Genomic DNA, 66,827 nt, shown 5'->3' on the forward strand with positions numbered 1-66,827 from the left:
GATTTTGTTGGATTCCTGTCTCACATCGAGGTCTTTCATCCATTTGGAGTTTGTCTTTGTGTATGGTGTGAGAGAGTGGTCAAGTTTCATACTCTATATGGAAAACCCAAAAGAATCCAACCCCAAACTACTAGAACTTATAGAGCAATTCAGTAATGTGGCGGGATACAAAATCAATGCTCAGAAATCAGGTGCATTTCTATACACAAACAATGAGACTGAAGAAAGAGAAATCAGGGAATCCATTCCATTTACAATAGCACCAAAAATCATACGTTATCTCAGAATTAACTTAACCAGAGACATAAGGGATCTATATTCTAGAAACTACAGATCACTCTTGAAAGACATTGAAGAAGACACAAAAAGACGGAAAAATATTCCATGCTCATGGTTCAGAAGAATTAACATAGTTAAAATAGTCTATGCTACCCAGAGCAATCTACACTTTCAGTGCCATCCCGATCAAAATACCATTGACATTTTTTAAAGAACTGGAACAAACAGCTCTTAAATTTGTGTGGGACCAGAAAAGGCCCTGAATCGCCAATGAATTGTTGAAAAGGAAAAAGAAAGCTGGAGGCATCACATTGCCGGATTTCAAGCTGTACTACAAAGCTGTGATCACAAAGACAGCATGGTACCGGCACAAAAACAGACACATAGACCAATTGAACAGAATAGAGAACCCAGAAACGGACCCTCGGCTCTTTGGGCAACTAATCTTTGACAAAGCAGGAAAAAACATCCAGTGGAAAAAAGACAGTCTCTTCAATAAATGGTCCTGGGAAAATTGGACAGCTATAACCACTGAAATTGTTCTTCCAGTTCAGCCTCCAAGTTCACCAAGATGCCATGACAACTGTTCTCCCCTGGGATGCCAACATTTTGTTTCTGGCTGGGTTTCTTGCTTGCTTTCTTATCTACTCAGAAGAGAATGAGCTTTAACCCACCTGTGATTTATTTTCACTTTTACCTCATTTTGCTTCTGAGCCTTATGGATGCTGATTATCTTTTCTTTCTCTTCCGTTTTCTTGTTATGATTCCAATTTTTTCTGGATGATTTTCTAAATTGTACAAAGCAATTTGTTCTTTGTTTCTGCAGCTTCTATAAAATATTTTTTCTTTTAATTATTCAAGTGTATTCCTCCATAAATTAAAGTTTCTGAATCAAGAGTTAGGAGATTTTTTTCAGATTTGTCGTAATATGCGTATAATCTTGTCAGCCCTCGTATATTTATGAGCATAAGTTTGTGCCAGACACTAGGTTGTGTGCTAGAGAAATCAAGAAGGAAGAGCCTTTGACACTAAGTGAGTGTGGTATGGGAGTCTGGTATGGAAAGTGGAGTGCTAGACAAGCAAACAGACCAAAGAAGGCATAGGGCCATGGAGAGCCCAGGGCAGGGGTGCCAGCCCACCCAGAAGGCTGGGAGAGGAGAGAACATCATGGCAGCTGTGGTAGATGCTGCCCTTATCCCCCTTGGTCCTTCTAACCCAGTGCCTACTTATTCACCTACCAACTACCAACACCAGCATCGGATTACTTCCACTGCTGGCACAGAAAAGAGCTAGAGGACTAATGCCCCTGGCAGTATCCCCCACAGACTGACCAGTGCCCATTAACCTGTTCTCCATCATCTCCCCGAAGTTCCCAGTGAGACTGAGCCCCAGTTGCCCACAGCAGCTGCCTGACAATTCATACTTCCTGTATCACCCGCCTTCCCTTGCCTGTCACATTTCCCAACTCCCCCAAAAGTATTCCCTGGAACTCCCTACCGCCCAGGTAAATACTTGCAATTGCTGGCACCAGGGTCTGCTTCTGAGTGGCCCACACTAGACAGTCGCCTTCATGGAGATGTAATAGCGGCGGAATTACAACAAATGAAGAGGAGTCATTGAGGCAGCATAAGGGAAAGGGAATTCCAGACAGAAAGAGAGTCTAGGCCAAGACACATGCGTGTGAATCAGTGTCAAGATCTGTGTGAGGGGGCAACGACCTTGGAGTTTTAAAGGGCCCCATCCACTGAGCTCCAGCTCAAAAGTGGCTTAACCATGGACCAGCAGAGAATCTGTCAAATGTCCAAAGGATGTGAAGACTGCAAAAGCGGGGGGCATTTAACCTCAGCCTTTGAACAAAAACTATATGATTTAAAATTCTGGTTCTTCCATTTCTAAGCTGTGAACTTTGAGATGCTTTCCTAACATCTCTGTGCCTCAATTTCTGTAAAACGAGGATAATAATATTGCCTACCAAATAGTTATTGTGAAGCTAAAAGGAATTAGCGAGTGTTGTGTTCCTTGTTCTCGGGCATTATTATCATTAGCTAGTTTTTGTTCATCAGTGGGTGACTATTCCCCTCTGGTGGTCATTGTGGTCAAGGGCAGGATGCAGGCCCAAGTCTTAGACCCTCTGCAAACCCCAAAATTTAGCAGGACTTAAAGGTCAGAGTGACTAAAGACCCTGGAATTGCCCTTAGCCTTGTGGCTCATGTGCCACCTTTAAGGATTCTCTTCTTGGTGTCTTCATCCTCACATCTGACACTTCAGCATAGCAACCTCCCCTTCGTTGTGGGTGGGGATTGCCGCTCTGTGGGCCTCTTCCCTTCCTAGTTCCCCCGCAGACACCCTCTGTCTCTCAGAGCCCTACAGGCCCCCTCCCTGCCAACTCTGACACAGTCCCAAGGTCCCTCTGACGTCTCACCCTTTACACTGTAGGCGGCAGCTTGTATTCATGTAATCAGGGCTTTTTTAAATTAACATTTGGTATGTTTTGTTTTTTCAAGTAAGAGCGTCAATGAAAATAAATCTATCACTATTTCGTTAAAAAAAGACATTTTGAGGGGGTGCCTGGGTGGCTCAGTCAGTTAGTTGTCCAATTCTTGATTTTGGCTCAGGTCATGATCTCAGGTGGTGAGATTGAGCCCCTCATCAGGCTCCACACTGGGCATGGAGTCTTCTTAAGATTCTCTCTCTCCCTCTTCTTCTACCCCTCCACCCCTGCTCACATGTTTTCTCTCTCTCTCTCTCTCTCTCTGTTAGAAAAAAAGACATTTGGATACCATCCAAAATGAGGGTCATTATCAAACATGGGGTGACCTGGGGCGCCTGGGTAGCGCAGTCGTTAAAGCGTCTGCCTTCGGCTCAGGGCGTGATCCCGGCGTACCGGGATCGAGTCCCACATCAGGCTCCTCCGCTATGAGCTTGCTTCTTCCTCTCCCACTCCCCCTGCTGTGTTCCCTCTCTCGCTGGCTGTCTCTCTGTCACATAAATAAATAAAATCTTTAAAAAAAAAAAAACACATGGGGTGACCTACTCTCTAATCTAAACTAATAAGAGCTGCCCCTTAGGCTGGAATCCACAGGCTGGCATTTAAGATCTACAGTCCTACAGCCATGGCTCTCCCAGTGATCTCAGAACTATTCTCTGTTCCTCCCCCACCCCAGAGCCCTGGCCATGAGCCCATTCTCAGGTCAGTTCAGGAACTGTCACTGCCATTCCTCCCCTACATCTACACCCAAGCCTTCAGCATGTTCACTTCTCGTGTGCATCTTGAGTCTTTCTTCTACTTCTATGTCCTTGCAGCTATAGTGGCCTAGGTCACAGTCCTCTCTTCCCTGGGTGCCTGCAATGTTCCCCTGACTGTTCTCCATGCTTCCATTCTTGCTCACTTAATACCCAGCTGCTCGTCATGGCCACACTCATGTTATGTCCCCATAAAACCTTTCAAAGGCTTCTCGTTACTCTTTGAATAAAATAAGAGGCAACTGGGTGGCTGTCAGTTAAGTGTCAGACTCCTGGTTTCAGTTCAAGTCGTGACCTCAGGCTCCTGGGATCAAGGCCCCTTGGAGAGCTCTGCACTCAGCAGGGAGTCTGCTTGAGATTCTTTGCCCCTCCCTCTCGCTCTGCTCCTACCCCTGCTCACACACTCTCTCTCTAAAATAAAATACATTTTAAAAATCTTTATTTTTTTTACATTAACAATTTTTTTTATTATGATATGTTAGTCACCATACATTACAATCTTTAAAAAAAGACGAACTCTAAGGAGAGTGTGTTAAGTTTGGGATGAACTGATGTCTGCTCATCTGTCAGACCCAGTCTCCTTACCCTGCCCCTTCTGTCCCTGACACTTCATCCAAGAGCTTCCAGGGTTAAGACCTTTCCTGCCTCAGGGTCAGCTCGTGTGGTTGTTTCTACAAGTACCCTTCTCCTTGGCTTCTGAAGCTCGCTCTTCTTTTCCTTCAGGTTTTAGCTCAAACGTCACCTCTTCAAAATAATCTGTTCTGATTGTTTCTTCTAGGTAGGATGTTATTTAAAATAAGTTCCTTGGGGCGCTTGGGTGGCTCAGTCATTAAGCGTCTGCCTTGGGCTCAGGGCGTGATCCCAGCGTTCTGGGATCCAGCGCGCATCGGGCTCCCTGCTCAGCGGGAAGCCTGCTTCTTCCTCTCCCACTCCTCCTGCTTGTGTTCCTGCTCTCGCTGCCTCTCTCTCGGCCAAATAAATGAAATCTTAAAAAAATAAATGAATAAAATAAGTTCCTTGAAGGCAATACTATATTTCTCTCATTCTCTATAATGTGTCTATGCCAAGTATAGACCCTCAATCCACATATTGGATGAATATATAGTTATGGGCACATCAAAGGCGTTCCCAGTGTGGATAAGGTTTTCCGGGTGGACATCTTGCCGGCAGTACCTGGGAGGTTGCAATGACTTTAAGGTTATTTGTTAGAATGCCTATTTTCAATTGCCAGAGCCTAGATAATCCTTGCATCTTTTTGAAAAATAGCAAAGGCTTGGGAAGAAATACCAAATTGCCAAACTGGGGAGGGATGACAATATGATCCAGGGAAGGGTGGTAGAAGCACAGGTGTTCCAGAGGTTGAGTCATTCATCATCAACATTTGGGACCCTCTCTCCAGTGCTTCCTTGTGCAATTTGTGGAAGAACAAACCCATGTCATCATTATCTCTTCATCACCTCCAAATAGGCAGCTCTACACTCGCTGATGAGAAAATCATTCCCGACTTACAGTAGGCACAACATAAACTGCTTAGACTGACTGAATAAATGGATTCAATTTCCACCTTAAAGAGGGACTTCATTGGAGAGTGCCAACACCCCAGGCAGTGCCACTGATCAGATTACAGCTGTGGGTGTGATGGGCCTGCATACAAATTCTACACTAACACACTTTCTTGCAGGTACCGCACCCTTGTGGGAGGATTCATTCATTCAGTAAGTCACTTACTGAGCCCTGTGCGAGGGGCTGAGACTGCCAGTCAGCAAGGAGACAGTGTGCCAGATAAGGCCCAAGGGCACCACCTACAGGTGCACGGAAGACAGTGGATGAGCACCCCATCAGTGAATGAGACCCCTGGCCTGGGTCTCATGAAGAGAGGGTGTCTTGGAGTAGGATGGGCTGTCGGTAGAAAGCTTATAAGAAAGTGAATGTACTTATAAGGAAAGAGAGTGTATCTCCAACGTGATGTTAACCTAAAGAAAATCTGCCATGCTGCTAAGCAGCTGATAATTCTGGAAATCCTGGTGCTAATCCAGAGATCCTGGGAAAAACAATAAGACACTCAAGGGGAACACAGGAGCTACTGCATGAGGGTGAGCCAGGCTCATTTCACAACTGATCAGAGGTATCTCTTAGAACCTTGCGGAATGATCAGTGCCTGGTCATTTGTTCAGGTGCATATATGTGTGCACACACATACACACGTACACACACTCTTACGAGGGTGTACTATGGAAGAAACCTGTTCTGTAAATATTCTTTGACATTAGATTCCCACAAAAGTACAAAAATTTTTATGTTCATGGCAAAATCTAAAAAATCACCAACCACAGGAAAATTCCTTACATAGAGAGAGATCGAAGACAATATTTTACAAATTGTTGCACACAGCACAAATGTAGTTTGATGTGTTGATAAGTGTTCTTTTCAAACAAATTTTATTTAAATTCAATTTAGTTAACATAGAGTACATTATTAGTTTCAGGGGTAGAATTTAGTGATTCATCAGTTGCCTATAACACACAGTGCTCATTACATCAAGTGCCCTCCTTAATACCCGTCACTCCATTACCCCATCCCCCCACCTACCTCCCTCCAGCAACCCTCAGTTTGTTTCCTATAGTTAAGAGTCTCTCATGGTTTGCCTCCCTCTCTGTTTTTATCTTATTTTATTTTTCCTTCCCTTCCTCCATGTTCAACTGTTTTGAATCTTACATTCCACATATAAGTGAAATCATATGGTATTTGTTTTTCTCTGACTGACCTCTTTTGCTTAGCATAATACCCTCTAGGTCCATTCACATTGTTGTAAATGGCAAGATTTCATTCTTTTTTTAAGATTTGTTTGTTTGTTTGTTTGTTTGAGAGAGAATGTGTGTTTGCACGCAGCAGGAAGGGGCAGAGACAGGGAGAAAGAGAATCCCAAGTAGACTCTGTGCTGAGCGCAGAGCCCAACGCAAGGCTCAATACCAGGACCCCAAAATCATGACCTGAGCTGAAATCAAGAGCTGCACACTCAACTGACTGAGCCACCCAGGTACCCCAAGATTTCATTCTTTTTGATGGCTGAGTAATATTCCATTGTATGCATATACCACATCTTTGTCAGTGGACATCCGGGCTCTTTCCATAGTGTAGCTGTTGTGGACATGGGGGCAGTGTTAAAGCGGCGGAGGAGCAGGGGGACCCTGAGCTTGCCTCGTCCCTCAAACACAGCTAGATCAACATCCAACTATTTTGAACAACCAGGAATATGATCTGAGGATTAAGCTTATTAAGTATTCTTAATTAAATAATTAAGAATTACTCAAGGGGCGCCTGGGTGGCTCAGTCGTTAAGTGTCTGCCTTCGGCTTAGGGCGTGATCCCAGAGTCCTGGGATCGAGCCCCACATCAGGCTCCTCCGCTGGGAGCCTGCTTCTTCCTCTCCCACTCCCCCTGCTTGTGTTCCTTCTCTCACTGGCTGCCCCTCTCTCTGTCAAATAAATAAATAAAATCTTAAAAAAAAAAGAATTACTCAAACCAGTACCTTGAAAATATTTTGTATACAACAGCCTCTTCTCAGAGATACCAGTAATCCTAAGAATACTCTCTAAAGCAGAAAATATCTGCAGTAACAAATCTAGTTAATCCTCTTCAAACTTTCATAGATGATTTTGACCCCTGTGCCCTTTTCTTAGGGAGAGTATGAGGACAGCTAACGCCTTTCAGCCACCTTCAGAAATAGGGTTCTGTGAAAATAAATTGTGAAACACTGATCTAGAATACATTTTATTTTCTGTGAATTCTAGTACTGAGAAAATAAGTAAATATGTAAAGGAAAATGAGAGGGGTTGTGGAATTTGTGTCAATGTGAACTCATGGTTTTTGGTAGGTAGATAAATAGATGGGTAATATAAAAATAGGTATCGATATCGTGTGTTCATGTGTGTATTTCCCAGGTCTGTCTGCTGAGGGGCCTACAACAAGGTTTCCCAACCTCAGCACTGTACACATTTTAGGCCTAATAATTATTTGTTGCAGGTGGCGTGCTGTGCATCGCAGGGTTTAAGCAGCATCTCCGACCACCTAGACGCCAGTAGCAGCTCCCTCTAAGTTGGGAAACCAGAAATGTCTTCAGACATCACCAAATGTGCCCTGGGAGGCATGTTTGCCCCAGGTTAAGAACAAGTGGTCTAGACACAATGGCATCTTGGTAGCAATCAGCACAATTAGCACCAAGATATTTGTTTCTAAATACAACTCACCATGAATTCCAGCCAAAGAAACTAAAATATGAACCCACAACTTCTTGTCTTATCCAAATGTAAGGATGAGCTCAAAGCATTATGGGCCCATGTCAACAGGATGCAAGAACCAGCTTAAAGGGGCTCCTATGAGCCAAGTCTGAGGCAACTTAAACATTGGAATAAATACTGATAAAAGATTATAACTTACTGAGTAAAATAAAAAACCATGAGTCAATAAATAGATAGGTGAGATAGATAGATGATACATAGATAGGTAGATAGATAGATGACAGATAATGGAGGAAAAGAAGAAATTCTTCCTTATAGTAAAATGAATACCAATTAATATATATAGAAGAAAGGATGAGTTTAGAAACATCACCATTTGACAACTGTCGTAATAATTGATTCAGGCAAGAATTATTATTGAATGCTAGAAAGTGAAAATTTGGTAAAAAAAACAGTATTTAATCATGTTTTCAAAATACTGTTTTATGATACTTATTAAGGGGAAATAGTAAATTTCCTGATAGATATCATCCAAACCTAGAGATCAAAGTTAACCTCTAACAGCAATGAGACAAATGAGATTACGAGCCTCCTGGTATGAGGTACGGACGACACAACATCACTTGTATAATTTTCCCGCCAAAAATGAATATCCTGAATCTAACCCATTGACAAACTCAGACTGAAGACATTTTGTGAAACCGTTGGCCTGTACTCTTCAAAAATGAAGGATCATAAAGACACGAAAGACTGAGAAGCTGTTCCAGAATAAAGGAGACTAAGAAGGCGCGACAGCAATTGATAAACTACATGGATGCATAAGTACAACTGATAAACTATATGGAGTCCAAAGTAGACAACAGTACTTACTCACATTCTTTCATGATTGAGATCATTATGCCAAGTTTGTGTAGAGGATGTCCTTGTCCTTTGACACACATAGGAGTGTTTAAGGGTAAAGGCATCATGTCTGCAACTTTCTCTCATATGGTTCAGAAAAACCTATAATTATATGCATATGTGTAAAACAAGAAGGATAAAGCAAATTAGCAAAATGTGAGCAATTGGAGAACCTGGGTGAAGGGTATAAAAGAGTTCTCTGTATTGTTCTCGAAGATTTTTATAAGCTTGAAATTATTTAAATTTAAAGTTACCAATAAAAAATAGAAATTAAAATTAGAGTAATGTCCTACCTGAGCACTGAGAGTTCCAATCTGGGTCCAGTTTGGATGCGTCAGATGGCTAAGACGTCACAGAAGCACACCACTACACAAACACAAGAAACACAGAAACACACTGTGCTTTTCCCAACACAGCACAGCATGTTTGGAGGAGATAGCCAAGCCATGTGCTTTTTAAATTTCAAGCCAGCTAATTATTAAGGATAAATTTCAGTAGCTTCCACATTTGATTGTTTCTTTGGAACAGGGTGATGGGAGCTTGAGGGTGGAAGGGACTGTAGTGGTAGAAGTGGTACAGGGGCAGAGGGGCTGAGAAAGAAAGGGTTCTTTGCTTCGGCCAGACTGCATCATCTCATTCCATACTGCACCTCCCTGTGCCAGGGGATGGATTCATTGCTATTTCCCATTCTCGTTCTTCTGTTTATCCCCGGGTTTTCACAAGATACACACCCATTCTGACACCCAACACCCCACACTAGGATTTGGCTGTGATTGAGATAGCACTGTAACTACATGTCCCAAGAGTGGCTTGGGGGTAGGACAGGAAGAGGGATGAATGCTTCATCATGAAGAACTCAGTAATTAATAAATCACAAAGCTTTGGGCTAGGAAGGACTTCGCTAGATTATGCCCTTTAATCTCTCCATTTTTATAGAGTAGGAAGCTGAGACCCTGGAAAGGGAAGCTGTCATCACTTAGAGAACCCCTACTTAGGAGCCATGGCTTCCCAGACATCTGGGAGTAGTGAAGAGAAGATAAAGAAGAGGCAGTTTTGCCAATAGAAGTGTAGTCAGCTGTCAACATGAAATTCACAGCTCCATGGGAATGTGCACGCAATGACACATGCTCATTCTGAGAAGAATCTTGTTTTCTCTAAGATTTGGTAGATGTGATAAGACATGGACAACTGTCGCCCTGGCTGAAATAGAAATCACACATCTATGCCCTCTGCCATGTGGTCTTTGCAGCATGGCCTTCTAGAAAATGTGGCAGAATCCCCCACCTCATTTCCTTTGAGAATGGTCATGTGACTTGCTTGAGCCAACAGAATGTTAACAAACATGAAAAACACACAGAAGTTTTACTGTGTATGTGTGATTTGGATGGTCCTCCTGCTCTGCTTTGAGCCTCCACGAGAAAAACCCGATCCAGACAGCCAACGCCCCCTAAGCATAAAGAGAGACACAAACTGTGCAGATCAGATCAGATGAACGAGAGCCCACCCGTGGATTTGAGAGCATGAGAGGGAATATTTGTTGCTATAAACCACTGAGATGTTGAGATGTTTGTTATACACCAAAAACTAATACATGATTCAGCCCATTTTCCATATTGCATCTTTTTAAATCTTTTCCCAGATGAGCAGTTTCCTGCCCCTACAACAACTCACATTCCATAAGAAGTAACTAAGGTGGTAACTGAACACCAGAAACAGGAGCCTCAAATGTTTCCTTCTAACAAATCCTAGCTGGTGCCCATATCTACTTGGAGAAACAGAAAAATATAAGTAATCCTGATCGCTTGTGCAAATCACAGCAAGTGTGTCTTCACTACTGGGTACCTACCCCCAAACATAGGAAGACCATTACCTCATTACAGCACATCATTCAGGGAAAAGAGGAAAAGCCCAGCCCAAACACTCAAACCATGCCCTAAACCTAAAATAAAATGCTAAGACACAGAGAGGTAAAAGGAATGCAAAGAGTCATTGAATGTTTATACTTTTAGGTAAGAAAATGCAGACTAATTTAGGAAAATTGAATCCATTTCTAGGTTTATAGACTGATGCACAAGAGAAACAAACAGGACTGGTGATTTTCCAGGTTGGCTAACCCCATTCTGTTTGATTATCCCTTTTCTAATCCAACCCAGGACGGATTTGATCAGATCATATGATGAATAAATATGGAGACAGGATGAACTCAGTTCTCCTGACTCCAGACCTTTAATCTTCCTCTGTACCTTAATACCTAATTAAGAAAAACAAATCTTCCCTGTCCACATATTAACGGAAACTTAATTTTCTTCAAATAGTAGTCCTTAAAACGACAAGTCTGAAGTCATGACTCTTCTACTGAGTTCCATGTAAGTGTGGCAGTTGGATATATTAATGGCCCTTCAGTGCATCAGGCCTGGGGACACCCACATCCTATAAGCCCCTTCCACTCCAGCTTTGGGCATGTCCACGTGACCTGCTTTGGCTGAGACATTAGCAAACATGGTGTTCCTTGAGGCTGAAGCCAGGCTTACTCATTGGAGCTTGTTCTCAGAAAGCTTCCTCATGTGAAGAAGTACCATATATCCTCTTTGAGGGTGAAACACTGCATGGAAAGCGATATCCAACTGTGTCTGCTAAGTCTATCCTCTGATCTACAGTCTAACTGAATGCAATCGCATAAATGAACGCAGGAGAAATCAGCAGAAGAGACCTACACACAACTAGGGAATTGTGAGAAACAACAGCTCATATTGTTTTAAGCCAATATGTTTGGGGGGGTTTCTTGTACAGCAAAGATAACTGATACATTCAGAACATTCTGACCACCTCTCATAGCAAAGACTGTACTCCATCTATCTTGGGATTCAGAAAAGTCCGATATCCTTGATCCATAGGCTGGGTGGTGTCTTCTGCAATCCATGATTGCTATGTTAGCTTAGACCTCAACTCTTTTCTCCTGAATCCAGTCTATATTTCATTGTTCTCCTACCTGTCTCCTCCTCTCCAGCTTCCATCCTCTTTCCAAAACGCTGGTATATTCAGAACCCATCAAGCTGTATCAGATAGCATCAGCCTTCCAAGGGACTCAAAAGAGATCCAGGACCAGTGCATACAGGATTGCAAGAAAATGTCCACATACAGTCTGCAGTCTTACCCTAAAGACCAACCCAGGCCAGAACCCAACCACCTGCTGGATACATCAGGAAGCAAGAAGGAGCACGATCACAGACAATGTTATATGTCATGCTGTATACTAACTAGAGTTTTAATTTAAGTTAGAAGCCATTGAAGGCTTTAAGCCAAGAATCACACGTGATTCTTGCTGCAGTAGGTTGGAGGGCAAAGGAGAAGAAGTAAGAATTATAGCAGGGAACTTTAAAGATAATTCAGTCAAGGGACATCCATGAGCTTTCTTATAGCTGTGGCTGTAGGAATGATATTTTTTAAATGTATTTATGAGAACTTTGCGTGTCTTCAATTTTACCTGGAGGGAACAATATATGCAGATAGGTAGGTAGATACGTACGTAGGTAGATGGGTAGATAGATAAGGTAAGGAAGGAGAGAAAGAAGTAAGAAAAGAAAAAAGAAGGGAAGAACGAAATACCAGGCACTGTTCTAAGCATTTATCTAATTCAATTCTCCTGACAACCCTATGAGGCGGTACGGCACACTATTGTGCCACTATGGATTATTGTTAAAAAATATCCACTCCTTCCCCTACCACCACCATGCTGGAGTTTAACTTCACCACTTCAGGTGGGCTGGACCATGTGACTTGCTTTACACAATGTAATGCTAGCAAGTGAATATAACAAAAGCCTTAAAAAGTGTACATTTTAGCTCGTCCCTTTGTGCATCTGCCATTGCTGTGAGAGAATTTGGAAAATCTAGGCCTTTGGTCCATGCTGAAGGATGAAAGACATGGAGCAGAGCCAGCCCAGACAATCCCATTGCAGATGAGCTGACTCCCAGCTAGACTACAGATGGGTGAAAAATAGAAGGTAATTGTCCTTCTCCAGTGAGATCATGTCACTGCTTGTTACACAGCATATTGCAGTAAAGACTCACTTGTGCAGGGTATCATCATTATCCCTGGTTCACAAATGAAGAAACTGAGACACTGAGAGATGAAATAATGTGTCTGGTGGTGACTGCTATGTCTCCAGTCAGAATAATCATGGAGAATGGTGGTGCCATTAACTGAGATGGAGGCACTGGTCAAGGGACAGGCTGTGGGCTAAAATGATGAACTTATTAAGGCTAGACATGGGTGGTGCCTGCAAAACAAACAGTGACTATGTCAGCAGGCAGTGGAAGATGTGGCTGTCCTGTCTGGAGCCCTGAGCGTGGTTGAGGCAGCCTGGAAAGGAAAGGGTGCTGAGGGAGAAGAGAGGAGGGTCTGTACCTCGTGCCTGTGAGCCATCCTGGTCCAGGGAAGCTCAGTCTGGACTCCCCTACACACTGCAGGAATAAGAATGAAGAGCAAGACCTGACTGATTTTCAATTTTCTCCGTTATGAGAAATAATCACCAGGTTGGGAATAAACCGAGCAGCCCTTCCAGTGCACCACCAGGTTTCTCCTTCCCCATGTAACCCAGAGTCACAATATACATTTTCCACATTTATTCTTGGTATTGGTTTTCCTATCATGGAATAAATGAAACACCAGCTGGAACAACTCTTAGTTCCTTTTGCTTTCAGTTGAACCTGGTGATTGAAGAAGGCATGACCACCTTGTTTTTACAGAGGTCCCTTTTCATCTGCCATCCTTCCCTGTGTGAGGAACTGTAGCGTGCCTCATCCCTGCCCTGCTTTGTTCGTGGTGGCCTCGTATTGGGTTGTCTAGAAGCAGGGCCCATGGCGAGATGCTTGCAAAATTGCTTTCCTGAAGGAGTACTCCCAGGAGAATCTAGTGCGGGAGTGAGGAGGGAAGCAGGAAAAAGCAGAGGAAGCAGAGGTGGGTTTCAGGTGAGCTCCAGCCTCAGGGTGACCCCTGGAGTCCCTGGAGTGAGTGACACCACAGAAGTTGTGCCCCCTGGAGGAACAGGTTCCATACCCCAGTCCCTGGCCAAGGGCCTCTAGTGAGAAAGCAGGCACCCCTCAAAAATGTCTGGGTGAAGCTGCTCCCCTTAGCCAAGGAGCACCCCTTCAGAAAGGTGTAAGTGTGAGCTCCTAGCAGCCAGCATCTCAAGAATAAAGAACAGGTGTGCCAGCTGCATGAGGCAGCTGGGCAGGGCACTAGCAGCCTGTACTGTAGCAGGAATCCTCTGCTTGTTACAGAGAGGGGGCTGGCTGCAGCATTAAAGCCATGGCACTGGAATCCGTGTCCTTCACTTTAACATGCACTCCCAGGCAGGGCCTGAAGGGAGTTAGTGTGGCTTCAAGGGTGAACAGCATCATAAAGGACATGTGCTGTGATGAGCACTGGGTATAATACGTAACTAAAGAATCATTGAACACTACATCAAAAACTAATGATGTACTATACAGTGGCTAACTGAACAGAATAAAAAATAAATAACCATAAGTTGGAATTACTATAACAAGGTAAAAAAAATGCAAATGACAACCTCAAACAGAAGTAATTCCACAGTAACACACGTCCACCTACCAGCAGATGCATTACTGAAGACGTGCAGAGAAGGCACCTCGGAAACCCCTGTAGGGTTCTCCCTTGAGTTCAGACATGGGATCCACCCACTACAAAATACTTCGTTCCCTAAATACCATGCAGTACACTCATTTCACAAGAAGAATCGCTTCCCTCGGTGCTGAAGTACAAGGGCAGTGTTGACTGTTTCTTGTCCATAATCTCTGTAGCCATCAACACAGAGCTCAGGGAGCTCTGCCACAGCACACGCCCCCAGGAAACCACAGCCGCCTGAGGGTGAGCGGCGTCTTCCCTTTTCTATGGATGACCTGAGCATTTCAGAGGGAATAAAAGCAAAAGGAAGGTGAATTCCAGAAATGAAACAAAGAAAAATAGCTTACTTTTGCTGCATGATTTCAAGAACCAGATTCAGTAACAGGGCTGTTGACGGGAAGCCTTTTAAGTCCTCAGTTCAAACCACATTATACATAAGACAGGTCACACATAGAAACATAAAAGAAATTGCAAACAAGAGACATGCATACGCTTGGCTTCACCTACACTTTTTGCTCTAGATTCCCATTTTCCACTATTAGATTTTTTCCTCAATGATACTTTGCTGGGATGAAGAAAGATGTGGGCCAGGGTCGGTCATGTCCTGGCTCATCTCCCGCCGTTTTCATGCCTGGGACACTCCCATGTCCCAGCCAAGTTCAAAGGCCTGAGTTTTTTCAACCTCCCACCTCCCACCTCCCACCTCTACCTTTGCCCCTGGTGCTGTGTTCCTAACTCACCAAGGGGCTGAGCCACACCTGGGGTTGGATTGGATGACAGGAGTGAGGTAGTTCAGGGTTCAGGTGAAGTCTCTGAGGCAGCAGGCTACAGGGACCCAGAATTACAGAGACCCTGTGAAGCCCCTGTCCACCCAGCTCTTACTAGAAACAAATCTCAAAACTTCCATCATTTCCTTAAGCCCCTATGTCATTCAGTTTCTTCATTCAGATGAACCAAGCTTGTCTGTGATGTCTGGAGCGATGCAGCAGACGGTGCTGATGAGGTTGTGGGATATCGGTGAGGTTCAGTGGGGTGGAGTCCGGAGCCGACGACCAAGAAAGAATTCTTGAGACATCTTTGGTGCAAAATGGTGGTTTATTAAAGCACGGGGACAGGACCCTTGGGCAGAAAGAGCTGCTGCCCGGGGTTGTGAGGAGTGGCTGATTATATACTATGGGGTTGGGGGAGGTAAGGAAAAAGGGAGGTTTCAAGAGAGTACTTTCATATGTTAAAGAAGACTCGCAGGATACCAGAGGCCTTGCCATTGTCAAGTTGAGGTTGTTTACCCCTCTAGTAGGGCATTAACAAGAAGGTAGTTGGGAACTTCCTGGAGGCTGCCGATTAGAAGGACATTTAATTGTATCTACATTTCCTTCCGGAAGCTGGGTTACTGATAGAAATGCTTTGTTCCGGTAGATCGCTAAGACATTTGTAAACTGAGGGAGACTCAAGTCTTGCAGGACTGTGGTCTCTATAGGTTAATGATTTCTTTGTCCTTTAGGGCAGCCAGGAGTGCCTGAGGAATGTCACATACACCCCATGGAGGGGATGGTTTGTGGGGTGTCAGCTTCTGCCCCTCCAAGCCAGATGCCTGGAAGGCGAAGGCAGCAGGCCACATGGGAGAAGCCAGGTAAAATCCATACCTCCTGGAGGAGTGGCATACCTCCGTGTCCCATACCAAGAAGGCCCAGCCATGCCAGCCTATGAGAGTGTGTGTGTGTGTGTGTGTGTGTGTGTGTGTGCGCGCGCGCGCACGTGCGCATGTGTGTGCATGTGTGTAACTTCTTGTAACTTTCTCTCAGTGCCCAATCAGCATTTCCTAAGCCACACATTAAACCAGGGGTTTGGGAAGTTTCAGAAGTTCCTTCAATTATCTCATCAAGCCTGGAGGAATTCAGTGTTGGATTCTGACACTTAAAGGTGTTAGCTTCTTAATTTTTATTTTCACTCAAGTAAGTTGCAGTTAATAGTGATTAACTGTTCACATTCATCATTAGAGAAGTAACATGGCACTCATGATCCCATAGTTCAGACTTGAGGTGGCTTTGTCTTGGATTTCTGCCTAAAATGTCGAGAGAGAGTACATTTCTCATTGTCCTTGGAGGCACTGTAGAGTGCGCAAGGAGGGGGAAGCCTTAAAATGAAAGGTCTTCCCATTCTGGCCTCAGTCGCTGGTACAAGTAATGCAACACTTGTACCAAGGTGAGGAGCTGGAAATTGAAAATGTGCAGTAAGCATCAACATAATTTCTTCTCTCCTTTTGTCTGCTAGCCGTACAACCCAGGGGCATTTGTATGGCATCTATTTGAGAATGTCAGTGAGCAGTGAAGTTTCATCGAGAGTGATAGCTGATCACACATGAGAGAACACCATGATGATTTGATTTAATGTCATTGTGCCTGATACTGTCTGGAAATGGAATCCTGAGGAATGCCAACAGCTTACCTGGGGAGATGTGTCACCTTCAATCAGTTAGTTAGCAAGTAGTCCAGTGGAGGGAACTATCACTGTCACTGAAGATGCTGGTCTTTTCACTGCCGCTGTCTTCATTAGTGCACCTGGGTGCCAAGTAGATGGAGCAATGCCCTGCTGGAAGCATGTCCTCCAGCAAATTAGCACATGGTAGTTGGACAAGATACTTATTAAATTATTTAACACACACAAATCATGCTCTAGGAATTACAACCAAATGGCTTGTAGTTGTGTTCTAATTATAGCTTACAATGGCTGTACTGTCGGGGTTTTTTTTTGTTTTTCGGTTTTTTTAATGATTTTTTATTATATTATATTAGTCACCATACAGGGCTGTACTGTCGTTTTACTGAAAATTATCAGAAATCCCAGAAGTTCCTGAGTCAGCAGTTAATGGCACAACAAGTGAGGAAACTAATCAGTGTTTTCTTTTTACCTATAGTGGGATTTTTCTAATGGAAAGGAGCACAGAGCCCTGCAAGTAATTTAAATCAAGTCTAAATGGCTTAAGAGAAAAGGGATTTATTTGAAAGGAAATGAGGTGGTTCTGAAACTTAAGGGAAGCCTGGATAGCCAGACTCACATGAGCACAGACAGAGGGCATCAGGCAACCAGAACACAGCCAAGGTCACACCTCATGAAGCACCTGGTTAAGGCGCAGCTCCTGCCACCTCTAGGACATGGACATACCCTTAGCACCGTGATGCAATGGGTGGCAAGTATGCCCACCAATGCTGCACAACAGCTACGGACACTGTGTCACCCCATTTCCTCTTAAACCATCCTCGTCCCTCTGTCTACCTGTTCCCAACTTCATATCCATAATCAAAATGTCTGATTGGCCTATCCAAAGGCAGGTATCTGTGTCCTACCTTCCAGGAGACAGGAAGAGGTGTCTGGCTTGCTCAGCTTGCATAGCAGGGGCTGGAACCCTGACTTCCTCCAGAATACACACAAGGGGGAACCCCAAAGCGGAAGCAGGCTCAGATGCTAGATAGCCTAGAAAAGTAAACATTAAGAATTCAAATATACAGTATAGAACCATAATAAAATTTTAAGTTTGGCTAAGATTGTTTCAGTGGTATAAATGAGCAAAAAATTCACTAGGCTACTCTGGAAGATTTTTTTATTTGTTTGTTTTCCCTCAATGCATTTCTGAGAAATAACTAGGATTGCTAGATTTATAGTAATTGGAGGCTTCTGATAATAAAGACTAATTTAAAGTCATTGCTTTTATGATATTATATAAAATGTATGCAACGCATTTTGCGTTGCACGGTGGCTGAACAAATTTCACTTGTGCTTGTTAAGGGCACTAGTGCAATGCTAGTCACTGCTCCTTGGAAGCGCTGGCACTTAGCCCTAGCCATACCTTCCTACGTACATGCACCTCTAAGTGCTGGGTTAGCCAGACAAGGAAACCAGCAAATCGTCCGACAAGAAGCACAGCAGCCCAGGATCGACTCAACATCACTAATAATGTGCTTGCTGCCCATGCCTTCTGTCTGCAGCATGCCACGTCCATAGTATGGCAGCATGGACTTCACGTGGGAACATGTCAGAAATGCGGATTCTTAGTCCACCCCAGAACTACCAAATCAGAACCTGCATTTTGACAAGCTCCACAGGCACTTCCTGTGCACATGCAAGTTTGAGAGGCCCCCTCTACAGCACCCAATCCCTGGACAGGGATAGACTTCAAGGGCACCCACTGTCCTGTCTGGGGTGCTGCTCACCAGCTCTGTCTACCTTGTCACCAGAGTCCCATCCCCATTTGTTAGCAGGGATGGACCCAGTCCTGAGATTGTTTTCTCACTGGGTTCCCTGTCTTGGCCTCACACCGCTGTGCTATGGGCAGCCTCTGTGTTACAACATCCTGTTATCTGTCATCTTGTGATGTTCAAGCCCATTTTCCCCAGGGAGATTATATCAGGGACTCTACACAGGGCTTGCTTTGTGTCACACCATTTCCCCTCCTCCTCTCTCAGACCCCTCTCCAAAGAGGCACATGCAGGGAAGGATGGCCCAAAGGTAAGGGAAGTCCCAGCCTGGTTTCTGGACAGCTTCCAGCACCTCCTGGGGCAGGTCTTTCTGGTCAATTCCAAGTTGCAGACCCCACACTGCTGCCCTCCCTCTCCATCTGGACTGCAGGTCCACAAAGTAAACACAGGGAGAGTGGCCAGTCCACCCTCAGAGCCGTCCTCAGCGGGTGCTCAAGGCTGGAGAGTGGGAAGTGAGAGGGGAAAGAAGAAGGCTCAGACTTCCTCCTAGGGCTGGGCCAGGCTTATTCCAGTCCCTAGGTGAGGAAGTGAAAGAGGAAGTGCCTGGAGCAGGAAGTACGGGAACTAAGGAAACCCCCATTCCTCAGTGAAGGCCCTGCTCACAAGTGGACTTCTCTGGGTGGCGGTCAGGACTGCCTGCTGATTGTGGGTACTGAAGGAACATGCGTGCAACATGAAGCAGAGGAAAAAGAAAACCTGTGTCTGGACACCACTTTCCTGGAGGGATGTGTATTTAGTGGATTCCACATGGATTCCCAGACCAAGAGCCCTAGTCTAACTTCTCCAGTGCAGGAAAGGCCTTTTCCTGTATGTTCCAGACACTGCTTCCTCCCCATGCAGTAGAGTCAAGTAGCCACGCCAGCAAGCCTGAGCTTTCTGCCACTCAGTCTTAAGTATAAGAGAGTTGGCTGACAATAAAATCCTTTATCCTGCTCTCTTCTGTTCCCAAGAGGAGAAATTTAAATTCTGGAAGGAACAAAGCTCTCATTTATCCAGGCCAGTAATGACGAATGCCTGACTAAATGTTGAGAATCCAGACTGCTTAATAACTCAGCTTTAGAATCCCCAAAGGATTCCACAACAGAGCCAAGAAGAGCCTTTTTCCCTTCAGTTATTTGTGTTGTTTTAAGAAACTCCTTCAGGTCAGGATCACTAAGCCCACCAATAGTCATATCATTAGAAAAATGTATTATCTACACTCATTTTTTTTTTCTTGAAGAATCAACACTGAAACCTTGAATGTATTTTATAATTGATTTAGTCCTTCTCAATTTAGATCTTTGGGACTGGAATCACTGAATGTTACTGAGAAGCAAGTGTAAGCTGAAGGTTACAAGAACAATTGCAGGACTACCTGGGTGCTTACAGATAGTGACAAGCCCAGTGATTTTCATGCTATCTGTGCTCGGCTGGCAGAGCAAACACTGATGCCCCTTCCCAGCTCCTGCCCTGGCTGGATGGGCTCATGGCGTTTCCAGCTTCATACCATCACTCCCTTCTTTCTCTGTTCCCTGTTGGGCCTCACCCACTGCTTTCTAGACCCTACTGCAGTCTCCACACTCAGCTCACTTTCCACTTCCACGAAAAAGGAACAGACTCGGTTTCCATACCCTGACTGAACTCAACATCTACAAAACACGGGTATGCCTCCCAGGATTGTCTGAAAATTAAATAAGGAAGCACATATAAAAGAACCTGGTACAAAGCTTGGTAAGCAGTAGGTTAGAAACATTCACTTCCCTGTCTCATTCTCCACTCCTGCCTCCTGCCCTTTGTTCACACCCCTGCCCGTGAGGTCATCCCCATGTCCTTGTCCTGCTCCATCACCTTCTTCCCACTCATTCTCACGGCCTCAGGGTCAGAGGTGTTAAATAACAAAAATTCAACTGGGTAAATTTTAAAGATCTAATTAGCTTTATTAATCAATTCATGAATCAGGCAGCTTCCCATCTAGCAAGTAGAGGGGAGCTCCAAAGGGCTACAGACAAGGAAAGACTTTTAAAGGGAGAGACAGAGAGGAATGTTAGCAAACATTGTTTTAGGCAAGCTTGCCCTCCTTTTTTTTAAGATTTTATTTATTTATTTGTCAGAGAGAGAGAGCGTGAGAGCAAGCAGGGGAGCAGAGAGGGACAAGCAGACTCTGCATCAAGAGCAGAGCCCAACATGGGGCTCGATCTCAGGACCCTGATATCATGACCTGAGCTGAAATCAAGAGCCGGACACTTAACCAACTGAGCCACCCAGGCACCCCTAAATTATAAGCAGATGCTTAACAGACTGAGCCAACCAGGTGTCCTGGAAAGCTTGCATTCCTAAGAGGAGTGGAGGGGTTCCTCAGTTACATCTGCTAGTGCTGACCTGTGGACTGGTTAAAGGCTACATTTGGGGGTGTTGAAACTGAGGTTAGGTTAGGCATTAAGTTGTGGTTTACTGACATGGGCCCTTACTTAACCAAAGTGACATGTCGGACCTGTGCTTTTTCGTTTTGGTTTTTTGCTTTTGTTTGTTTGTTTAACACTCCCTCCCTTTGATCAGACTCTCAGCTTAACTGAGATATGATCAACCTTTAAAGCATTAACACAACTCCCAGCTACTGCTCTGTGGTTCCCGAAGCTTCTGTTGTTCCTCTGTGTGGCACCGTGACATTTTTGTTTAATCTCCATGACATTCACAGGTTATGACTTGGTAATTTTTTTGTTCCTCTTTTCATGTTCCAGTCATAGAAGATTGTTTGATTGGTGGTTAGAGGCGGTAAACACACACATTGAAATGTTTTAAGAGAATATAACACACCAGGGGGATTATTATGATTACTATAAGCAGGATAATGCTCAATGTTTGGATTTCACTTCAGAGCCAGGGTCCCTAAGACCAAAACCAATCAAAATCAAATAAGCCAAAGAAAGACCCTGTGGAAGGAAACCCTCTCTTAAGCCAAGCGGCTTGCTCAGTAATCTATGTAACTTCCCCAGAATTGTTAATCCAGGTATAGCTGGTGGTATTGGCTCCAGCAGACACCTGCTCGTTTAGCTAAAAGATAATCAAGGGCCATTCTATTATCAAGAACAACTTTGCCCAGAGAGTCTAAGGATTTTTATTGGGCAGCTATTGCTTTTGCAGTGGGTTTTGCAATAAGTTTAAGAATTAAGGAGAAGTTTCTGAATATAGCCTGGTTTACCTTACCCCTAACCAGGAAAGTAGAGACCTGCCAAAATGAGGGGATCCTGAATCATGAAATCCTCCCGATCGGTCCTTCCTAACTTGATGATGTACATTTAAGAGAGTTGGCTGAGGAGATATCTTATTTTACTTGTGGAAAGTTAGGACCACGGTTAGATTTTCTCCTGGCCTGAAATAAAATGTTGCTTTAAATTCCAGAGGTTCCCCCCTTAGTAATGGCCTGGGAGATACAGATGAGGCCATTATCTTTCCAAATGAATGGCAGAGTAAAGAAAGGAAAAGAAGGACAAAAGGTTTCATGTTTAGTTAAGTATGAAGCTTGATCCATCCTCTTGGGTGGAAGCAGTCTACCTCAATGTCAGCTACTTCTCCTCCTCCTCAATTAGACTTGGAAGTCTCCAGATCTATACAGGACCAGGTATCAGGTGGAGTCTCCCTCAGTTATGTGATGTGTGGCCAAGCCTCAGTGCCTCCTAGTTTTGCAGCAGTGTCAGACATCAAAAGCACTTGGAAAGGTCCTTTCCAATGGAGATCAAGGGCCATCTGCCTTTGATAACGTTTCCAGAATACCTAATCACCAGGCTCTAAACTGTGACCAACAGGATCCTTTGCATTGCGATTTAGGAAGGCTTATTTAAGCTACTGACAACAGGCTTCAGCAAAAATATCAGAGACTTACAGTAGCTGGCCATACAAGCATGAGATAGCAAGGGATTGACAGAAGGTTGTACACTGATAGAGTTCAAAGAAGTCTGTAAGATTTTCATTAAGGCTCATGTGATTTGTCCAGTGAAGTGGGTGCCTCAGTCACCAGAGATTATAGAGGTATAGCCCAGGCGGGAAACACATTTATTAACATTTTTTTTCCACTGTGAGGGCATCAGCCTTACAGCAGGGAAAGGCTTTAACCCACCTGGAAACCATACAAGCAGGATCCCTGGGTGGCTCAGTTGGTTAAGCGTCTGACTTCGGCTCAGGTCATGATCCCAGGGTCCTGGGATCGAGTCCCTCCTGGGTCTCCTTGCTCAGCAGGGGCCTGCTTCTCCTTCTGTCTGCTACTCTCCCTGCTTGTGCTCACTCTCTCTCTCTCGCTGACAAATAAATAAATAAAATCTTTAAAAAAAACATACAAGCACAACAAGAACATATTGATAACCATACTAGCTGGCAGCTGAATGAAGTCCAGTTGCAGGTGTTCAAAGTGTCTGGAGGGAGGAGGTCTGAGGCCTCTAGAGACAAAAACAGTTTTTCTAGGATTATGGACCTGATGAGTCAGACATTGCTGGTGGACTGTTGTTGTGATATTATAGAAGTCTCTGCACCAATGCGTATTTAAAATTTGAGTCATCTTAAATGCCCTATGGTGGGTGAAGGAACATAAAACCAAAAGTGGGTTTTGTCAGGTAGCCAGGAAAAAACAAGCCTCCATCTTGGTTTTCTCATAGCCCGGACTCTTTAAATTGAGTGCCATTGTTTGACCACCTTACTTTCTCTGAGCCAGGAGAAAACTGTTGCTATGTTGCAGGGAGATCTGGATGGCGAGCATGGCAATGAGGGGCCATTTTTTGTAGAAGCAGAATGGACCTTACCCACACGTGCCACAATCTTACAACATAAAGAAAACTTAGCATTACCTCTTATTTGACAATGCGTTCCATGCAATTGAATATGTCAAATAAGCCTAATTAGTTTAGCAAAGTCTTTGGAATGTTACAGGTCAAAAAGATTTAAGCAGACCAAAAGTTTTTAAAAAAACAAAACTTTGTCCTTTTAACAGAGAGAAAACCGAATTCTAATTTTGCACTAGCTTACTTTTGATACTAATACTTATTTATTTTAATTTTAGTCAGTCCTGACCATAAATAGATTTCTTTTCCCGAACGTTGTTTTTCTAGAGACCTTCTACAACTTTTTTTTTATCATTCAGATTTTGTCCTGAGTTTTCCGTCTTTAAATAACCAGCCTCACTTTAGAACAAAATTATTTTTCTTCCCCCAACAAAAATGTGTTTCCACTTTTTATACTTTTTTTTAACCCAAAACACACATCTTACTTTCCTAATGTAGCAAATCGTGTTCCTTATTCATATTTTTAACTTTTAGAAACCTAATTTCTAGTGGAAGCTAAGAAGTAAGCAATTGTGAACTGTGTGTTCTGTGAACTGTCTCAATTCTTGAGATTGGCAAACTGATGAATAAATTTCACAATTTTTATAAGTGTACTTTTTCATAGTGTAATCTTTTAATAAAGCACAAAAGATGTTTACTAGCAGATCGGAATTTATCTTTAGTTTCTCTGTAATAAGACAAAAGTAGATAAACCTCTGTTCCATAATTAATGTTTTAGTATTCTGTCTAATTTGGAAATGATCTAGATATTTAATGAATTTAACGTAATTTATTATTACACCTAACTCAGCAGAGTGCCTGGCTGGCTCAGTTGGAGGAGTGTGCTCTCTTGATCTCCAGGGCCATGAGTGTGAGGCCCCTGTTGGGGATAGAGTTTACTTTAAAAAAATAATAAAATGTAAATAAACCTACCTCTGAAAAACTTTAAGGTTTAGGTTACGAAAAAGATTTGGGAGACTATTTAGAATTTTACCTATTTTTTTAAAAATTTTTATTATGCCTATTTAATTTACTTGTTCTTAACAACTATGTGTAGATCACTTAAAATCTTCATGAGACATTAAAGTCAGTCATTCTCCCAAGCTGTCTTTTTTAATATTTCATAACAAAGATCACATCAACATATTCAACTTTCAGTAAACTCAGGCAGAATAAAAGGCATGCCTATTTTGATTAAATCAACAAATGGATATTTTTCTATATCACATGAACTTGGGGGAAAAAATGGGTTAGTTCTATTTTTTTGAGCATTTTAGAACACCCAGTCCTTACAGGTGCTTGCCTTTAAACAATTAAATACAGCTCTTTGACAAATTAATTTTAGCAATACCATCAGAGCTGGAAAAGTATTTCAAATTTACAACATACATATATGGACACACACAGAGATAGGTGTGCAGACTCTGTAGTTACTAATACCTGTGGAGAAGATTTTTAAGATTTGTATTTGTCCCTAGAATTGATCTTAAGTTTGGAGGTGCTAGAGTTTAGGTACAAGAGCCTTTTAGAAGTTCGTGTTTTTAAAAGGCCTCTTTCTTTTCTTTCTTTCTTTCTTTCTCTTTCTTTCTTTCTTTCTTTCTGTCTGTCTGTCTGTCTGTCTTTCTTTTTCTTCTTCAGTCTCAGGTGTTTGTGGGCTATGTTCACATTTTAAAAACATGATAAGATGTATAACTTAAATGTATAAGGGACAGAGAAAAGAGGCAAGTCCTTCCAAGAAGAACTATGGTTTTTCCTCAAGCCAATAATTTACAAGCCATTTAAGATGAATAGGAGAATTGTTTAAAAGTAGGTGACCTTCAAAGTGGATTAAGAAGGGCACTTCTAATAAGAGACTATGGACTATGAGAAACAAACTGAGGGCCTCAGAGGGGAGGGGGGCTGGGTAATGGGATAGGCCGGTGATGGGTAGTAAGGAGGGCACGTATTGCATGGTGCACTGGATGTTATACGCAACTAATGAATCATCGAACTTTACATCGGAAAACGGGGATGTACTGTATGGTGACTAACATAATATAACAAAAAAACATTAAAAAAAAGAAGAAGGGCATTTCTAGTTTTATAAAGATCTGTAAGGTAAGGACAGTTGTTTTCAATTCCTCAAAGAATTGGGTTGTAACTTAAATGACATCATGATTTACCTATTCAACTATATTATTTGTTTTTTTTCTTTGTGTACATAGTTCTAATTTTAAATATTCCTTGTAGTATTGAATAACCCCCCTTTGGTATAAGAGGGGACCCCAAAGAGGAGGCAAAGAATATTACCTGTTCAAAATCCAGAGTCCCTCTCAATGAGAGCCGAAAGAAAGCCAACAGCCTGTACATCCCAGGCAGTTAGAAAGCCAAGCCCGTTACAGAAGCTAGACGAGCAAGAAGGCAGTCGGCGTCTCTGGGACAGACAATCAATAACCAATGGGTCTGGATTGGAAAGACTGGGCACCACAGGCAGAGATTCGGAAGAGCTGATTGTGGTGAGAATTTTCACCCTTTGCTGGCTTCTGCCAGTTTCCAGAACCCCTCTGCGGGCTGTGGTATCCACCAGTTTCCCCTTAGCTGTTTAAAGGAATGATGTAGCAGGTTACCAGGACACCCCTCAGTGTTGTCAACTCCAAGAGGGATCCATCTGGGGGATCTCCTTTGAAGGTAGGCAAGGGGGGAGGTAGGACCTGAACTTTGTCTGCGGCTGTGTAGTCTCTTCAGAGTGGAAAAACCGTCCAGGCAGAGGGTTAGTAGAATGACCACTCAAGGAGGGCAGAGGGGAGCAGTAGGAGTTTCCGAGGTACCTCTTCCATCTTCAATTCATTAGCCTTCTGCACTGAATCTTTCAATGGAACTATTCGGAATTTTGAAAACTTTAGGGGGTTTCTACTTGCCAATTAAAACAGGTATCCTGTTCTGTTTAACTTGGGGACCCTCGCCTTTAAATGTACTTGTGAAATGATCTTATCTAATCGGAAGATCCCCCATAATGGCCATGGCATTTCTAGGTGGGAATTTTCCTGAGGGCTGGCCGTGGTTCGGTAGGACCCTAGCTACAAATGGGATGTCACTCACATTTCTGCCCGGCCTTATTTTGGGGCCTCAGCCTGACGGCCACCAAGCCAAGGTCCTCAAGACACAAAACAAGCTTAGTAAGATGTATCCATTTTGCTAGATGCCTGTAACTTCTGGGACTGTCGTTCTTAGATATAAAATAAGCCAGTAGGTGGTGCATTTGACTCTTTAGAATTTAAGGGTGCCATTAACTAAGGTTTGGGGTCTCTCGGAGCCAAACTAATACCGAAGTGATGGGCTGAAGGGTTGGGATTGTGCGTATTTTCCAGTTCCCTCACTGCACAGAAGTTTTCTTTGAAGTTGGTGAGTGACCTGGTGTCAATCTAAGCCGTTCTGAGAACCAGCTTATCCTATCATGGGAGTCTTCCTGAGGGGATGAGTGCTCTAGCAGCCTTTAAATGCCCACCAACCTGATGGACATCTGAAATCCCCATTAGCAGTGGCCTCTATTTACACAAAACAAAACAAAAACATGCTCTTTATTGTATCCGTGATGATGGAGAGGTGTTACTGTATCATGGCCACAAGAAGGTCCTGTGCGCACCACCACCAAATCCCATGGAAACTTGCTGAAATTTTCGACCCGGGGACTTGTGGTCTGAAAACTTAGGGGCCTGGCTCTGGGCCAACCCTTCTGCCAGCCCAGCTGGGCTGGAGGCAAACATGCCGGCTCGTTCGGCTCCGGTCATAACCTTTTGCCAGTGCACCATGACCCGACCTGTGAAGGAAAGCCAACTAGATCAGGAGCTCTAAGGCAAACAGAGAGCTCCGAACCAAGGGAAATTTACCCACGCCAAGGGTTTGTGGTACCAGGACTGTGTTTCTCATCGTCCCCAAATGCTGCCAGAAGTTCGCTTCTATCCTGTCACTGTCACCAAATCTGTTATATAAAGAAAATTATCCTCCTAAATTTTAAAGATGTAATTGGCTTTATTAATCAATTCATGAATCAGGCAGCATCCCACCTAGCAAGTAGAGGGGAGCTCCAAAGGGCTATAGATGAGGAAAGGTTTTTAAAGGTAGAGAGGGAGAGGGAAAAAAATGGAATGATTAGCAAAGAATAGGTTATTTTAGGCAAAGTCACCATCCTAAGAGGGGCCAAGTGGTCTATCAGTACATTCCTCACACTGACCAGGAAACTCCCATGTGGACTGGTTAAAGGCTACATTTCTTGGGGGTTGAAACTGTAGGTTTAGGTTAGGTATTAAGTCACAGTTTACTGACATGGGGCCTTGAGTCATACCATTGCAGGCCTGTGTTTTTGGTTTTTTTTAACAGAGGGAATTGAATCTCCTAAGCACCGTGGTGGTAATTTTAGGAAGAAATCCACATATTCACAGGATGGCCCTTCCTGCCACAGATCCCTTGACCTCACTTCCCCATACAGCCCTCGGACACTCTCCTGCCAAGGGAATGTGGGTCAGTACAACCATGGGGCCAGAATGAGCACTTCTGACCAGTAAATTGTGGGTAATATTTGCTGAGCGTTCAGCTTATCAACGGAGAGGAGCAACACTCTGAGACAACATTTGCCTCAGGGCTAGAATTTCAGAGGCTGCTCCCCACTCCCCCCTCCAACCACCACGTGCCCTGAGAAGCTTGCACTCAGGGGCAGACTGTGATTTTCATGAGACCCACAGCCAAGACTCAGTGTATGGTGCTTTTTGTAAAAATAAAAATACGTGGCAGCATGTGGGTGTGCATTGTTCTCCAACAGGGAGAACGGTCTTATTCCAGGAACTTCAGCCAAGCTCTATGTGGCATTTGCACAAGCAGTGACCTGCAGCCACCACTTCATCCCTGCTCCAACACCTGCCTTTGCGGCTAACTTCCCATCACACCTCAAGGGCTTGGTGGCATCCCAAACAAATCTTCTGAGTCTTCCGGGCATGAGCTTAGAAGAAACTTTGCAGCCGAAGTCCCACATCCTGGATTGCAGACACCTTGTGTGATTTTCAAATCCAGGCAGTATTAACTCCCTGACTCATGTGTTTTAAACTTTAACCCATGGCCCCTGATGCTCACTGCCCTGTTCAAGAATCACCTCTGAACAATGAAAAACATGGACGCCTGACCCCCACCCCTGAGCACTGACCAGAAATCTTGGGTGGTGTCTGGCCTTGAATGGCTCCCAGAGGATCCTGCCCGGTGACCAGAGAGAGAACCTCTGGCTGGACCAAGAGCCAGACTCTCAGAGACACAGCTCTCCGAGCTGTCAGCCTCAGGAAAGCTGTGTGCCACTCCCCCTTGTTCTGACCCCAGAGGGGACAAGGGAGAGAGTCTCTGTGGCACAGAGTGCGATCGGGGGCAGTTCTATCTGCTTATGCAGGATGCAGAGATCACGGAGGGCAGAGAATGGGGTGGGGTGGGAAGGGAGAAAAGTGATGTGGGAAACAAAGGCAAAAGAAATGTAGCTTAAATTAAAATCCCCTTACAGTTTATATTCCACTGATAGATACCTGAAACATGCGCAGAGCGTGACCTTCCTCAAGGAACTCGTGGCTGCCTTAGAGCCTTAATGTTTGAAAGTAACCTCATTTTGGCAGCAGCTGGCCCCTCAGGTCCTGAAAGCCTTGCTTCCAGATTCCCTGGAGATTTGCACCATCCCTAACCCCCACTAATTAAAAAGTACACAGTGCAGCTCTTTCTGCCCACAGTTCCTGTCCCGTGAATAGGGAGGGGGTGAAGGTATAGACAGGAGAGAGAGGAGGACCCTGATTCCCCTGACTGGGCTTGGAAACTGTTCCTGGCAGGTGGAGACGCTGAGACAGAATGGAACAAGAGATAAGGGAACAAACCAAGATGGCAAAAGAATCTCAAGGCCACGAGCTTCCCTGTCAGTTCTCAATAGAAGACTGCTCCCGGGAACAGACGGGGTTTCAGAAGGGCAGGGGCGGGGGGCAGTTATCAGGGTGATGGGTACTAAGGAGGGCATGTGTTGTGATGAGCACTGGGTGTTATACGCAACTAATGAATTATTGAACACTACATCAAAAACTAATGATGGCTAACTGAACATAATTTTTTAATAATCAATTAATCAATCAATAAAATAAGAAGACTGCCAGTAAAACCCTCAGTGGCAACCCATTCGGGATCTCTCCCACTCTAGAGGGTTTTTTTCTTTCTTTTCTGTTCTTACCTTCATTTAACAAATGTTCACTTGGCTTCGCCCTTTTGTGTCCAAATCCATGAGACAGGAACCAGGTAACCCTGCAACAAAAGGAAGGAGGAACAGATCTGTCCCTAAGACCAAGACCTCCTTCACCTGGTGCTGCAGAAGCAGTGACCCACGGTGTGGCTCAGAAACAGGAGGGAACAGGTGAGACCAGAGTGGGCCTGGGTGGTGTGTGGGTGCCTTGGGCTGTCCCAGAGACTCAGTCATTAGGCCTCCTCCTTTGGGGCCCCCCCTGAGATTCATCCTGACTCTTTCTCAGAGCCAGCCTGCCCAGACACAACCACCAGTCCCTCTTAAATACATATTTCTGATTAATTATTCTGGCGTATTTCAGGCACAGCACCGGCTTCTAAATTTAAACTACTGTCTTGGCCCACTTCCAGCCACCAGCGGGTATATTTAAGGCCTATATGCTTTGATGATTAAAGCAAAAATATGCCTTTGTAAGTAGCATTTACCGGGGGATCCCGAAGTCTTGGAAAGGGGCTTCCTAACAAAACTCACCCAAGGAGCCCCACATATTGCCTAGAGGGAAGGGCTATTTTGGCTCACGTGGACACACCACCAGCTCTCTTGCATCTCGCACTGGGCTCCGCACTAACCCCAGAAGGAGAGCCGCACCAGACAGCCTACTGCAAGCAGGAGCCTAGACGCAATCACGTGCTCATAATACTAATAGGTTCAGAAAAGACTCACCCATAGCTGCCAAAACCACTGGAGAAAGTGACTGGAAAACGGTACTTACAGAGTTTCAAAGAGTCTCCCTACAGATGACTTATGAATTACAATGGGAGCAAGATACATGGAGAAACCTGTCAGACAGCACCCTACACAAATGGTCAGAATCAATGTTGCCAGGAATGGGACAATCCCCATCACGGGTCTCCTGATACGATGCCCTGAGAAGCACAAAGCATCACCCACGTGGTGGTTCTGCCAAACATGTGTGCCTTGAATCTAATTGTCAAGAAACCACCGGGCAGACCCAGATTAATAATCCAAATATAGTGACATATATAAACTATTTTTTTAAATCTTTATTTTCTAAGTGATCTCTACACCCAACGTGTAGAGCTCACGACCCCAAGATCAAGAGTCCTATGTTCCACCAACTGAGCCAGCCAGACGCCCCCATAAACTATTATCATAAACAATAAAAATCTGTTCTGTACTCTCAAAAAATGTGAATGGCATTGAAGACAAGAGCAGAGCAGTTGCTCCAGATTAAAGGAGACTAAGGAAACATAATAGCTAAATGCAAAGTGTAATCCTGCCCCAGATCCTGGACCAGAGAGGAAAAAAAAAATGCTGTCGTGGACATTTTGGGGACAATTGGAATTTGTAAAAAGAACTGGCTATTAGATAATGATAGTGGATCAGTGTTAAATTTCCTGAATTTGATCATTATGTTGTGATTATATATACATAAAAAAAAGAAAGGAAGAAAATCCTTTTCTTAGGAGTACTTCTTTCTTAGGTAGAAATATTTAGGTGTAAAGGGCCATAAAATCCACACATCTCAAAAGGGTTAGCAAGAAATTGCAATTAAAATACGTATATGTGTATATATAATTCTATATTTCAGATGTCCTTCCTGACTCTTATAATGAGCCTGCCTTTCAGAATGTGTGTTTTCTTTCAAATTATTGTTTCTAAGAGTTTTATGTACTAGAAAGCCAGAGAATAAGATTTCTTTGACTTTTGTATAAAGTAAGAGTTAATCAACTCTGAGTGAAGCCTTGGGGACTCCCTGATGAATAAAATACATTAATTAAAGCAGTGGACCTTTTGTCATCTACCTGGGCTATGTAGGGTCATTTTACACTTGCTTTTGGATTTTTGGTCAGTTGATTTCCTGGAAAAATAATTTTTGGATAAAGTGTAGCAATTTTAAAATAATTTAGTAGTGGTTAGAAAATTAATTTATTTAAAAAAATGTCTTAGAAAATTTCAGATATGTTCCTGAAAAGTTCCATACAGCACAATTTTTGTAGTCTATTTAAGGGGACCTTGCAGTGGTTCTTTCTCTGAAGTATAAAAATTCGAAACCATATGCTTGTTCTTCCATAAGTTAACTTGCTCAGAGCAGGTCATGTTGGGTTTTTAGTTTCTAAGTGTGCACATCAACCAAGCCTAGGAACGTCCGAGAAGGACTTGCATTTCCAGGACTAAGGCACGGTAGGGATCAGACGAACCTCCTACTGGAAACAGTCAAAAATGTTTACTCAAAGAAATGTGGCTTCTTTTGTATTTTGTTTTGTTTTACTTTTTAAAAGCATCAAAGATCTGGAAAGAGAATAAGGAAATAAAGTCCAAATCAAAAAGAAAACAAGGTCTCTGAAAGTTACATGGTACCCTAATGTTGCTTTTTTTATTATTATGTTATGGTAGTCACCGTACAGTCCATCATTAGTTTTTGATGTAGTGTTCCATGCTTCATTGTTTGCCCATCCTAATGCTGTTCTGAACTAAGGGCATTGCCCATGTGGGCAAACTTGAACTTTTGATTTTATGTGTTTTTGCCGTATGTATATAGGGGTGCATATATGTAGAAGAGAGAAATAAAGCAAAGGCTGGCAAGTGGTATACGGTTGTGAATCCATCCAGTTTAAACCAGAGAAACAGAACCAAAAAGAAATTTATATTCAGAGGTTCACAGTAAGGCACTGGCCTGAACGACTGACGACTGGCTTGGCAGAAGAGAGAAAGTGCTCAGGAAAGGCAGGCTGGAACTCGCAGGTACAGGCAGAGTTTCTTCTTTCTCAGGGAAACTCAGTTCTGCTCCGAAGGCCCCTGGACAGACTCGATCAAGCCCACCGAGGATCGTCTCCCTTCCTTAAAGCAAACTGACAACGAACTTTGATCACATCTACAAAACGCCTTCATGACCACACCTGAATCAGCGTCTGATTGTATGACTGAGGACAGAGGACTACCCAAGGTAAAACTGACCACCTATATTTGCAACGTGTCTATAATTTTGAAATCTTTCTAAATAGAAGGTGTCGAACACTGTGCTACCCAATTCCTTCCTCAAACCTGGGTGAAGTCGAAGAGTCTGAGGACCCCCAGCCCTCCCGCCTCATGGACCCACAATTGTGCCCGTGGTGAGTACAGTGGCGATTTAAGGACCAGACCTGTTTCTTTAACACCCTGATGATATTAATTTGCAGCGTCTGTGATGGGGTGTTATGCCTCAGTCACATGAGGTAGTGCTTCTCAAACTTCGGCGTGACTCATTTGTTCCTCCAAAGAAGGAAAACATTCACATCCACAGAAAGAAAAGGAGAGCATGAGAGAATGCATAACTGAAAACAAAATAAGATATATTATTTTTCTTATTTATTTTATTTTTCTCTCGATTCCCACAAGCTAACCTGAACCGTAGGAATGCAGGAATATACATGTTAATATGATATAGGCTTCTCCCCAAAATAAAGCTTCTCTGTGCTTTACTTTTATCCTGGCCTTTGGGGAGGGGGGGACACATATCCCAGCCTTCCCAAAGAGCTCACTTCTTTCTTCTCCGCCTTGCAGACTGACATGAGTGTTTTATGCACAAGCACATGAACACAATTGCTGTACTTATAAGCGTTAGTATTCTAACGAGATAAATGTAACTGTCACTCATCCCATGGTCCATCTGCACAGGTGCAAGTGGGCGGCTGAGTTCAAACTGGCCTGGGTCGGCTCGGCCGGCTGGGCAGTTGTTAGTGCTCGGAAGGTACTTTCGGTGGCTCCAGGATTAGCTGGAAAGAAGCGCTTAATGAAAAATGTGGGAGAAAGGTCGGTGAGCACAAGCAGGTGGTGGTAAAGGTCAGGTCTTAGGGTCTAGCTGGTGACATAACTGATGAGGGAAACAAAGGCAAGAGAATGTAGCTTAAATTAAATCTCCTTACAGCTTACAGCCCACTGATAGATAACCTGAAACGTGCAGAGTGTGACCTTCCTCAAGGAACTCATGGCTGCCTTAGTGCCTTAATGCTTGTGTCTTATTAAAGATTAAAGTAACCTTATCTTAACAGCAGCTAGCCCCCTCGAGGTCCTGAAGGCCTTGCTTCCAAATTCCTTAGAGACTTACACTATCCCTAACCCCCGCTAATGAAAAGAATATAGTCAGTCACTCCTCACAATCCTGGTGCAGCTCTTTCTGCCCACGGGTCCTGTTCTCGTGCTATAATAAAATCACCTTTTTGCACAGAAAACTTCTCAAGAATTGTTTCTTAGCCATTCACTCACGAATTCAAAAACTTCCAAATTTCATCAATAACCTTCAACTTGGGGTACATCAAGAATAGCTCAACATGAAGCAGTTTTATTCTTGTAACGTCCCTCTGGTGAAGAAAACATGTTTCTGTGAAGGAGGGGCAAGAACCAGAGGAGAATGGAATTACCTCTTAACTGCTGATACCTTAATAACCAGCTATTGTCAAACAAGTACATTTAGACTTTGACTTCCTAAGGCACTTGTGTCAGCCCTCTTTTTACCCATTAATATAAACTTAGCTCTCCATGTAGGTTTCATTTCCTATAATTTCTGAGATGCTAAAGACAAGTGATATAATGACTGTTTTCATTTCTACTTCTTTTTTCCATGTCCCTTGGGGATTCACCCTTCCTTGTCTCACTGAAATAATTAACTCTGATTCTGTAAAACTAAAGCTATAATGGGAAGAAATGTTGACATCATTTTCTCAAAAACAGCAAAAACAAGCTTAAGAGTGTCAGGAAGCCCTCTTGCTCAACTCTAGGCCCCATAGTTAAAAAAACAGAAACAGACAAGGCTGCTTAACTCATGCTCTAATTAAAACCCATTGTGCTTCTTATAGCACCTTATTGAGGCATTGACAAAGATGTTTTGCAATGACCAGAACGTTCTAACCTCCAGAGCAGAAAATCCCTGATGGCAAGGAAATGCCTGGAAGACCACGTTCACAGGTCCCCTTCTCTGCCCAGGATCTTGGGCTGAGCACTTATGACCCCACCCATGATCAGATGCTCTCTGCTGGCTCTCCTGCAAGTACCTCTCTGAACCTCTCTCTACAAAACTCTACGTGTCCCTCTTGCTGGCAGGGTGGTCTGATGTTAAGGCTTGAGCCCGCCACCTCCCCTGGCTGACAACACCTGCAATAAATCTCTCCTTTTCTCTTTTCCAAACCCTTGTCTCTTGAGCTATTGACTTCTCTTGCAGTGAGTATATTCGAGTTTGTTGCACAACAGTGTTGGCAAACCTAGCCCGGAGCTGCACTTTCAATCTGTCCAGCCCCTTCAGGACTCCCCAGGTTGGAATAATGGCCATGGCAGTGCACCAGGGCTCACCTGTTCACTTCCTGAGTTAGTGGCTATGATAGACCAATCAGTAACAAGAGCACTATTCCAGTTCATTCATTAATTCAGCTAACACGTACTGATCCCTCTTATGTGTCATGCATAGCGAATCACAGTGAACAAAACAGACGAAATATCAAGTTTACATTCTAGTTTGTAGAGACAGAAAAGAAGAAAAATATAAACCAGACAATCAGAAGGTGCAATGGAAAAAAATAAATAAACCAGGAAAGGAGAATGGGAAAGTGAAGAAGGGTTAGGGTTGAGGGGAGTTCACAATTTTAAAGAGCGAGGTCAGAAAAGGTTTCAGTAAGCTTTAAGTAACTGCCCTTACTTGAAGTGGGGAACACCTGAGTATTGGTGGGAGGTACTCAATCCACAGTATAGTCTGGGGTGTGAGCAGCTTGGGGTGTCTTGGGCCACCCAAATGGAAAGGCCATCAGATAGATTTGGAGGTAGGTTCTGGTATCAATTAATAATTCTGGTCACCAATTCAAATGTGACCAGCAAGGCGAGTTCTGACACCAGCTGTGTGTCCTATAATTTAACTCAATTCTGACACTATCTACCTGGTGACTGTTAAGGGCTCAATCCTATAAGACAATCACCCCTGACTTCAGATGCCTATCACACATCCTGGTTATCACCTGTGCTTCTGACCAACCTGCTAGAAATCGAAGGTTCCAACAACCCCTCCTTGGATTCCATTAACTTGCTAAAATGGCTCACAAAATTCAGAGAAACATTATCATTCAATGGTTTTTTTAATAAAAAGACAACTCAGGAACAACCAGATGGAAGAGATGCACAGGGCAAGGTCTGGGGAAAGGGTATGGAGCCCCCTGCCCTCTCCAGGTACACCCTCTCCCTGAATCTTTAGGTGTCACCAATCTGGAAGCTCTCCAAACTCCATCCTTTTGGGTATTTACGGAGGCTTAATGGCATGGTCATCAATGACTGAAACATTGGCCAGGGGCAACTCATTCAGCTCCCAACATCTTTCCTCCCTGGAATTCAGGGAAGTTGGGACTGAAAATTCCAACCCTCTAATCACAGGGATGGGTTCCCTGGCCTCCTTAGTTGGGGGGTCTAAAAGCCATCTCATTAACATCACAAGAGACACCTGTGTACTCTCCTCAGGAAATTTTGAAAGTTTTGGGAGCTCTGTGCCAGAATCAAGGACTAAAACCAAATATGCATCTGTTACTATAAATCGCACCATCACAGGAGGTGAGGTGGCAGTTTTGAGCTGGAGTTATCTGGTGGCCCTGTGCGCCCAGAGCTGGCACTAAAGTCACGAGACTGAACCGAACTCTGAGGGAAGGGGTACACCTAGAGGTAAAAAGAAGAACAAGGCCCAAGCCTGGGCGAACCCCTTAGGACAGGCCTGGATGAGGTTCTCAAAGAGGAGGCCAGACCTAAAATTCTTCACATGTAGACCAGCAAAGATAAGCAACACTTCTGGTGTCTTGGAATTAAGAAAAGAATCAAGATCCTGCTGTCCTTTCTCATCTACCTGCAGAGACCCCTACAGAGACACCCCAGGCAGAATCTGGAGCCCTGGGCTCTATCTCCCTGCAATCTGGGACAGTGTGTTGTGTTGAAGTACCTGTTTATTTGTGTTTCTCCTCATCAGACCCAGGACTTCAGGAGGGCGGGACCTGAGCTTTTATATCTCTAAGCATCAGGGATTGATGACTCATGTAGTCAGGGAATGGATACCATTTTTCATGGAGGACAAATGAGTGCACAGTGGGTCTGCCACGAGGTGACTCAGGTACAAGACTGGAGTAATAGGAGGAAGTGTCCATCAGGGGCAGCACCTGGGGCTCAGGCCCAGCATCAAACCACGGAGGATAAACGCACTGTAGATATCCACAAGTAAAAGAAACCACAAAATGCTGCTGTTGACCAAGAGCTTTCTCTTCAGTACTTGAACCTGCTTAAGTCAGACATACCTTTCTAAGGCACTTTGACAGTCTGTAGCCAAAAGTCTTTGTAGCCTGTGTAGGGGTCAAGGGCAGTCCGCTCCAAGATGTGATTAAGATTATTTTGAGTTAAAAGCAATCAGAACCTAGCATATTGAGGAAAGCTGTTTACCTCCCCTACAACTACCTAAAAAAGAATCTAGATAGAAGGCCTGCTGCAGGAAGAGGGCAACCATCATAAATGACTACATTTTGATATAAACGAGATATGACGGAGAGGTACCTAGCAGGGCCTGTTGGATTTACGTGTGCTGTGTCCCGTTGTTTCTGTGGGCCCGGCTAACATTTGTTACCAAACTTTTGTTCTTCCTCATTCTGAGGATAATATTTCTTCCCTTGGAAGTCCTAGACCTTACCCCTTCTCCTTAGTTCAAGGTGACATAGATACCTCAGTTTGCCTGACCGTCTCTGGAATTTCCTTATCTGTGTGGACTCCCCATACATACAAAATTAAATGTGATTTTCTCCTGCTAATCCGTCTTGTCAATTTGATGCTTAGTTCAGCTAGAAAGTTGTAGAAGGGGACAGGAAATTCTTGCTCCCTGACATGGTAATTTCAATTCTAGGAAGAAAATAATCCAAAATAGGCACCGAGGCTGTTTTTTTTCCTATAATAGTATGTATCCCATTATTACTCATTTTAGGAAAAATTTTTTTAAAAAAGCCTTTGAACACCCTAAAGGTCTAGCTAGAAAGTTAAGCTATGGAATAACTAGTTGAATAGTTCCTAATAAATACAATTGATTGATTGATTGATAACTTATTTTTCATAGCTAACTTTAGCATCTTAGACACTTAGTTGATAGAGCAGAGCTTTCAGAGATAATTTAACACACGAAAATGTTCATGACAATGACAATGCAGAAAAGCAGCATTGACTTACGATCATCACATGAGATCAGTATGGTCAACTGCACATTCAGCGCACACAGGTCCAGTGACATGCACGCACAGAAATCATATTCTTTATATTTTTCTTTGTTTTCTCATTTGTTTTTATACGAAATGCGTTGTACTCAATGGATTAAAAAATAAAGAACTTTTATTTTCAAATATGGGGAAGAGTTGGATAAATCTGCTCTTTGTCTTTTAAAATCAGGTTTTTCCTCTGCTCGTGGTGCTGACTTTTTTCCAAAAATTAAGAGTAGCTTGGGGTTGAGGAGGAGGAAGAAGAAGGAGACACGGAGGAAAGGGGGAAGGCAGGGGAGGGGAGAGGAGGGGAGGGGAGAGGAGGAAGCTGTTCCAAGTTAAAAAGGAAAAAGGAAGAGAAACAGAAGCAACCGGTCCAAGTAATCAAGGGCTGCCCTCCTCAGTGTGGCAGCCATGCCTCAATCCCATGCCTGAGACCCTCCTAAGACTCTTCTGGAGGGGGCTCCCTGTGGCAATCAGGCAGACCTTGTTTTATTGTGTTTCCCAGATGCTGCATTTTTCACACTGGATGTCTGTGGCAAGTCCGTTGGAGCCATTTTCCCACAGCATTTGCTCCCTTCATGACTCTGTGTTACATTTTGGTGATTCTCTCAATACAAACTTTTTCATTATTACCAGACGCATCATGGTGACCTCTGATCAGTGATCTTTGACGTTACCGTTGGAGCCTGAAGATGTGGCTGAGTTGTTGCGATCTCATGATACAACTTTCACAGATTAGGGGTTGCTTCTTACAGATGAGTCAAGAGAGTGGTTTCTTGAGATGGAATCTACTCCTGGTGAAGAGGCTGTGAAGATTGCTGAAATGACGACAGAGGAATTAGAATATGATAGCGACTGAGTTGATGAAGCAACGCAGGGCTTGAGAGAATTGACTCCACTTCTGAAAGTTCTACTGCGGGTACAATGCAATCAAACAGCATCGCCTGCTACAGAGAAATCATCGTGAAAGTAGGATTGACATTGATGCAGCAAACTCCATTGCTGTCTTACTTCATGAAATTGCCACAGCCACCCCAGCCTTCAGCAATCACCACCCTCATCAGTCGGCAGCCACCAACATGCAGGCAAGACCCTCCACCAGCAAAAAAAACAGACTCATGGAAAGCTCAGAAGACAATTAATGATTTTCACAATAAATATTTTTTTACTAAAGTACATACATAATTTCTTAGATATAATGCTGTTGCACACTTCATAGACAACAGTAGAGTGTAAACATAACTTTTACATACACTGGGAAATAAAAAAAAATCATTTGACTTACTTTATTTTGATACTTGCTTTGTTGTGATGGTCTGGAACTGAACCCGAAATATCTCAGAGGTCTGCCTGTGTACAATGTGAACAACAGAGATGAATCTCACAAATATCAAATGAGTGGGGAAAAAGCCGGAGAAGTGTAAATACATAGAATTCCATTTATATGAACTTTGAAAATAGACAAAACTAATCTACAGTGAAAAAATAAAATAAAATCAGTGCAACCATTGTCTCTGGGGGTAAGGGCCCAAAATGACTGGGAAGGGGAATGAGGAAACTTTCTGGGCGATGCTCATGTTCTGTACCTGATAGGGGATGGGTTACATAGGCTACACATTTGTCAAAGTTAAGTAAGCGTACACGTAAGATTTGTGCATCTTACTATAGGTAAATTTTACAACAAATGAGAAATCTATAAATAACTGCTGACCTCTAGTTCATATTATGCCTGCTTAAGTGTTTAGAGGTGAGATACACTGATGTCTTTAACTTACTTTGAAATGCATGAAAACAAGATGGGTTGATAGATGAACAGAGAATACACAGGTGGATAGACATGTGATAAATAAGTAAAATACAATATTAATGCTAGAATTCAGGTGGTGGGGATATGGATGTTTGCTATAAAATTCTTCTTTGTTGCACATTTGAACTTGTTCACAATACGATGTCAGGGAACATGCATTCCCCTCCGGGCCTCCCCACCTCACTTTGGGCCCCTCCCTCCCCATCTACTTTCCCCATCTGCCCCTCCCCATCTCCCCTGCCTTTCCTACTCCCCTCCAGTATCACAGGCCTCTTGGCTCCTATTCGGCAACAGTACTTTCACTACATTCCAGGCAAACCAGTGGTAGCACAGAGCACTGGCCTGGCTGGCTCTCAGTGTTAAAGATAGATTATTCTGACACTCGTTAAAATGTTAAGGAAGACTTTATTCAATACTATTGCAATAGGGGTCAAGATTATCCAAACAGGAGAGAAAGACTGAGTTCAACTCTGAAAACAGCAAGAACAAATGGTGGTAGGTGAGGAGAGGGGTTGTAATTCTTGCTACACCAACCTAACAAGACTCTCACAAAGGCCTAGACATCAAAGGTGGGGGCAATGAATTTGAACAGATGTCAAGGTTGGGGGACTCTCACTAGGATAGGCTTAGCAGGCCACCTGGGCAGGGACAAGACTGGGTAAGGCCCAGGCTTAGTGGAGAGGCAGCTTGAAGGAGCATCACTAAAGCTTGATCAGTCCTTGTCACTAGGTCCAGCTCTTCTGTGAGTGGCAGGAAAGGGAACCAAGGGACACCATGGAGAGGGCAGGGCTGCCCTCAGTGGCCTCAGAGGTCAAGATTCAACACCCAGTGCACCAGTTCCAACGCTATCCCAGGCAGGAACAGGAATCCTTCTGCTGCCCTGTGCAGATTGCTAAATGAACTGGACTTCATGTTTGCACAAACACTGAGAGGGAAGTCAGAGCAACAACCACACCATGGATTAGAAAAGGAAACCGACCACACCACAGAAATGCCAAGGGGATTGCTCAATCCGACTCAGATCCATCTTACTTCCTTGCCACCAGGGCGGAAGCCCAGAGAGCCCTCAGAGCACCCAGCTGCACAAGCCGCCCACCTGTGTCCCTGGATGACCTCTTCCAGCCCCCGTCCCCTTGGCTGAGGTGCTGCAGACACCAGAGCTGCTCTGGTCAGTTTGCTGTTGTGAAATTAAATGGTAACTTGTAATGTAAAGCAAAGGGGACTGTCTACATGGTGGACCCTGGGCAAAAGCTTCCAAAAGATTCTCTTATGCAAATGCAAAACAGATATTGGCCACTGTACTCTCTCTTGCCTCTTTCTACAGGGACTGCCAACAGGCTTACGTGTGAGTATCACAGTTTCATAATGACATAGCATCAATCCGTATCAGAGCCCTAAATGCTTTACACCAAGGTTTAAGTGCAAGTTTTAGAAGCACAAATGCTCAGAAGTTCAACTCTTGGTCAACTCAACATGACCACTTGCCCCTTTAGGCACTGTTCTATGCACTTGGCCACTTACTTATTACAGCATTATTGGATATTCACTTCTTATTTATTTATTACAGAGAACATCTGTCACTCTCTCACTTAGTTTCTTTCTCTACTAGTTCAGATCATGGGATCAAAAGCCACATGAGCAGCCTTGTGGAAACAGGGTTTTTCTTTTCATCTGGCAGAATGGAAACATGCTTGCCTCCTGGACACATGTGCTCTTTCCTCCGTGGTGCATGGGTGCTAGAAGCCCTGTGCCTCAGTCTTGAGTTCATTATTTCTCTCTACGCCTCTGCTAGCTTATCCTTGAAGCTGGAGGCTACAGACGAGGGCATGGGCTGCTCCATCATTTTAAACCAGGCTGAAGCATCACCACTGCAGCCTACTCATCTCCGAGGGCTCTGACCCCCGGACACTACTGTTAACAAAGAAGCCCACCTCTCCGAATTTGTTACATTTGCCCAAGGTCGTTCCAACAGCTGGGGCCGATGGGCAGCCTTCCACTTCTTGTCTGCTATACTCCAGGTTGCTCTGGGAGCTTCTGTAGGCACTCTCTGTTAGGGTTAGAGATGTGGCACATGCCAGAGTCCTAACAGAGAATTACAAATAGGCAGTGCAACAGACAAGCAGCAGCAGTGTCAGTCACAACCCTCCACCACGCTCACTTCTGCCATCATGCTCTGGCTATCTGGGTGCCCTGCACTTCCTTCCCCACGACAAAAGGTAAGAGGATTATTTACATTTCAGCCTACCCTCTGTGTGACAGACCCTTCCAAGACTGCAGTTCCAGCTGTCCCACATGGGCTGGGAAACCACAGTGAGAACCAATCCCCACTCTCAGGAGATAGCCACTCCTGCTCCGAAGTACTGGCCAGGGGGCACCTGGGTGACTCGGTTGGTTAAGCCTCTGCCTTTGGCTCCGTTATGATCTCAGGGTCTTGGGATCAAGTCCCCAGTCAGCTCTCTGTGGGGTAGGGAGTCTGCTTCTCCCTCTGTGTTCTCTCTCTCTCTCTCTCTCTCTCAAATAAATAAATAAATAAAATCTTTCTAAAAATTTTTTTTAAAAAAGTACCTGGCCAGGGGCAGTCCTCTCTTGCTCTGCTCTGTGTATCTCCTCCTTTCTGTAAAACTAAGAAAGCCTTTGCCCACTCCCTTCTGTGGCCATATTGGAGCACAGACCTACACAGTCCTGAGCAAGGGGCTCTGATAGCCCACCCAGCAGTACCCAGCTACCATGTCTTCTCAGTGTCTCTCCCTGGTCTCAGCAGACCTCTTGTCCTGTAGGTTTTGGCTGAAATGCCTCTCTTCTCCAGGAGGTCTCCCTGACCATGTTCAGAAGCACCTTTCTCTGCCAAACCCCTCTATTTCACTTCCAACAGAGGACCTATCACTCCCTGATGGTAATTACTGATCACTGCTCCCCACCCTCCACACACACCCTAAACCTGGGCTGTGAAACATCACAGCCACCAGCAACACTTGGGCATGGGGTGTTTGAAAAAGGATTCCAAGTATTTAGCACACATACAAAAGATGTAAAAATATCTCATTAAACAATTGCTTGTGTATGTTGAAATAATATTTTGGATATACTGGGTTAAACAAAAAATGTTCAACTTACTCTCTCGCCTATGTCTTTTTACTTTTAATGTACTAGAAAATGCAAAGTCACACATCGTTCACATTTCATCTCTACTGGGCAGTTGCCCTGTGACAAGTCCAAGGCTCACTAGCCAATGCTTCATGTACAGCCAGAGACTTGATGGCCAGGGAGAAGTCCCTGAAAGGTTTGTTCCTTGAATAAATAAAAGACTTTTGGAAAAGAGAACCCGATGACCTTTTCCCAGATAAAGGTTAATTCATTTATGTTTTGCAAAAGAAGCCCCCAGAACAGAGTTTTCCTTAGCTTCTGAAACCGACGCCCTGCTCTGGGGATTCCTGGACTTAGACCCCATGCTCAACCTCCAGGAAGCCCAGAGCGCTATTTTCCCTTTCACAGGAGGCAGGGTTGGGGGTTACAAGCACTGCGGGCCCTGGGAGGAGTGACAGCTTCTGCAAGACCACAGTGAGCTAGACTTGGGAACCCTCCACCAGCGCCTGAGCAGGACTGGCGAGGAGGTGCCAGATTCCGTGAAAGGTCAGGGCATGTGCCGGGTGGACTTTGGTGGAGCGGAGAAACCCGAGGGGGGGCGTATCCGGGGAGGGTAAAGGACAGCACTCTGCGGAGGGGCGGGACCTAGTTGGAGCAGAGACTCATGAGAAGAGGGGCGGAGCTTGGGGGAGGAGAAAAGGGCCTGACCTGGGGAAATAGGGCCATTGAGGGGATGGGGGCCCCGACTCAGGATAGAGGGCTGGGACTGGGAGGGAGGAGCTGCGTTGGGGGAGTACGCAGAATGGAGGGAGGACCCGGGAGGAAGGGCAGGACTCCCGCGGGGAGCTCCCACCGATTCCGGGTGGGGCAGGCAGGGGCGGAAGAGGCGGAGCCGGGGTGGGCTGGGCGGCCCGAGGGCGGGGCTGTGGGAATAAAAGCGCGACGGCTCCCGCTGGATGCTGCTCGCAGTCGCAGGAATACTCTTGTTGGTGTTTCTCCGACCTCTGAGCACATCATGGCCGGGCCCCTACGCACCCCGCTGCTCCTGCTGGCCGCCCTGGCCCTGACCCTGGCCCTGGCCGTGGCCGTGAGTCCCGGAACAAGCAGGAGAAATGCCAAGTCTTCGTTGGTGGGCGGTGCGTTGGACGCCGATGTCAACGAGGAGGGTGTGCAGCAGGCGCTCAACTTCGCCCTCAGCGAGTACAACAAGGCGAGCAACGACGCGTACCACAGCCGCGCAATACGAGTGGTGCGCGCCCGCAAGCAGGTGCGTCCTCCCGGGTTGTGTCACAGCCGGGCTATGGGGGCGGGGCAGCCTTGAGCTCTGGGCGTAGCAGCCTGACGTCGCCAGCCCGGCCCCTACCGGTCAGCCCAGCATCTTGGAGGGATGAGTCTCGAGCCCCTAGAGGTTGGGTGGGGACTGCAGACGCTCCCTTCTGTGCTAGTGGTTTCCCTGGTCTCTCTGGTCGTCCACAGCCTGCCCTACGCGTGACCGTCACCCGGAGTACCTGGGACCCAGACGGCACACTGGGTCACCCCCAGGGTCTTCATTTGTATTTTCAAATGCTAGCCTGGCCAGAGGCTGCGGTGTGGAGGTCAGGGCCCCATCCAGTTCCCTTACCTCCGTGCCCCAGCCTCACCGGACACGGAGGCTCAGTGTGAGCTGTCAACTAAATGACCACGGACGAGGGAAAAACAGACCCCACACCTGACTGCCCTCCTGGCTCTGCCATTAAATGATTTTTTAAAGCACTTTTGTAACTTTTAATTTCAGACTTACAGAGCAGTAGCAAAAATAGTGCATAAATCCTTATAGATTCCACACCTAGATTCCTTAAATGTTAAAGTTTTGCCATTTTTCTTTCCACTGGGCACATACGTGTGTGTTTGGGGATATATGCATTTGTTTTTCTGAGTCTTTTGAGAGTTAACACCTCAGTGTGTATTTCCTAGAAACAAGGGTGTTTTGTGATATACCCACAATAACACTTTGGAAATCAGAACCAACACTGAGAGTTATCTAATCTACAGACCTTATTCAGATATCACTGATTGACCCACTGCTGTCCTTTATAGCCCAGGACTGCAAAGCCATGTGCTGCAGCCACTGTCCTGCAGCCTCCTTTACTCTGGAGAAGCCCCTCCATCTATGAACTTGACATTTCTGAAGGATCCAGCCAGTCCTGGTGCACACTGGGGCACAGTTTGGGGTTTCCCCATGTTTCCTCGAGATGATTGGGGTCATGCAAAAAAGGTCCATTCTCCTCCACGTCTCCTCTCAAAAGGTGCCACTGAACTATCCCAGCCTCAATACTCTCATCCTGCAATGGAGTTTGGGGCCCACACCAAACATCCTCCCTGAGGTGGGGCCCTGGCTGCTCTCTGAACACCCAGAGGCTGTCGGCACACGCAGAATGGGGCAAACACAGAATGGGTCGATGTGCTGGCCTGTGGTATTCACTGCATCTCAGAGCAGAGGGACTAGCATATGAATTCAAACCTGTCCAGACATGCTGGTGGAAAGGCCGCCTGTCCTGGAGTTCTGGTCAGATAAGGAGCATAATCACCAGAGTCCAGAAGGGAGCTTGGAGGGAGTGTCAGGAAAGGCCACTGGGCTTTGTGCTTGTCCTCTAAGGGTAGCTAGGATTTAGGCCAGCTGACCTGGAGCCAGTGGGAGAGCAGAACAGCTTCACAGCAACAAAAACCTATAATGCATGCCAGCATTTAGGGCTCATCCGTCTTCTCGTGAAACTTCAGAAGGTGGGCCCAGAAGAGACCATTTCTCCCCCTGCAGCAGTGGCTGGCACTGTGTCCTGTGGACACACATATATGCTCCCTGCTCACTGGGTTTCCCCCAGCCTGCTCCTCTCCAGTGTGACACTGGCTTGACATCACAGCTCGTTGGGAAAGTGACAGCAGAGGCATCATGGGAGCTGCTTGTGGTTCCACCAGGTAAGATGTAGAGCCTGGTCCCAGGGTCCTCATCCCCAGTTTCTCCAAGTTCTAAGGATGCCCTGTGTGAGGACAAGGTATGCTTCTATCCTGTAATCTCAAATGTAAAAGACAGATGTGTGACACACTTCAGAAATACTCCTATCAAAAATTACACTTAATGATGCCTGGGTGGCTCAGTCAGTTAAACGTCTGCCTTTGGCTCAGGTCATGATCCCAGGGTCCTGAGCTCGAGCCCCACATCCAGCTCCCTGCATGGAGGGGAGCCTGCTTCCCCCCAGCCCTCTCCTTCTACCTGCAGCTCCCCCTGCTTGTGTGCTCACTCGCTCTTTCAAATAAATAAATCATCTTAAAAAAAAAAAAATCATTCCAGGGGCAGTGTTTTATTGGCTTAAAGTGTGTGTGTGTGCGTGTGTGTGTATGTGCATGAGCAAGACAGAAGCCTCTCATTTCCCACTGTGAAGTGAGGGAATAAATAAACCTTTATTATACTGCAGAAATGTGAAGATTAGGGGGTTGACCCTATTAATTGGAATTTAGCTCAAGTGTACCCATCGCGTGACTGTCTTCCTGAACCAGACCCACTCTGTTTGCTGCAGCACAGAGCCCTCGCTGTGTCCTCAGACCCTGCCCTGGCTCCTGGCACTGGAGAAGTTTATTAGCCAACACCATGCTGGCTCCCCAGAGTGCACCTTCCTTCCTAAACCCAGTTAACAGGATTTTGGTCCGTGGCTTCCATCTTCTGTCTTCCTGCTTCTCCTCCTGCCAGGCTGCCTGAGACCTTCCGGAGCCTCTCTGTGAACGAGTCAGGAGGGTCTGGGCACAGCTGCTGGACCAGCCCTCAGGAGGTGGCTTTGGTTTTCTGGGGTACCTCCTCTGGCAGAGTGAATGCTGGTATGAGGGCCCAATAGCAGGAAGGTACCTGTGTGTGTGAACTTGGCCGGTGTTGTAAACAAATCCTGTTCTTGACATGTGCAGGTCGTGGCTGGGATGAACTACTTCTTGGAGGTGGAGATTGGACGAACCACATGTACCAAGTCCCAGCCCAACTTGGACAGCTGTCCCTTTCATGACCAGCCACACCTGATGCGGGTATGTGCCTGTGGGATGCATGATGTGTAAGGGGTGGGGGTGTGCATGTGTCAGAGTGCATGTGGGGTAAAGACGTATGGGTGTGCACTTGACTAGTTTGAGTTTATAAGCGGGTTTTAGCTGGTGAATTGGGGCACCGTGTGCTGTGTGAGTTGTTGCCTGTGGGATAAGGAGCAGCTGTGTGGTGTTTGCTGGTGAGAGAGATGACCCCTTAATCCCAGCCTCAGTCACCTGAACAGATTAGAGGGAATTAGAGGCCTGTAAGCAGCCAAAATCCTCTGGTCCTACCCTGCTCACCAAATACTAGTCTCTCTCATCGGGGAGGCCTCTGGGTGGGGGGCACATTCCCTGTGTCTTTGGGTGTTTCTCAAACTCTGATCCCAGCCCCTTGATCCTTCCCACTGCACCTGTCTTAGTGCTGGCCCAGTGGAAGTGCAGGGGACTTGGGGACAGCACCCTGTCCCTCAGTGGCTCTGTGATCTTGCACAGGCTTCTCCTTAAAGGGATGTGCAGTGGGGATGAGCTTGTGGACTCCTGCTGCTTGGAGTTAGGGGACAGGATTCCATGTCTTGGACATAAGGGGTGGGTGGGGTGACGAGAGGTCACTGCCAACCCCTGCTTAGTGTACTGGGCTTCAGCAGGGTGGGGGCTGAGAGTCCCACCACCACCTTCCTCACCCGTACTTCTGACATCTTGAGGCTGGGCACGTTCCTTTTTCACTGTAACCCTAACTATCCCTCTCTCTTCCCTTTCGCAGAAAACGCTCTGCTCTTTCCAGATACACACTGTCCCCTGGCTGGGCGAGACCTCCTTGGTGAAGTCCAGCTGCCAGGACGCATAGAGGACCCTGTGACAGGCTGGGCCACTCTACCCCCTTTCTCCCACCCCCACCCCTTTGTAGAGCTCCTAAGCTATAGAAGGTTGGCTTTGCCCAAGTGGTGCCCCCTCAGCGTGCTATTCCCAAGAGACAAATAGGGAAAGGTTCTGGGGCTTGTTTTGAACAGCTAAGTGACTGTAACTCCTTTCTGTTCATTGCTTTACAAGTGCACCAGTATGTAGTACATGTGTTCTGCCCTCTCTTAATCAATAAAAAGTAACATCAGCTACCTCTTGAGTTATTTATTGTCTTGGGAATATATACAGAAGGGTTTGGGCACTGCCTTTAAGAGCTCCTAGTCCCACTGGCTTTAGAGGGCAGGCAAGGAGCAGAGAGCTGACAGCTTCCTGGAGGGGAAGTCAGGGGGGCATGCTGCCACTTTTGGGATGGTTGAGTTAGGAGCAGGCTGGGAACCCAGGCCTCCAGCTGTGGTGGCTCCTGGTAGTCACACAGGGGAGAGAAGGGGACCTAGGCTGCTGATCCTAAAGACTTTACTGCTATGTTTGAAAAGAAGTCAGATGGTGAGCAGACTGGACAGGAGGGAGGGGTCAGATGGAACCCATAGCCCAGAGCCACCCTAAGCAGGGCTCTGCCAAGTCAGATTTCAGCCATGTGTGCTGAGATCACACTCCTGGGCTGATTCTCCCTGGTCAAGTTCTTCAGAGACTAAAATAAATAATGATTTATGTTTACTTCTTTCCACAAAAGAGTGCAGGCACCTGCAGGTGACAGAGTATATGGGTGTATATGTAACTAGTAGAGAAATACCCATTGGAATCAAGGTCAATCCAATCAGAATCAGAAGTGAAATAGGACTGAAAATAACACCTTCAGATTGGTTTCCAAGAAGTGGTTTCTAAAGGGTTTTACGGGTTTGTACCCTGCCTGTTTTCTGGGGTCCCATTTAAAATCAGTCCTTGTGTAGAGCTCCACGTAAGGGATATAGAGTTGAAACCATAAACAGGATTGACATAGAGTGGGCTTGCTTCTTATTCAGAAGACTTTGGAATTAAAAAGGAATGTCACCCTTAGTTCACCATCATTCTGTAGATGAGTGGATACCTCAGAACCCCAATAGGAAAGATCCAGTCCTAAACAATAGAGAACTAAACACACACTCTGCCCCCTGTGCTGCCCTTATATTAGCCATTCACTGCAGAGGGGTGGCCCTCTCGCGGGGCTAGTAGTGCTGGGGCCATGTGCCACATGCAGAGCAGCATGGATGAAGTCTTACGACTTGCTGCCCTGAACACAGCAGGTGAAATGACAAAGGGAACGCCCCCAGATGGCCCCAAGTCCCAGCACTCCAGGAACAGTGCTGCGTCCGGCAAAGGTGGAACCCAGCCCAATGCTGGGAAGGGGTGAGCTGGGGACCCATCTTGCATGCCTCCTCCAGGTGACTAGCTGGGCCCCAATGAGATTGTGTGCCTTGTCTCATCTCATGTTCACCATTATGAAAGAAGATGCACAATTGCTAAGAGAGTCATTCAAAGTAGAGTCCATAGGACACGGAGGAAGTAGGGCCTCTGCTCCACTGTCTTCTATTTCAATTCTCTGAACATTTGTCAGTTGCAACTAGACCACCCGGAACACAGCCTTCTACTTGGACCTAAATAGAGTTACTGTAACACCTGTTTGCCAAATAGCCAATCATGTATGAGACAGTAAGTGTGAACTCTGCCAGCACCAATCATTCTTTCAAAACAAGTTATGAAACCTTGTGGGTTTTGCCTCCATAAACCTAACTCGCAGCTCCAAGTTTGGGGCACACTTTGGATTTCAGTGGCCTCTGTGTCTCCTCAATGACAATCTTTAAGACCCCAAATAAACAGTGGTTACTTGACAGTCTCTTCCTGATGGACACCATACTTAGTGAAAGGGGTTGGGGTCAGAGGCAAATCACCACCCACAGGCCTTGAGAGGTGGAGTATGAGCCTGGGCCTTGTCCCTGCAGCGGTACACAGACTTGGGGATGTGCTGGAGGGGGCTGGCAGAGCAGACAGTACACAGGAGTGTTATCCTGGGGCTAAGTCCTCCCTGCAGGGTCTTTCCTACCTTCGTGAAAAATCTTGGGTTTACACAAACAACCCGCGTGCAGGCCCCACAACAAAATGCTGATTTCCTGTAAAGCTATCCCTTTGTGGACACACTTCCAATTCTCTTTTCCTTGTGGAAGTAGGGGCTGAGAGCTGTACATACAGCTTGGCTCATTTGAAGCTCTCCACACCTTCTGCCACCACTAGGCCTTGTGTCCCACAGCCCACACCATAGGGGTTCAGGCTGGCCTCCCTGGGTGCCCCAAGGTAATGGTGGGCCTATGGATGCCATAACACTGAGGCTCTGGGTGAAGTGGTGTGACCAAGAAGGCCCTGTGACCTGACGTCATGGAGACCATTGTGTCCAGGAGTGGAATCAGAGCCCCTGCAACTTTTATCCGCGTGATTTTATTTTTATGTTCATTTATCTTAAATACAAGCATCATTTATGTAAAATTACGTAAGTAGCTTTAGCATAGTGCTTGGCTCTGAGTAAACACTCACTAGGTTTTTGATATTTTTTCATTGATCAGATTACGTATTGTGGCACTTTAAACATGGCCCCCATAATCTTTGACACTCCTTGCATTGAGAGGTAGGGCCTGTAAGCTGCATATTGACTCTGTGTTGGGGAACATCATCGAAAAGGTGTGCCAGGATTAACCTGTGAGCTGGACCTGTGCACTTGGAGGCTCCTCAACCCCCTCCCCTGCCCTGGGAATGTGGATTCTGCTGGCCTTTTCTGCTCCCTGAGACTGCTCCAAAGACATAGCCTGGAGATAGCGATGTGGTGCTGAGACCATCTGGATGGTGTATGTGACTGACCCCAGTTATGGCCCCTTTTATAAACTTTTAAGATTTGGCAGATGAGTAAGGAGTCCATTCAACTTGCTGCCACCTAAGAAAAGCCTCTTATGTGAGTTCCCTTTGCTTATGAAAACTGCCATCTATCAACCTGGAGGGACCTGCTTCTTTCTCAGCATCTCCCTGCCCGGGCAGTCTTGGATAACACCAGGGAAGCTCCCAAGGGGATTGTGAACCACCACTCTAGGTGACTTTGTGCAGGCCTCAAGTGAAGAGGGCAGAGGAAGTGACCTTGTGACCTCCAAGGCAGGGTCAGAGAAGATCCTGGAGCTTCGGCCAGCATTCCTGGACACTTGTCCTGTGGGACACCAGCATCCTGTAAGGAGCCTGACTCTCCATACCTTCGTGTTGGAAATGCCCCTGCAGGTACCTGCTTGCATGCCCCAGCTGAGCTGCTGGCCAAGTGAATGGGCCATCAAGGACATCCAGCCCAGCTGAGCTCTCAAGGTGACTGCAACCCTGCCTGTCATCTGACTGCAATCACAGGAGAGCCCCTGTGAGAGGAGAGCCCAAGCAAGAACTGCTCACCTGTTTCCTTCCCAAATCCTGGGTCCGCAAAGCCATGAGCAAGAGAAAATGGTTGTTGTGCCACACCTCCCAGTGTTAGGGTTTGTTGTCATGCAGCAGTAGTGTCTGGGAAACACCAATGTGTGCGCGTGTGTACATGCAGCTGCGTGTGTGTGTGTGTGTGTGTGTACACACATGTTAAATGGGGTGAATCCCAGGCACCGGGAGCCATATGCCCTGGGTGAGAAGAGTGCCACTAGCTGTGTGACCTGCACGAGCGCCTTACTCTCTCTGAGCCTCGTTTGTTATCAGCAAGTGGAAAGTAGGAGTCCCTTCCTCATGGGGTTATGGAAATTAATGTGTTCATATCTGTAAAGCACTTGAACAGTTCAGTTTGTCACATAAATACATATTTTTATTCTAGTCAGAATATGAATAACTTTAAATTTTATTTGTTATAAGAGTTTAACTTCATTTTTCAAATGACATTATTAGCTTTTTTTTTCCCCCTGTAAGATTTCCAAGAACTGCTTCAAAAGTCCATCATTTGTATAGTGAATTCCTATAACATCTTGTCAGTGTCTATATTTCTGTCTTAAATCCAGCTGGGTTTATTTTTCTGTGCTAACTACTCCATTTAAAATATAATGTTTTAATATCTCTTAGGTAAGGACCATTCTTGGAATCTTTTCTAAATTTTATTTCTGAACATGTTGTATTTATTCTCCTTGATGAAATTATTTTTTCCAGCTCAAAAGTAGAATTACTGTGTTTCGCTAGGACTATATTGACTGTATATTCCTATTAGGGGGAAAAAAGACAACATTTAATATTTGAGCTTTTCATTTTAGAATGTCATATATTTTACAGTGTATTTATGTTTTTATTATGTCCTCCAGTAGTATAAAGTAATTGTATCTTGGTGGCTCTTGATTTATAGATCCTTAGAGGTCTGGGTTTTTATGGTCCATCACTGCTACCAGATGCAGAAGGACAGGAGTGAACTTGGACAACGTGACCCTTTAGAAGATGCAGTCAAAACTATCATATGATTTCTCTCATCTATGGAACATAAGAACTAGGATGATCGGTAGGGGAAGAAAGGGATAAAGAAAGGGGGGGTGATCAGAAGGGGGAATGAAGCATGAGAGACTATGGACTATGAGAAACAAACTGAGGGCCTCAGAGGGGAGGGGGTGGGGGAATGGGATAGACCAGTGATGGGTAGTAAGGAGGGCACGTATTGCATGGTGCACTGGGTGTTATACACAACTAATGAATCATCGAGCCTTACATCGGAAACTGGGGATGTACTGTATGGTGACTAACATAATATAATAAAAAATCATTAAAAAAAAAAAAAAAAGAAGAAGAAGATGCAGTCAAAGGCCAACTCTTTCCCAATCCTGTAGACCCAAGCCAGAGGGACAGGCACTGGGAGACAATAGTAAAATTACCCTTTCCTTTTCATTATGCTCTATTGTGCTAACAAATACACGTAAAACTGAGCAGCATTGCCTCACCTGAGAACCAAAATAATTAGTAGATTTTTCAAACCACCTTATACCTGCTCTCTCACCCTTGGCACTGGGGCTCCCAGTGGGTCCCCTCAGGATCACAGTACCTGAAGTTTATTTAGCCCAGGGTCAGATACACTCAGGGGTCATTTGGATGTCAGCCAGGGTGTCCAGCACCGTGAGACCAGATAAGGTGCATACATAGTCTCAGGTGTGACTGCACATGCAATCACCTGGGAAGCTTTAAAAAATACTGGTGCCTGGCGACACTCAGAAATTCTGACTTAATTGATACAGGCTGGGGCCGGGGCGCTGGGATTTTGTGATATTACCCAAGGAATCACTGAGCTATATAACCCAATTTGATTTCCTGGCAAAGTACAGTTGCTTCTAGAACACCTGCAAATGGCAGCAGGTAGAGGGTTCTCTCTGAGTCACACCTGCATCTAAGCATGCTTTTGACGCCAAGTATCTCCCCATATGTACAGCCCAGCCCCCTCCTTGATTCCCAGTAAAATAAATAAATAAATAAATAAATAAATAAATAAATAAATAAATACACAACCAAACAAAACTAAATGAAAATGCCCTTCACCCAAAGCATATGTTAGGTCAGTAAATTTTGTGCAGATTTCAGGCAGCTTGGCAGGTTTCTTCTACTCCAGCACTGGCATCCCTGATTTGGCAATGCCCTTGGCCTCACTTCCAGAGCTGGTTGTCATTTGCCCTTCACCCCACAGAGTCACTGACCTTATTTGTCTCACTGGTTCCTCTTTCCCTTAGTATTTTCTACTTGTCCACCCGTCCCTTCCCTCCAGATCCCTCAGCAGGTTGAAACCCTACCTCTGTAGGGTAGAACAGTTCGACCCTTTCTAGGTTTTCCCATAGCCATGAAAGCGTTCAGAAAATATAGGGCTTCCTGGTGAACAGGATCCAACATTTTGGTGAGGTACTTGTAATCATGAAGAACGATACTTATTTTTCTTTTACCCAAATCCAGGCCCCTGAGGAATAGACTAAGAAAAATGTCCACCCTTCCTGAATGGCTGTTAGCTGATACATGGTGCTGAGGACTGTTTACCCCACAGGCTATGTGCATTCCTCACTGGTCACACAGTCCATGTGAAGGCAACATCATCAAACAGTCCCTGAGTTTAGTGCTGACTCACAAACCAATGGCAGCCTGGCCTTCTTATAATAATGAGAAGGCCATCCAGGTGGTGATGCATCCTCCTTCCCTCTCCCTCCACCAGTTTCCAGGGAAGCTGACGCTACCCTTTGGACCATGACTTGGAGAATGTGATCTTGGCTAAAGCAGTCTGAGCAGCCAGTCTCCCCCAGGCCTTAGTGACTGCCTTAAAGATGGCATGTGACCCAAGTCTGGCCACCTGTGGATCATGAGACTTCATGGTGGAATTTTCTTTCAACTATTTGAATAGCAGGCTCTCTCTTTTTTGCTGGGCATGAAGATGAGAAGACAGGAGGCCCAGAGCAGCTGTTTGAAAATGAAGGCAAATTACAGGGGGCATCAGAACTGAGTCAAGAGATAGCAAACATGAGTCCCCACCTCTAGCAGTGAGAGATGTCAGCCCTTCCTCTAGACATCAGTTATGTGAAACAGTCGTCCCCCTTCTTTGAGCCTGTCAGGTTGGGTTTTCCAGCTGCAACAACTCAAAGGCCAGAAACCTAAAAACAAAAACAAAAAACTGGGTCTCCCCTGTTGCACCCTCCTAGGGGTCCATCATCAAAGCTTTGGCCAAGAAATCAGTGTCTCATTTTCAATCAACTGTAAAACTATCTTCAAAGGAGGGCCCTCCAGATGGCCACTCCCAGGGTTGATGGGACTCTAGTAAGAGATTCTCCAGTGAAGCCTTTCGAGTTATTTCCTTAAATGGCCAAAGGGGAACTAATGTTAAAATTAAGGGAAAACCTTGGCAAATTCTGATAGATAGCAGGGCTACACTCCCTACTTTAAACCTACTTGTTCCAGAGCCTACAGATGGCCTTCTGGGAAAACTGGCAGAAGCCAGCCAAGGGTAAGAATTCCTACCAGAGTCAACTCTCCTGGATGTCTGCTTCTAGTATCTAGTCAAAAGAGGAAGGCAAAATTTCATGTTCTTTCATTTCCAAGTTCAGACTCCTGTGGATATGGTTTATGGGTGTCCATTGGTTATTAATCATTTTCTTTCTTAGGAACAGCTATTACCTTCTTGTTTGTTTTGTGTCCTGAGAATTTGGCTTGTGCACCATCAGGTTGGAGGCCCCCCAAATATGGCCAGACAGAAATGTGGGCTGTTCTCCATTTGCAGCTAGGTTCCTACCAACTGTTGCCAACTCTCAGGGAAATTATGTAAATCTTTCCTCTTTTGGCTATACTTGGGCTCTAAATCTTGGGAGGGTGGTATCTTTTTTGCACCTGTTGGGGGACATCTCTTATAACCATGGGGTTGTTCAATACTGCCAGGAATATTTACTGTTTGTCCCAGGTAAAACCTGGCAAGATACTTGAAAGGATTTTTTTGAAGTAGTTATGTGGTCAGAAGTTGGCCAGATTGGAAGCTAATATTGGCAGGCTGATAGAAAATTTCTTTTCAGCCCTCTTCCCTAAGCTAAATGAAACTAGGTACCCAGAGGGAAAGATAAGGATTCCAAAGACAAATGGCTCAAGGAATTTTTTGATTCCCATTTTTGAAAAGCAAATTGAAGATAATACAGTGGGTGACTGGCTCAGCTGCTTGATAGCATTCAGGATGCAAACCAATTCTTTGAGGAATTAAAACAATTATCTTATTTTACAAATTGAGTTTTTACAAGAACAGAAAGGGCCCATTCACCTAAGCAATTCAAAGCCCACCTATCCTTTTAACAATCACAAAGCTCCCCTATTCATCTCAAAAGGCTTATAGACATTGTAAAATACCTGGACTTAGGAAACAGAAATCCTCTCCCAGGAACTTGCATTATTTTCCTGTGCCTTGGAGATGGAAATTTTCTACCCATTCTCCTCTAGGAATGTTCTACATTTTTGAAATGCTAACTTCAGGTAGGTAAGTCTTATCAGAGGGAATATAAAGGCTAGTATAGGCAAATATATTCTTAAATCTTTGGCACAAATATTAACTGAAATCTTAAGCTGTCTGAGCAGGTAGCCTTAAATTATTCCTGCCAGAAACATAGCTTGGATCCAACTGTACTTGCATAAACTAGTGAGATTTGCACTGTGGTACCTGTTCCATGGCTAAAATTTTAAAACAAAAGCCATAAGAGCTCTGTATCTGTCTATATGTTTACGTATGCATGTTATAGGTGTGTGGGGTCTTTTGTACCTCCAGATGGTATTGTCAAATTTAATTTGTAAAGAGCAGTATTTAATTGGCTTATAGGAAAGTAAGTGCTCTATAAATTAAGTATACTCTCTATATAGAAATATACTCTCAGAAATACAGAAACTAACACAAATGTTTTTCAAGTTCATGTGATCTAGGATAATCTTCAGTACATAAAAGTTAGTTTAAGTTTGTTTGTTTAATTAAAACAGCTATGTCTTCAGAGTTACCAGTGATGAGGGAGCAGAAGGCAAGCTGAGGACAAAACAAAAGCTGACACCCCACAACCGCACCCCCCCCCCATGGAATGTATGTGACATTCCTCAGGCACTCCTGGCTGGAGGAAAAAAAAAAACAGTTAACTTATGGAGATCACAATCCTGCAGGACCTGAGTCTCCCTCAGTTTACAAATGTCTTAGCAATTTACAAGAAGAAAGCATTTCTATCAATAACCTAGCTTCCAGAAGGAAATGTAGGTATAATTAAATGTCCTTATAACCTGCAGCCCACTGACAGATACTTGAAGCAGGCAGAGTGAAATGTTCTTCCAGGAAGTTCCCAACTACCTTTATGTTCATGCCTTGTTAGAGGGGAAAAAAAACTTGACAATGGCAAGGCCTCTGGTATCCTGTGAATCTTTAACATATGAAAATCCTTTTGAAACCTCCCTTTCCCCTAAACCTCCCCCAACCCCACAGTATTAATCAGCCACCCCTCACAACCCCAGGGCAGCAGCTCTTTCTGCCCAAGGGTCCTGTCCCTGTGCTTTAATAAACTACCATTTTGCACCAAAGACATTTTAAGAATTCTTTCTTGGTCCTCGGTTCCGGACTCCACCCTTCTGAACCTCACCTATATTCCAAAACCACATCACCAGCATTAAATATAATTTGGACATATAACTTTTGCTCTACCTAGATTTCCAGAAGTCAAGTAAGCTCATGTTATATCTGCTAACAAAATTTGTTAGCAAGAAAGATAGTTTAAGATGATGGCTAACTGTTTAGTGTCTCATGAATTTTTTTTTAATAAAAAAAAAAGCTATGCATGATTTTAGAACAGGTAAATTAGATATAAGTAAGATATACGTTTAAAAATGAATTTTTCAACTATGTATATGATATGTCTTCTTAAAAATAGTTTATAAAATATTTTTGGTAACTTGAAACCTTAAAGTTATACTAAGTGAAGTAAAATGGTGGATATTCATCAAATATCTAGATATCTTCCAAGTCAGATAAAATCCTAAAAATTTAAATATTAAACACAAGTTTATCTACTTTTGGCTTTTTACTACAAAAGGAAGTAAAGATATTTGGGTCTTTCAGTAAACTTGTCTGATGTCGCACCAACAAATTTACTATGAGTAAAAATACACTTTCAGAAATCATGAAGTGTATTTATAAATGCTGGTGTAATGGACAGTCCACAATTGCTTACATCTTTGCTTTCATTAGGAATTAAGAACTATAAGGATCAAGAATTCTAATCAAAACTTTGTAGAAATAATAAGAGTGAAACGAAGGAACTATAGAGGCTGCTTTTAGGCAACAGGCTTGAGCAGTGGAAACCTGAGCAGACAGAAGGGCCCACAGCACCCCTGAGCTGACACCAACAGGCTCAGTAAGCCATAAGGCCCAACCAACCAATGAGCTACTTACAACCAGGCACAGTTCTTAAGATTGCCTAAAGGGAATATTCCTTACATCTCCATACTCCCTCACTCTGCCCTATAACTATAGCCCCTCACCACCACCTCGTGGTAGATGGTCTCTCCTTTGCTGCCATGCCCACTGCTCCCTGGCTCCCTGGCAGTATATTCAATAAACTTCCACCTCTTTTGTTCTGCCTTGGGTGAATTCTTTCACTGCCCACTCTGCCAGCCCCCACTCACTCCAGACACCCCATAATAACTGTGTGTGAAAAGTAAAGTATGACTTTTTTCTAGAATAAGAAAAAGGAGGAAAAACATAAATGGATATAAAAGGTATGGTAGAAGGTTTGTGGAAAAGAAATCTTGGAAAAAGAAATTTATGTGTGGGCCAGCTGGCAATTGGAATGGATTTATTTTTTAAGGAATGTATCATAAGTACACTGAAGTCTAATCGAATTTGATTCTCTGTTAAAAGGACAGGGTTTATTTGGTGTGTGGGGTTTTTTTGTTTTGTTTTGTTTTGTTTTGTTTTGTTTTGTTTTGTTTTGGGGGGGTTTGAGATTATCCATCTGTTCTTAATAAGAAATTGTAAAAAAAAAAATTTTTTTTCTTTATCCTTCAAGTAATCGGCCTAGAAAACAAAAAACTTGTACCTTACCAAAATAATGTACTGTGATTCATATCTTTATTAGGTCTTTGATTACTTAAAATCTAGTCTTCTCAATATTAAAAGACGTAAGCTTTTGTTGTTGTTCTTTTTATAGCTACGAAAATTTCTGTATTTCTTCAGTCTTTAACGTCACTTTGATTAAATGGATATGTTTTGTATTGTTTCATGGTGACCTATGATCCTATCTGATCAAGTGTTTTAAAACCTTTTGATATTTTTGACAAACTTCTCAAAAACAAATTCTTTTGGGGGGGTTCTTTTTTTAAATTTAAATTCAATTAATTAACACAGAGTGTATTGTTAGTTTCAGAGGTAGAGTTCAGTGATTCATCAGTGATTACATATTGTGTTCTTAATGCCCATCACCCAGTTACCCCATCCCCCATCCACCTCCCCTCCAGCAATCCTCAGTTTGTTTACTATGATTAAGAGTCTCTTATGGTTTGTCTCTGTCTCTGATTTTGTCTTGTTTTATTTTTCCTTGGTTTGTTTCTTTTAGTAACCAGAATCATGCTGTATGTATTTCTCTTTGTTGTGCTTGTTGGAGATGTTCTCAGCCTAGCACACTCCTTTAATCTATTATATATTCCACAGAATTAGTGTCACTATTTGGGTTGCTTCATTCCGCTTTAGGCACAAACTTGAGCACAGGGGATGGAATTTGAGGGGAAGAGTTTCAGTTTAAATCCTTGTCCATCTGAGGTGAAGGCATGTTGAGCTGGTACTGAGCAGTTGGCAGGCAGTGCATGTTGACTCAGGCAGGAGCGTGTCTGGACTGTGGATTTGGGACTCAAAACAAAAACTAGTTTTTTTTCTGGGAAACTCTATCTCTCCTATTCTGAATGAAAGCCTTGCTGGATAGAGTATTTATGGCTGCAGATATTTTTCCTTTTAGCACTTTGATTATATCATGCTACTCTCTTCTGGCGTGCAAAGTTTTTGCTGAAAAAATCCTCTGATAGCCTTATGGGGTTTCCCTTGTATGTAACTGCTTTCCTATTTCTTGCTGCTTTCAAAATTCTCTACTTTGACCATCTTATATACTTTGTGTCTTAGTGTAGACTTCTCTGGTTTGGTTTTGTTGGGGGCTTTCTTTGCCTCCTGGATCCGGATTTCTCTTTCCCTCCCTAGATTCAGGAAGTTTTCAGCTATTATTTCTTCAAATAAATCTTTTGCCCCCTTTTCTCACTCTTCTTCTTCTGGGATCCCTATCATGTGAATGTTCTGCTTGACACTGTCACTGAGCACCCGGGTCTATTCTCAGTTTGCATATATTTTTTTTCCCTCTTGTCTGCTTAGCTTGATTACTTTCCATTACTATGTCTTAATCAGGTTGCTGATCCATTCTTCTATTTTTTTCTATGTTTGCTATTTATTCCAGGTGGTCTATTTTTATTTTCATTTAGTGAGTTCATTATCTCTAATTGGTTCTTTTCTAGGTCTCCTATCTCTTTGTGGAGGGTCTCATGGAGGTCCTGCCCTCCTTTCTCAATTCTAGTGAGTATCTCTATAAGCATTACTTTAAATTTGCTATCAGACATATTACTTACCTCCATTTTGTTTAAGTCTCTTGCTATGATTTTGTTCTGCTCTTTCATTTGGGACATATTCCTCTGTCTCCTCATGTTGTCTATTGCTGTGTCTGTTTCTATGTGTTAGGAAAGTCAGCACTTGAAAGTAGTGGCTTTATGAAGAAGAGGTCTTGTAGTTCCCCACAGTGCAATTTCTCCTTTTCACCAGAAAATGATACTTCAGAGGTGTCTCCTATGTGTGTTGCTACAGGGGTGTCCTACTGTTGTGTCAGAGCTGTGTTTGCCTTTGGTCCAGCCTGTGATGGCTCTTTGCCTATTGTGGGCAGAGTTTGGTGCCTGTGGTGTTAGTGGGCCAGGGTGGGGCTGCCTTGGGCTTGAGTTGACTAAGACCAGGTGTTTGCCAGAGATGAAGTAGCACCTAGCTGCAGAGCACTTTCCCTGTGTTGTCCCCTGAGAAGTTTTTACTGGTGGGTAGGGCCAGCAGTCAGACCAGCTGCCTGCCCCAGCCCACTGCTGGGGTCACAGTCAGACTGGTGTGTGGTTATCTTCCCTCTCCCTGGAGCAGGACTCACTTTGGAGTGGTGTTGACCCTTGTCTGGGCTGCTTCCACACTGCCAGGCATGTGGCTCTGCTTTAATGGGATCTTACCAAGAGGGTATCAGAGTGGGTGGATCCAGTTTGCTGTGGCCTCTTGTCTATGTCGGGCTGCAGAGAGTCTGTTCTGCCAGTCTTTGGGTCATTTTCTGGGGTTATTTATGCTGATGTCGGTGTTCTCTAGGTGGTCATGTGGCAAGAGGTGAGCCCAGGGTCCTCCTACTCTACCATCTTCCCAGCAGCCTCTCAAAAAACAAATTCTAAATGAAGACTTTTTGACCTCAAACTAACTATGGGATTTTCTAGAGGATGTTTGGGAACATTTCAAAAGAATTGTTCTCTTGCCTTATAAAAAGAAATCAAATTAATTAGACTTATTTCATATGTTAAATTACGTTGAAAGTATGGTCAAGTGAGAAGTGATGTTTAACCTTCTTAGGTTATATTTGTATATGTTTTAATATAAATGTTCCAGAAATTGTATAGAATTCCTAAAAATCTGTCATGGTATAATGTTATTAGTCATAATTCCAGTTATCATCTTAAAATGTTAAATAAAATTTGTGTCAATTGCATTATAAGTAACTCTCGTGAGTTCTTTAACCATGGCCATTTTAAAATATTTTACAATTTATAGACAATTATTGTTTTACTTTAAAGTGTTTGCAAAAGCAAGATTCACTGATGGTCCTACCAAGTCCTCTTGACTACTAACACTGCTGCCAAATTACAAGGTGTCAAACCTCCAGTCCATATTTCAAAACTGAAGAAGGACCCACCTGAAATTTGGTTTTGCACAGATGCTGGAGAGCTCTAAATCAAATTGATGAGGAAGAGACGTAGCCAGTATTGAGGAAGGCTGCTTCCACCTAAGGTGTTGGATTAAGAACATTTTTTTTCCTTTCTTTTTCCCTCTCTGGCCATCCTTTCCTAACTCTTACACCATGAAGATATTTTTCCACCTTTTCTTCTGGCTCTTGCCTGGCAAGATAATGCCATTATTTACATATCTCAGGCTATTGCAAGGTTGGTGGGCGGTGGGGGGGCTTGGTAATCCAACTTCCAAATGATTGTTAGAAATACCATGATGGTAGTGGTTCTGTAGTTGTCACACACTTCTGATTCCCAATGCCTCAGCTTCACTGGGGCACTCAGCTCCCTCTCTATCATGTTAGCCTCCTTAACCCTGGGGGGCCATTTCTTACTGTAAGGGAAAGATCAAGGTCTGTGACCAAAGCTATAACTACCTGGCTCTGAATTACCTACTTGTAGAACAAGAAGGAATTTGTGCAATAATCGATAATATCTATGGTATCTGGATAAACACTTCTGGGAAAGTGGAGACAAAGTTACATGAAATACATAAAGAGGACAACTAACTTAAAGAAATATCCCCTTCTTTGGGATCATTTCTTGACTTACTTAATTCTAGCTGATTTGGTTCATGGAGACCCTGGCTCAGGAGTGATCTTCAAACTAAGGGTATCATTTTACTGGTAATAACTACTACTTTCTCCTTAATACACTGCATTCCCTCAAAAGTTTTAAATGCATGTGGGCAGCCATTGACTGGGTGATAGATGGTCTCCGACCAATGAAACAACAAAAGAAAACAGAAGAATGTAACCAGCTCCAATAATACAACTTGACATCATTTCTTGTGAATATTACACTGAGACCCCCAGAGGCAATGATACCTAAGAGTCACACTAAGGCCAATATTTTTTACAGATTTTTTTCTATCTATCTATCTATCTATCTATCTATCTATCTATCATCTATCTATCAAGAGAGAGAGAGCACCAGGAGGGGGAGGGAAAGAGGGAGAGAGAATCTCAAGCAGACTACCCACTGAGCACAGAGCCTGACATAGGGCTCTAGCTCACAACCCTGAGATCATGACCTGAGTCAAAACCAAGAGCTGGACACTTAACCAACTGAGCCACCCAGACATCCCTAAGGGCAATATTTTTTTTAATCAAAACTCTTGAATGGTCAAGAGGATGATCAAAGGTAAAGGGGAGCTGTTGAAATAAATTATTAGGTTCAAGATGGAGCCATTCCTCCTCAGGATGCCACACCAACAAACCTAACTTTCATGTTCCTGTAAAGTCTCCATTTGACAAGAAACACAAAGTGTCCAGTCAGCCAAACCCCAAACACCAATCCAACTCTGGGCTTTATTCTTATTTTCTTGTTCCTTGATCTTTCCAAACAAGGTCAGATATGCAACCACAGCCAATCATGCCCTATCTCCATGTTGGTGCTTCTCATGCTATATAAAAGTTTCTCTTAACCAAATTTCTGCAGGAGGAGTGTACTATCACTTGGGTGGCACTGTATTCTCCCAACCCATGGATTGCTTTTCTTCCTATAAAAGACATCACACTTATTACTAAATTGGTTTAGTTTTGTCATTTGACAATCCTATGAATAAAGAAAAAAGACAACCAATGGGAAAGAACATTTGCAAATCATATAGCTAATATGGAATTTGTATCCAGAATATATAAAGAACTATTACAACTCAATAAGAAGACAATTAACCCATTTTTAAATAACTGAATAAACCTCAATTTTAAAAATTAAAAAGTTACCCAATTAAATTAAAAAAAAAACCAATTTTTAAAATCCCAAAGGATTTGAATGGACATTTCTCCAAAGAAGATATGCAAATGACAAAGAAGTACCTGGAAAGAATGCTCTCATTAGCTATTACGGAAATGCAAGTCAAAATGAGATATCACTTCACACCTGTTATATGGCTATAGTAAAAAGAAAAATTAAAAACAGACAATAACAAATTAGCAACTGGTATTGCTGGTAGAAATGTAAAATGGTGCAGTTGCTTTGGTAAATAGTTTGGCAGTTCTTCAAAAGGTTAGGCATGTGGTTACCATATCACCCAACAATTCTGCTCTGATACAGACACCCAATATAAATGAAAACATGGCCATACAAAAACTTACAAATGAATGCCTGTAGCAGTGTTATTCATAAAATTGAAAAAAAAAAAAGAAAGAGAGAGAGACAGAAACATATATCTGTTAATTGATGAATGAGTAAAGAAAATGAAATATATCTATATAATGGGTCATGGTTGGGCAATATAAAAACTAAAGTACTGATACATGTTACAACATGGAAGAATCTTGAAAACATTGTGGTATCCAATAAAGTCAGCAACAAAAAGACCACATATTGTGTGATTTCATTCATTTTAAATGGCTAGAAGGGGCAAATTTATAAAGACAAATGTAGTGGCTCCTGGGTGGCTCAGTTGGTTAAGTGTCTGCCTTTGGCTCAGGTCGTGATCCCAGGGTGCTGGGATCGAGCCCTGCATTGGGCTCCCTGATCTGCGGGGAGCCTGCTTCTCCTTCTCCCCCATTTGTGCTCTTTAGCTCTCTGTCTCTCAAATAAATAAATAAAATCTCTAAAACAATAAAATAAAAAATAAATAAAGTCAAAATGTAGACTAGTGGTTGCCTAGGGCTGGGGGCAACAGTAGGGGGGGTTGGCAGCAGAGAGGTGGAAAGGGGATAATGAAAATGTTCTAAAGTTAGATTGTGGAGATATTTGCACAATTCTGTGAATATACTAAAAAACACTGAATTACACACATTAAATGTCTGAATAGTGTTGTATGTGAATTATATCTGAATAAAGCTATTTAACAAAATCCATCCCAAAGCTCCATTTATCCAAGCCAAAAGTTTACTCTGTGCTCTCTTTCCCATTTTAAATAATTTCTGGCCACATTGTCCAATCAAGCCTCAACAAAATTAAGCAAGTACAATTAAACGATTGTACTCTAATTATAAGCCAACAGAGAAATTTCCCACCACATCCCACCCTCATTATCTCATTCTCAGGAAAAATTGAAGTTCAAGACTAATTCCCCTTGCAAGTTGAACTTCTACTTAACAGTTAAAATCCAAAGGAATTAAAGCCCAGGCAGAATTCTCTTGTTCTTGTGTGAGTTTAAAAATCCAAAATTTTAAGTTAAGGTTTATAAACTGTCCTTCCCAAATTTATATTCAGCTCAGACTCAGCCAGAATCTGAGCCATTGAGATTTCCAGTCTCAGTGCCTGGGTGAAGTCCAACTTTCTGCAGCAGCTGGAGCCTAATTCTCAGTATGATTGGGTGTAGGGTTTTCAAAACAGCAATTCCCAAAGTGGGGTTCTTGGATTAGCTGCAGCAGTAGGAACTGCAGCCAGGAATTTGTTAGCAATGCAAATTCTTAGGGTCCACCCCAGCCCTGCTGATTCAGAAACTCTGGGGGAGGGTCCAATAATCTGTGTGTTAATAAACTGTGTTAGGCAACCTCCTGGATGGCCCTTATGATCTCCTTATCCTGGCCTTCAGGCCCTTGTATAATCAGTCCCCTTCCCCTGAGCACGGGCTGATCTTAGTAACTAGTTTGTAATGAAAAGCCTTCAGCAGAAGCGAAGAGATGTCACTGGCAAACCTAGTCTGTATGGTCTAGAAAGACTGTGGCTTCCATCTTGGGCACTCTCTGGCTCTCCCTCTCTCAGATCACTAGTTGCTGTGATGTAAGGACACTCAGGCAGCCTGTGGAGACACTCACATGATGAGGAACCAAGTTTCGCTGGCAGCCCTGTGGGGGAGCTTGGGGGCAGTTCCCCACCCGCCATCACCAGGCAGGCCTCCATCAGAGACCACATCTCTGGCCAAGAGCTCGGCTGTAACCTCATAGAGACCCTGAGCTAGAGACACCCAATTAAGTCGTGTATTGCGTTCCTGATCCGTGGAAACTTAGATACTCAATGCTTATTGTCTTAAGCTTGGAAGTTTTGCAGTAATTTGTTACATAGAAATATGTAACCAATGTATATATCATTATGTAATTGGGTGATTCTGACGCAGGCTAAAGTTGGAGAAGCACTGCTTTCACTTCAGGAATGGTCGGTCACCAACTGAAGCAGAATGTCTCACTCTTGCCCTTGTCTTTTAGCAAGGATCAGGTAAATTTTTGGTGGCTTCACCTGCTTCTCAGGTTGGTCACTAAACTTTCCTAACTCCGGTGGGGCTCGTTATTTGCCAGAGTGAGTGCCTCCCTTTCTTGCCTTTTCTTTCTCCTTGCTTTCAGACCCCATTCAATTCCTGTTCTTACACTACATTTTGCCTGAGGGGTACCCTATGGAAGGATATAAATCCGTAACTGCTAGTTTATCAATATTGTCTGCTATTGAAGCAAGTCTTGTCCATTCTCCCTTCCTGAGATGGATAAGTTGCATCTAAGGAGACATTTCCCATCACGATGTCCACTAACCCCACCCAGCTGCTTGTAGTGAGTGTATCCTGTCTCAGCCACACCCTCCCTTAGTTTCCCGCAGTTCATTAAGCACACTCCCCTGCAGCGGAATCAAACCTGTATTTCTACCTATTGTGTCCACATCACCTGGAAACACAACAAGGGAGCTCTGATGAGTTTAGGTTGGAGAACTTGATCAGCAAATCTGACCTAGGTGTGGTCCTTACCCCTGCTGTCCACAGAATCACCCAAGAACGTTGAACACATGCTGATCCCCAGGCCCTCACCCAGACTGCTGAAGTCACAGTCCTCAGGTGACTCTCACAGTTTTAGGGTGCAGTCTCTCAACTACTCTTGCTGTGGGTATTCTTTGTGCACCCCCACCCCAGTAGTTTTCAAATCTTCCCCCTCCTCTAACGGTGTCATTCCAGTCTGTCCTGAGACCTCTGTTCTCTTCATCTGTCGGACGCCTTTGGCTCCGGCCACTGTTTCTAATTCAATAATAGCATATGTTTCCCTCAACTTTTTAGTTCCCTCTTCAAGAGCAATTGGATCTGTATTAGTCCCCATCTCCTAATCCTGGCCTTCAAATCCACTTTGTGCTTCATGTCAGTCTCATTGGTCCAGGTACTTAAATTCCTAGGAAATACTCTTCCTTTAACTAAATTAGTGGGTATATCACTTACTGTTCTTCAGATAAACAGAGTCAATAAGATCTATGTTTATATATAAAGAAATTTATTTTAAGTAATTAGCTCATGTGACTATAGGGTCTAGTAAGTCTGAAGTTTGTCAGGCAGGCCGGCAGCCTGAAAACTCAGGAAGAATTTACGTTATTATCTTAAGCCAGAATTCCTTCTTCTCCTGCAAACCTAATTTTGTTGGATGAGGCTCATCTGACATTGTCAAAGGTGATCTCTTTTACTTAAAGTCAGCTAACCGCAGATGTAAATCATATCTATAAAAATACCTTTACAGGAACATTTAGACTAGGGTTTGACTAAACTACTGGGCACCACAACCTTAGTCTAGTAGATACATAAAATTTAACGTTACTGTTGATTTTCTTCCTTTTTGTTCTCATTCTTCCTCTGTTCTTGGTTTGAAAGCTAATCTGAAGAATGTTTTCCAAAACACTTCTTGCTTTCATTTCTAAAGAAATCTCATTCTAGGAACAGAATGTTCCAAACACAGGCCTTCTAGTGGCAT

At 44.1% G+C, this 66,827-nt stretch overlaps 1 protein-coding gene and 3 long non-coding RNA genes across 12 annotated transcripts; 2 read left to right on the plus strand and 2 right to left on the minus strand.

Moving 5' to 3' along the window:
* Positions 1 to 3,010: 3,010 nt before the first annotated feature.
* LOC103677868 lies at positions 3,011 to 37,544 on the minus strand. 8 transcript variants are annotated; one of them, XR_005836874.1, is made up of 7 exons: positions 32,739 to 37,544; positions 29,566 to 29,636; positions 17,650 to 17,776; positions 16,751 to 16,894; positions 8,953 to 9,025; positions 8,630 to 8,761; positions 3,019 to 3,032 (listed from the first exon to the last, which is right to left on the minus strand). It is a non-coding gene; the product is annotated as an uncharacterized LOC103677868 (long non-coding RNA). The 8 variants fall into 8 exon arrangements; XR_005836873.1 differs by lacking the exon at positions 32,739 to 37,544 and having other exon boundaries at positions 3,011 to 3,022; positions 8,634 to 8,761; positions 29,566 to 30,902; XR_005836875.1 differs by lacking the exon at positions 32,739 to 37,544 and having other exon boundaries at positions 16,751 to 16,891; positions 29,566 to 30,902.
* Positions 37,545 to 38,431: 887 nt separating this feature from the next.
* On the minus strand, positions 38,432 to 40,571 carry LOC103677866. The gene is made up of 2 exons (XR_005836876.1): positions 39,115 to 40,571; positions 38,432 to 38,776 (listed from the first exon to the last, which is right to left on the minus strand). It is a non-coding gene; the product is annotated as an uncharacterized LOC103677866 (long non-coding RNA).
* Positions 40,572 to 43,644: 3,073 nt separating this feature from the next.
* On the plus strand, positions 43,645 to 47,868 carry CST3 (cystatin C). Of its 2 annotated transcripts, none has more exons than XM_040637887.1 (3): positions 43,645 to 43,987; positions 45,579 to 45,672; positions 46,651 to 46,763. In XM_040637887.1, exons 1-3 carry the CDS (start codon positions 43,736 to 43,738, stop codon positions 46,743 to 46,745), a joined length of 441 nt encoding a protein of 146 aa, XP_040493821.1. In that variant the 5' UTR covers positions 43,645 to 43,735; the 3' UTR covers positions 46,746 to 46,763. The 2 variants fall into 2 exon arrangements, with proteins under 2 accessions (XP_040493821.1, XP_008705330.2); XM_008707108.2 differs by lacking the exon at positions 45,579 to 45,672 and adding an exon at positions 47,522 to 47,868 and having other exon boundaries at positions 43,649 to 43,987; positions 46,651 to 46,764.
* Positions 47,869 to 58,587: 10,719 nt separating this feature from the next.
* LOC121104572 lies at positions 58,588 to 60,917 on the plus strand. The gene is made up of 2 exons (XR_005836877.1): positions 58,588 to 59,713; positions 60,527 to 60,917. It is a non-coding gene; the product is annotated as an uncharacterized LOC121104572 (long non-coding RNA).
* The last annotated feature ends 5,910 nt before the right edge of the window (positions 60,918 to 66,827 follow it).

The sequence above is a fragment of the Ursus maritimus genome, unplaced genomic scaffold, assembly GCF_017311325.1.
Source record: "Ursus maritimus isolate PB19 unplaced genomic scaffold, ASM1731132v1 scaffold_22, whole genome shotgun sequence".
NCBI classification, from domain to species: Eukaryota; Metazoa; Chordata; class Mammalia; order Carnivora; family Ursidae; genus Ursus; species Ursus maritimus.

Excerpts from the sequence above, each read along its gene's own strand:
- CST3 (XM_008707108.2), top strand. The coding sequence starts at position 43,736 with ATGGCCGGGCCCCTACGCACCCCGCTGCTCCTGCTGGCCGCCCTGGCC. Across the intron at positions 43,988-46,650 it reads TGGTGCGCGCCCGCAAGCAG|GTCGTGGCTGGGATGAACTA; the intron begins GTGCGTCCTCCC and ends TGACATGTGCAG. Across the intron at positions 46,765-47,521 it reads ACCAGCCACACCTGATGCGG|AAAACGCTCTGCTCTTTCCA; the intron begins GTATGTGCCTGT and ends TCCCTTTCGCAG.